Raw genomic sequence first — 62,969 nt, forward strand, 5'->3', positions numbered from 1 at the left:
CCTCTCTGTTACGGCCGCTTCCCGATGCTACGGTCTAAGGGTGCACTCATACTAGGCAATCCGTATCATGCCCAAGCACGCTTCACCCCTAAAGTCCAGTTTGTTTGACTAGTGGAGTGCTCCGAGGCTTAAGCGCGGTACGGGACAACTTATCTAGTGTAAGCGCGCCCTAAGTGAGTGACACGCCCCCTGCACACAACATGATGATTTTTCAGTGATATTTATAGTATCGGTCTTGTCTCGGTTTCGGGTATGTCGTGGTCTTGGTAAGTGTGGTCTTGACTCAAACACTAACTCTTATTTCTAGACACAGATTGAGCTCCCCCCCCCCTTTTCAATGAGGAGAAGAGACACGGTGATAATAATGACATGTCAAAAGAAGTGAATCAGACTGTTTAATAAGAAATCATGGTAGAAAAATCCAAAAATAACAAATCTCACAAAGAAAGTCATCAAAATATAAAATTCCAATTTAAAGCAAACATTGTGAAGTTAAAAAAAGGACATGTTAAGAAGCTTCTGGTGACAGACATAAACCCTGACATGTGTCTCCAGAGAAACTCTCGGTGTTTCCACGCATGCACAAAAACGTCCTGATATTTTAATGTTGAGCTGTATGTGTGAACGCAGCCGGAGATAATTCTCCGCGAGCGAGTGGAAGGGGGGTGAAGATATTTATGTCCTGTGACTGACGCTCTACAGTAGACTGTATGAGCTCTGTGCACATACTGTATTTAACTGCTTTGCTAAGCTTTGTTTGCTTTATGTTCTTCTCTGCTATTTTGCTGATACTGTGAACATCTCAAACTAACCCCCCCCCCCCCCCCACCGGACAGGGAGGGTCTCCCCCTGTGAGGTGGATTTGTGAACAAGCCCCTCAGAAATTTTCTAAAAATCTTCAGGAGTGCATGTGTGGAAACGGCTTCTGTGAAGCTGAATAAAACATTCATATCTATACAACATGCTGTTTAAGTTCTGTGAATAACATGTGATCACTGATATGACATAGTCATTACAGAGGAAACGCCATACTCAAGGTGCTTCCCCTCACTTCCTTAAAGAAAGTCTCAGTACCCGCCAGTATAAGAGCTTTTCAGAGATCTGAATGTTTCGCTGTTAGCTGACAGCAGCTAACGGCTAACACTCTGCTATAACGAGCAATAGAACACAATATGTACGAATTCTTTACAAAGAAATAAGGAAGCTTTCAAAATATTATTTTTTTCTGTTGAAAATCACATCCACCCCCCAAACTAGACAATGTTTTATACAATATGTAGACAAATAAAGAAACTAAAAATACATTCACGTCTTGAATGAAACCTTCTGTACTTTCTGACATCATCGTCATCACAGCCTCGGACCTGATTCAGCCACAAACAGAAGCCAGCTGGACTCACGTGAGCTCAGTCTCATGACCTCATCAGGGCCCGGATTTTCAAAAGTCAAGTGACAGGATTAAAGCTATCAGATATGAGTCAATCTTAAAATTGGGTTGTTAAAAAAAACAAATAAGATCAGGAAGTCAAAATCAGATGTCTGTGTTGTTGAAATCTTTTGAGTAGGATTGTGATAACTTTAAACTTAAAGTTCAACCTGATCCCAGTAAAGGTCTGGATTCAGACTTGATTTCTGGGAAAACATATCAGAAATCATATAAATCTGTCAACAGTTTTACTGGGTAGTTGATACTTTTTAAGACTTTAAAAAATATTTTTGCATTAGATTGCGGTTTAGCTTCAGAGATAAAGAGGTTTATTTAAAGTTTAAATGAAACTTTAAAGCAGCTGTGAGGATTTTTCAGCCTTTATGGATTTTGGCGCCCCTTCAGAGTACTGGCTATCCAGATCTTTACATCTTTTCTCTGTGATTAACGTGATCTGGATTACATGACCCTTTTGTAGAAAAGATATGGATTACCAAATCTGGATTATTTTTATTTTATCAAGCAACCAGGCAACTGGGCCTTGAGGATGAAAAAGTCTGTCTCAAACCATCAGCTGGACACCAAACACACCTATGTGTCAGAGGGCGGGTTGAGAGCAGTTAAATGTAAAAAAAAACAAAAAAAAAACATGATGTCAAACTTCTTGCAAAAAAGATCTCTCTTTGTGACGTCGTGTTGCAGCCCGACCAAACAGAGATCTGTATGTGAACATTATAAGATTCATTTCAACATCAATATGAAGCCAGCCCAGGTGATAATATAAGTATTATATGTGTCCATCTATTGGGCTGAGCTAAAAGCCTCACAGTAGCTCTGTGGATCGACTACAGGCGGTGTAAAGCGGATCCATCAAAGGGGGTATAAGTAGTCCAAACATGATGAGATTAATCCAGAATGAGAACATCCAGTCTTGATTTAAGTGTGACTTTGTACATCAGGTGGAAGAGACAGGATCAAGTCAGTGTCCTGATGTGAACATTCAAAGTCAGTGATGGGTCAAAAAGCACAACAATGACCTCACCGACTACAACGGCGAGGCGGGCTGAGGAGGAGGAAACAGTTCTCAGCATGATCGCTGACTGTGGGTGTCAGGAGGAGTAAAAAAAGTTCTCGTTTTATTTCAGTTGATCAAGATGATAATCCCGTTCTGAATTCAAAGTTTCCCACACATAGACGACACTCCCGCTGGCCGCCCAAGCAAACGTATGGTTGCCAAAGTTTTTTTTATGTATTCACGCCTCACAGAGAGAGAGAGGTCCTCTGACCGTAAGTCCTTCCTGTAAATACACAGACTGAGGTTTGACGCTCATGTTAAAGCTGAAGTATCTTATGTCTTCATTGTAATATTTTTCTGCAGCTGCTTGATGCCGTTGCTCTCCTGCTCTCATAGTTTAGGATGAGCGCTGTGATACGGATCATCATCAGTAAGACTCCACTCGCATGGATACCCTGATGTGATAATGGAATATCGAGTGAAACATTTCAAAAGACGAGTGATGCTTTGTCAGCATCTCTAACATACTGCTGATGAATATCGTCAAAAATGCAGAAACACACAAGTTACAGAAAGTTACGAGGCATGGCGGGACAAGACGCTGTGTGTAAGAGAGAAGAGGTACAGGTGTGTGTGTGCCTGTGTCTGTGTGTAGACAAGAGAATGAAACTGAAGTAAGATGAGCTGATTACACAAACTATAATAAGTTAAAGAATAAAGCACAAGTCATATATATATCTATACAAACCTAGCATTCAAATATAAGCTAGGCTAGCAAAAAAAGGTTACGACCCTCGTACGCTAACTCCTCCACTCAGGTTCAGCGTCATTCTTTGGGAAACCCATTCTGACAGTTTGTTTGTCATTGGATTTACATAATATAAGGACATCATCAGCGTAAAGTGATGGAAAAGATAGACTAGGATATCATCAGCGTACAACTGATGAAAAAGATAGAACAGGATATCATCAGCGTAGTGATGAAAAAGATAGAACATGATATCATCAGCGTAAAGTGATGAAAAGGATAGAACGTGATATCATCAGCGTAAAGTGATGAAAAAGATAGAGCAGGATATCATCAGCGTACAAGTGATGTTTCTAAAACTCCTGAAGAATTCTGTGTGATGTGTTTGTAAGAAAACAAACCATCCATCTTAAAAGATTCACCTTCCTGTGTCTGGTTATTGATACGACTTTGTGATCATAGCTCTGATCTCATTCCTACTGGTGTAAAAACGCGACCTGGTGCCTCCAGAGTATGCAGACTCAGATTTTGACCAGAAAAAGCTGGATGTCTCCCTCTACAGAGAAGAATTAGACCAACTCTGTCCTTAGGGCTGTTCCTGTTCAATTAATGGAAGCAGCTCTTCTCAGTTACTTTGTCGAGTTGATTTGATGTAGTCAGCCAGAGTCGGAAAGTGGCCATCAGGACTGTGCAGGTTTTTGAGGGGCTGTGTGTTCCCGCTCCTCATTGGATCCATGTTGGTGCCATTGCTGGCTGGACGGGGGAGCAGGTTGGTGTAGGTGTTCCTTTGGCTTTCCCTCGGGGAGTGCATGACAGGAGCAGTGTTTTCTAGTACCTGTGGCTCTTGTTTTAAATGGAAGCCAGCCTGAGAATCTCCTCCCACCAGACCTTTCAGGAAATCCTCCCCTTCAATTCCCTCCAGGAAGGGGAAAGAGCCCTGACCCTGTGAGACCCCTCCACCTCCAGGTACGGACCCATTAAACGGGTTTTGGACAGGATTGATGAGGTTGAAATTGGGCCATCCAGTCTCGAGACCCTGGTTCTGGTTCTGGTTCTGTGGGTGATTCTGGGTCCGTAGCTCAGAGGGGAGCCCCGGCCTTTGGTGTTGCAGGTGGAAGAGGGTCTGAGACTCTGGCTGGCTCTGTCCAGGTGTCTGTTGTTCCAAGCACTGCAGGTCGGTCACGGAGAGCTCAGGGAGAAAGTTATTCTCAAAGCTGTGCTCTACTCTTTGGGGGATACTGGGTGCACGGCTTGGCTGTGGCCTGGAGTTAGGATGGGACAGGTTGTTCACGGCACCGGATGGGCTGATGGTGACTGTTTCCATGGAGATGGGGGGATTGGGGTTGGCCCACTGATGGCTGACAGGAACATTAGGACCCTGAGATGGCATCATGACACTGTGAGGGGCCGGCTGGTACTGCTGGTTGAATACCTGTTGTTGGTGCATCACAGGTGTGTGCTGCGGCCTCAGGTAAAGACTGTTGATGTCTGCTGAAGACACAAGGAGACTTTAGTGAGATTTCAGCGTAGACTCATCCTGATCAGTGTCCTGTTGCAGCAGCTCTGTATAAGCTCTGTCTCAAGTTATGTTGTAAAGTCTACATCAAACCCATTTTGGTGGCACCAGAGAGACATAAGGTTCATCTCAACTAGTAGAGCATAACATCCAAACTAACCAAAATATTGCTGCAGAACTCTCCACAGAAAGCTTGGCCATCATAACATCTTTTTACTTTCATAGAGATTCTGTGTTGTGAAAGCTACTCGACATGTACAGAGACAACGATGGTTACACCTACACAAACACTCATATGAGCAAACACACAGCAAGGTTCTCCCTAGCTAGCTCCTGGATCTTGTTTGCCCTGTAACTGCCTAAAGTAGAAGTGACGCTCAAACTACGCTACATTTGAACTTTTGCAGAGCTGCTGCAACCCAGTGCTGGATAATTATGTTGTTTGTGGTTAACCATTGTTGTTATTTCAGGGACACAAAATGAAAGCAGTTACCTTTCCTCATGTGACCCATGGTACTCTGAGGGAAAGCCTTGGGCCTGTTCATGGATAGACTAGCGAAAGGACCACCTGAAGAAGGTCCAAAACCATTTGTTACACTACAGTCATGTGGAGGACATGCTAAAAACATTTACATGGTGAGTTGAAGTTTATATACAGAGTGCTGTATCACTTACCGGACAGTCCTGAAATCCTCATCAGGTTTTCTCTTTTGCGCTTCTTCTCGTTGTAGCCGTAAGGATCTAAAGAGGAAACAACATGTAAAAAAAAAGGCCCCAGTTTACCTGAAAACTGTCTCCACACCCAGACGGAGATCTCTGCTCACCTTTGTCATCGGGCAGATATCTGAAGTCCAATGGTTCACTGACTTCCTGGTCAGAGGGTCGACGTAGCTGCATTTGCACGGTGATGGACTCGACGATGGAGGTGTTGTAGTAGGACGGAGTCTTAAAGACGATGGCGACCTGACGGTGAACATCAGCCTGAGAGAAGGAGCCTTTGGCCTCCCAGCCATCGGAGGAGAAGAATCGCACCTCGATGTCGTCTGGGGGAAGTGATGATGGAATACAAGAGCGAAAAACTGACTGATCATGCAAAGAGACGGTGCTACAGATATGAACCGTAAAATGAAGATGAATGGAGATGAATGGAGAGAAAACAGATTTAAGCTAACATTTCAGTGAAATGAAGTATAAATCATTTTCAAAGAACACTGATGGTATTCACCTTTCTGGACTTTGTCGCATAGTAAGAAGATCTCGTCCCCTCCTTTAACGCTGCCGCTGTTCTTATTGACCCGACAGATCCTCAGCTCGGCTGTGTTCGGGGCTCCTGATGACACACAAGTTAATAAGTCAGATTTCATACATTGAAGCACTTTATACCTTTGATGTTGTCAGTCTGTGAAACCTTTAGAGGAGCTTTGTATGATTTGCAGCTCAAAAAACTCATTATTTATCTGATACTGGCATCAGTAAAAACCCTCATTTCAGGTTTGTTTCAGCTGCTGTCTCTTTAAGACCCCCCTCCCCACATGCCCTCTTTCTTCTGATTGGCCAGCTCTCTGGAAGCCTCACGCGGGGGCAGAACGCTGCAGGGCTGCCAAGGGAGGGCTGCTCCCCAGTGCTGGGAGAAGGGAGTCTGTGCAAGAGGTTTCAACAGCTTACATTGAGGCTTGAAGCCATCTCTTAAAATTCCTGGTTTCATATCGGGAGACTATGGCGTGATTTACAGAACGAGATGTTTAGCGCCCTCTGCAGACATATCCTGGTATAACTCCAACAGACGTTTTCCTCATGATCTGAAACGTTGCTGTCTGTTACAGCAGATAACTGAAACAAAAAGCTCCTTCTGTTTCTGTGTCGGTCTTTGTGGTTGTAAATTTCCACCAGTTGCATCATGGGAAATAATCTTAACAGAAAGTTAGCTGTAGTCTCCACATAGTGGTGCTGTAAGATACCCAGTTTCACTTTAACCGGCAAGTAATTAATTATTTTTTAGATATGGGAGGGGTCAGACTGAAGTCTTTTCAGGGTCATTTTAATGTTCTTAGCGTTTGTTAGAATAAAGGAACATGTTTTCATTAGTCTGACATCAGAATGTGTCTGTGTCCGATCTATTTGATGTTGTGAATCTTTAGTTTCTCAGTCTAACCTGGTTCAATATTAACCTCAGGGAGCGACCACACTCAGGGTAAGTCAGATGACTGCTTTGAGAAGAGGAAGTGCTCCATGGTAACCGTGTTGCTGGGGGGTTAGTGGGTATAAAGAACTTCCTCTTTTTGTGTGTGTGAGGAACACTGAACTAGTACACAGCATGCAACACTGTTACTGACACAACTACGCCATTTTCTTACATGAACATTTCTAAAAAATGTCAGGCAGGCTGACCCTGAGATCTTCCTGATTTAGTTGTTGACACATGCACCTCACAGCGGGAGACTATACCCGTCTGACAGGCGGAGGGGGGGTTCCTCAGGAGACACTACGTCAAAAGAAGTGTTGGATGAAGGAACACAGTCCGACTCTGTGATAAGAATCGTGCCTCTATATCAATGCTGTGTGTAGTTCAACTCTTTCACAATATAAACTAAAGAGCAGATAACATCCTGGAGAACGGAAAACATAATGAAGCAGTTTCATTACGTGCACAGGGATCACACCTCTGGCATGCAGACAGTCTTTGGTCGTAGGTTATGCTCATCATCACCCCCTCCTGCTCGCTGGTGGTGGTTTCGCTCACCCCGAAAAATTTCAGGATGTTTTCTGGAGTTTTTTGCAAGTATATAAGCACCAAGTCATATACACAGGCATGGGCGTCATAGTAGGGAGAAAAAGGGACGGACTACCAGGGCCCCCAAGGATGAAGGGGCCCTTATTTTGCCAGAAATAAATATACTGTATATAGATTTTGTTTTGATTTGTCACAGTAAAGGTGAAATGGGCAGAATAAATGAATATAAGTATTAACTCTTTCTTAACTCTTAAACATAAAACATAAATTACAAAGTCGAATTAATTGTTATCATTTAATTTAAAATGCAAAGTGAGTTTTTAAAGGTGTAACAGAAAGTTAAAGTTATTTAAAGGTCACATATTCTCCTCCTTTCTTGTTCTAAATCCACTCTGATCCTGTATTTGATCATGCCTATAAACTCCTCTATTTCAGCCCTGCTCAGAACAGACTGTTTCTGTGTCTGTACCTTTAAATATGTAAATGAGTTGTGTCTGACCACGCCCCCTCTCTGGAAGGGCTTGGGTGGCTCGGGCTTTCTCGCTCCATGTCCTATTGTTTACAGTGAGAAGGCAGACTCAGAGGGCAGAGCAAACACCTAGCTGTGGGAGTGTCACCCACCTGGGGGAGGGGTTACTGCCCTTTGTGATGTCATGAAGGGAAAATCTCCAAACAGCCTGTTTGAGCACACATTTTCTGAAAAGTGGAGCAGGCAAAAGACGGAGAGGATGGACTTTTCTCATCATTGGGGGGTTTGTAGACAGACTAGGGATGATGACTAGATGATTTCATGTGATTGATTACCAAAAACTCCTGCATACTGTCCTAATTGCTCAAATGAGTTGGCAAACATGATGGACTCACTCCTCTCTTACACACCTTTCTTATGAAATAGATTTAGACAGAGATTTATTTTAAGGCTTTGGTGCTATCATTTAAAATGTGAAGTATCAGAAAGTATTAAAGGAGGACCTTTCTGGACCGTAGTTTAAAGCTTTTAATGGGTTATGTGTTCAGTGGAGGTGTAGTTATAGTAATATTGCAGGATTGGCTGATGCTGTTGTTTTAGGTTTTAATGAGATATTGTCTCATGGGGCTCAGAAATCCTGCACACAGGTGTTGAAATAAAAGCTTGCAACAGGTACTCCCAGCACAATCTGTTTGTTCGAACACTTGTGCAACATGGTGACATTCTTTCAGGTTTATTTCAGACAGCAGGACTCAGTGCATTTCAGGAAATCATGTCGGATGACGTAAATATTAGAAACATGTCCGCTGCTTTTTTTTAACATAACGGTCACAACTGACCTCAGCGGCCTGAGTTACCGTCAGGTGATCACATGTCAGTTTCATAAAGTTCTCATCTCTTGTAATTGGCCAACATGACGGCAGTGTGAACGTGTTGTCAGTCTTAGAAGTCTGTAGCAGTGTTAGCAGTATGTTAGCACTGTAATAGCAGCTATTAGCACCATATTGGCAGGGTGAGCATATGTTCAAAACTCCAAATCAGGACACTTTAGTTTAACTGCAAACCCTCATGTATTGATCCACAGATCAGTGGCCAGCTCTGGTCACACAAGGTGGTAAGTAAAGGTTTCCTCCTGAGCTGCCTCACTGAAGTAGATCATTCCCACAGTTTGTGTTTGCTCGTTTTTATATGGCTTTGTATGTTGGCGTTTCCACCGTGCAGTGTGTGCAAAATGTAGCATAGCAGGCAAAAATGCCTGGTACTTTTTGAAGGAAGCTGTAACTCTCCTGGAGCTCTTTGGAAAACACTGACTTCCTCGCCTGCCTGTCGTTATGCTGCAGGTCCTGTTAGCATGATAAGCTAGGCTAGCTAAGCAACAGCAGCAAGCCCGAGATTGATCGACACACGTACAGACTCTCTATCTCTTGGTTAAAACAGCCTTGGCAGTGTGTTTACAGATATTTGTGGGGACTCATATTGGAGCTCATATCGGGAGTATTAACACCCTACATATTTGGGCAGTGTTAGCGGTTAGCATAGAGGTGTAACAGACTCACGGTTGTCGTAGATGGGGTTGGTGACGATGGGGTTCAGAGCTCTGGTGTACTGTCCGTTCTCGTCCTGCAGGTAAACCTGGATACACAGACGCACCACGTTCAGGTCGTACTCCTCCGTCTGCAGCAGCTGCTCCTGTGGTACTGAGGACACAAACACACACACGCGTCAGTATCTGGGTGAGAGACGTTATAACTTCCGTCACAGAACATGCGTTCGCTCATTAAAGGGTAATTAGATCACTCTAATAATTGTTTCAGTTTGAACATCTCTGCTGTGGTTGAAAGGTTTTTGGTTTCAGTCATCAAATCATACTTTCAGTCACAAAGACAATCTGAAACTTATGAATGAAAAAATTAAACAAACACGTCATGCATTTTCTCACTCAGCATGTGAACATCTGAGGGTCAGATACTTTCGATCTATGTTAACAGGTGTTTATATGATGTGACTGTGAGGCTGGCTGAAGATGTGTTTGAAGAACGTTGTGTTGAAGATGTTCAGAGTTATTTTAGATTGATTGGAGATGACGTGTTACAGACACGTACGACAACAGGTGTGAAACATGCAGACCAGCAGAGAGACTCACACGTCAATAAATGTGTATCAGGGCGCTGGATGGCCTAGCGGTTATCAGAGGTGCTGCTTGTCAACAGGTAACTACTTGGGGCCCCAGGCGAGAAGAGGGCTGAGAAAATTTAAAAATAATGCAGCAACCCATAATGTGAAAATTTTGGAATGACAGTAGGAAACCTCCCTTAGGGGGCCCCATCGGACAGCATTCACTCTCATTGCCCTGCTGAACACTGGTTGGAGGACCCCCCCCCCATTCATTTTTGACTTGGGCCCTAACAGACTCTAGAATCACCACTGGCGGTTATGTTGCACGCCCCATGTCCAGAGGCTTAGGGTTAGGGGCCGCTGTTTGTAACATTCCCCTTTTAATGTAAGTTGTGTTTATTGTCCATCGGACTGTGTCGTCCTTCAACCACCGCCGTCCGCATTCATGCACGACCTGCTCCGACCTCCACCTCAGCCTGGACAACAGGAACGCGATGAATACAAAGGAGAAATCCTTCCTGCAGATTATTATTATTATATGTGCTCTTTTGTTTTTGAATTGGCGCTACACAAATAAAGATTGATTGATTCGTGGAGCCCTGTCAAAGGAGAATTTCTGTCACTTTTGGGATAGACAATAAAGTTGATTCAGTTCTTCATTGCAGCGATCGTGGGTTCGAGTCCGACCTCGGCACTGTGCTAAATGTCATCCCCCTCTCTCTCCTCCCAACATTTCCTGTCTCTCTTCAGCTGTCCTATCTAATAAAGGCCAAAGGGCTGAAAAAAATTACTTTATATATGTAAATATATGTTCATCACAAATGATATCATCCACTCAATACTCAACTTGTATCACACGGTGTCATTAACAGGCATCAAGCATTAAAAGCACGTTTACCACGATGTAAATATAATGAAAAAGAACATTCACAATAGATATGAACTTTTATTTTCTCTGGTGTTCTCTCGCTCATGTTTGTCACATCTGTAGGACGTCTCCAAACCACAACTCTGGACCAACACAAACACGTCACAGCCGCGATCCTCTGCCCACACACACACACACATAGACACACACACACTAGCGTCACACTCACCACCCTCACAGGCAAAACGCAAACACACACCTTTGACTGAGAGACGCCCACACACACACAGAGTGTCAGTCACACACATCAGCTTTCACATCTGCCCACTTTCTCTTCCTCCAGCTCTCATTCTCTATCTCTCACTGAGGTGACGCTCTGCGACGTCACCTCAGGGTGGAAAGAAGAGTGTGAGCAGGAGGTGACCACGGTGCTCCTGACGTGTGTGAAAGTTGTGGGAAACATCTCAGCTCTTAAACTTTGTGTTTCTGACATTTTAGATTAAGACCTGGACATCACAATTAAACGCTAGACACACAGACTGTGTGAGAGCGAAGGTGGACTCCTCCACCTCAGGGTTGCAGAATAAAGACAATATTCTTCTGCAGGCTCGAGTCTGAGTGCTCTCACTGGTCATCGGGTTATGAGTCTCTAAATCTGAAATTAATCCTCAGAGGAGCAGCGAACAGGCAGTGAAACCTTAATGCTAACAACTTAGTTTCCAAACATCTCCAATACAGAGTGAGAATTTCTGACAAGAAGACTATCTATGAACTCTGTTACATGTCGTGTAATGTGATGTGATAAAATATAACAGAAGTGTTTGAATCTCACTTCAGATTCACTAAACTTTCTGTCTGTCTGAGCTGCAGGATTCTCTACACAAACAGGGTGATATACTTTTATTTCTTTCTGACAGGACAGGAGATTAACACCACTATCTTAAATGCTTTGCTACATCATCTTAGCAGCATGTTAGCTTAGCATAAAGGCTAAAATCAGAGGGACACAGCTAGCTTAGCAGCTCCTCCAAAGCTTAACGACTTAAAATCTCGGCTTTAAAGAGTTCCCTTCACACACAGCCGGGGTTCAGGGTGAGTAGTGTGAATGCGTGAGTGTGTGCAGAGTGTGAGTGCGTGCAGTGTGTAGTGTGTGTGTGTGTGTGTGTGTGTGTGTGAGCAGAATTTGATTGGTAGGAGGAAGCTTAACCACAAACAGCTTCAGTGACTCACATTTTCACTAGCCCTGTTCAGACTGCTGTGACGTTTTGCCTTCAATATGAATGTTACGGAGGCGTAATGGGTGGGATGGCAAAGTGATCGCCCCTCTGTACCGACTTCAGACGTAGTAACAGAGGCGTTACGCGGTGACACTGGATCCGCAGAGCCAGCGGGGGCGTGTGGAGCGCTGTGTGTGTGTGGAGCTCAATGCCGTGCTCTCAATTCTCAGACTGGGACACCACTATCACCCCGTTGCAGAATCAATATGAATGTCTTTAGGTGTAATGATGGGGGAGTACTCTTTGTTGTGTAATCTTTACAGACACCCAAAATGTATCCAGCTTGAGACAGAAAAACCTCGATCAGAGCCAGACTCATTAGAGAACTGACCTCTGAAGAGAGAGGATGAAGAGAGAACATTTTTCACTGGAGATTAAGGTCAACACATTGATGTCTTCAAACTCCTTATTTTCCTTATTTAACAGCCCTGATCCAGAGACTTTTTATTCACCCTCATTAGATCCTGATGTTTAACAGAATGAAACAAGACCTTCTCTGACATTTCTGCTTATTGGCTAACTGAAACAATTTACTGATTATCTACAAAGTTAAATCCCCTCCGGGTAGCCAAATCTCCGGAGTTTTTCAGGAGATTTCCGTATGTGTGAAAAGGGTTTATGTTTGTGTGTATACATACAGTGTGTGTGTAGTAATGTGGGCAGTGTTTAAGTGTGTAGGTACAGTGTGTGTGTGTATGTATTTTGTGCATGCGTGTGTAGTGTGCTGCTTGATGTGTGCGCAGGTTTTGCGTGTCTTAGTATGGGCAGTGGTTTGTGTGTCTATGTACAGTTGCATGTGTGTGTTTTTGTGTGCAGTGTGTTTGTGTACATTGAGTGTGTAATTGCGTGTTTGTGTGTGCGGTATTTTCAGAATCTAATGGTCTCAGGTCTGAACAACACGTGTTAAAAAGAGAACACTGAGCAGATGTTGGGTTAATGTAGCCGGATGAGCTAACGTGCTAATTAGCCTGTTACGTAACTAAGTGTTTGATTTAGATAAAACCATCAGATTAGAGACACAATAAATACCGAGAGCATCGAGCTCTAGATCAGGCCTGTTCACGGGTCTGTAAAGCTGCTATCATCCTCTGAGAGAGCCGGGGAACCCCCTCACGCGCCGCGCCCCCCCCCCCCCCCCCCCCCCACTTAATGAATCCTGTATTCCCAGTTCTCACGTGACCTCCTGCTCTCTGCTATGTTGAGAAACTGTGAACCAGGAATGAGGAAGTATCTGAGCGCCTGTTTGTACACGAGGACGCCGTCTGTCTGCAGAGAGGAGCTCAGAGAAGGAGAACACACAGGAAGCAGCACACACACACACACACACACACACACACACACAAACACACACACACAAACACTGTGGTCCAAACCAAAAAGAAAATCTGTGACTTTATGGCACAGACTGCTGAGAACTGGGTCAAAGCAGCAATGAGGACTGTTCTCTGGAAATTATCTCAACATGTTGAACCGTAAAAATTACAACATCTTTAATAACAGCTGCACAGCTCACCTGAACACACACTGTCTGTCTACACTACACTGCAGCAAAGTGACAGTAAAGTAACACGCTCTGCTTGCTTGCCAAAATCTTATTAGTGAGCTATAATAAAGCTCTAATGTGACTGGTTGTAAAAAGTGGAGCTCAGACTTGTTGGACGGTCTGTTAGTCCAATAAAGCTCACAGAGAGAGACAGATTATTAGTCTGATATTTACATGAACAAATCTCCAAAAGACTCCAACAGCACAAACACGGCCCAGAGGTTAAAGGTCAGGGACTGAATTAGCTGAGGGGACACCTAGCGCCCTTTTGTGTTTGTCCTTTATTACCGCTGTCGTGCAGGAAGTGACGATTCTTTCGACCAATCAACGGACTGCACTGTGTCTGGCTCCACCCTTTATGGTCAGATATGTACGCTTGGCGCCCCAACAGAAGGGGAGCAAAAAAAGTAGGACAATACCAATCCGTTATTTTGGTCCCATTCCCAACTTCTAATAGTGGAAACGCCAATACACAGGTACCGTACTGAACTGGACCACTTGTCCCCCAGTGGCCACTTGAGGTATTGCAGCACAATACAGTCCTGCATCTCAAAACGGTATCAAGTACAAAAATGTCAGAGCTACTTTACTGAAGAGACATCTGTAAACTTTATCCAGAACAACTCCCACATCAGGCTGTGAAGACTGTCATGTGTTTCTGTGTGAAGGTGTTCATACGACAGGTGACATGAAGACAGAGTGAGGAAGACTCACCGTTGAAGGGGTTGATCTTCCTCGCCATCCTCTGAATGATGGCGTCTTTCACCTCCCTCCTCCTCACACACTGAATACCCAGGTTCTGAAAACTGAAGAAGAAGACGGGAGTGTAATCAGCTGAGACACTCAGCTCAGAGACTTCAATAATCTGAATTTACTGCACAACAACCAGGATTTATAATTACACACACACACACACACACACACACACACACACACACACACACACACACACACACACACACACACACACACACACACACACACACACACACACACACACACACACACACACACACACACACAGACACACAGACAGACACACACACAACATATTTGTCAGATCATGTCTGTGATGTGGATGGTGTTATGGGAATTCCCCGGGTGACATCACTGAAGTCTGCGAGTTTGTGTGTGTGTGTGTGTGAGTTTGTTCATGTGAATGTCTGACTGTAACACACAGATGTGTTGATGTTGTTTGTTGTTCTTCTGTTTATTTGTTAACACTTTGTTGTGATTTTTATTATTTTGTTTGTAAAGTTTTTAATGGGATGTGTTGTTGCTTTGTTCTCTTGTTGCTGTTTTGTTTTTTATTGTTTTATGTTGTGCTGTTCTTGTTAACGGTTGTTGTTGTTGTTGTCGTTGTTGTCATCTGTTTTGTACTCACGCGATTACTCGACGGTCGGGTCCGAACTCGGCCTCGTAGAATCCGTCTTTGCAGTCTTTCCCCACCAGGTCGTGAGGATGAGGACGGTACGGCTCGTTCTTCGTCACCAGGTAAACCTTCACCTTTCCTTTACCGCTGTAGTTCAAGATCTGAAGGGGAGGAGAGGAGAGGAGAGGAGAGGAGAGGACGAGGACGAGGAGGAGGAGGAGGAGGAGGAGGAGGAGGAATGGGAAGAAAGGGAGGGGGATTATGAAATTAAGACGGAGAAGGGGAGAGTGGAGAGAACAAGGAGGAGCAGGAGGAGGAGGAAGAGGAGAAGATTTAGAAGGAGGAGGAGTATATTAGGATCGTTGATGCACCAGCAGCTGTAACATGAACCTGAGTGTGTGTGAGTTCAGTAAAGTGTGTGTGTGTGTGTGTGGAGGTAGATGTTTCTCACCTGCAGACTCGGGTAGGTCCGGCTGTTGTCGCTGCTCTTCTCTCCCGGGATGCTTCCTGCTGAGCGACCCTCGCATTTATACCTGAAACGCATTCCTCTCTGCTTCGGCTGCTCGAAGATCTGCACCGCTGGTTCTGCCACTGCACAGGACAAGGGACAGTGAAGGCATCGTGAGAGGATGAGACAGACAGTGAAGGCATCATGACAGGAGAGAGAATGAGACAGACAGTGAAGGCATCATGACAAGACAGGATGACACTGACAGTGAAGGCATCATGAGAGAAGAGAGGACGAGACGGACAGTGAAGGCATCATGACAAGAGAGAGGATGAGACAGACAGTGAAGGCATCATGACAGCAGAGAGGATGAGACTGACAGTAAATGCATCATGAGAGAAGAGAGGACGAGACGGACAGTGAAGGCATCGTGACAGGAGAGAGGATGAGACTGACAGTGAAGGCATCATGACAGCAGAGAGGATGAGACTGACAGTGAAGGCATCATGACAGGAGAGAGAATGAGACAGACAGTGAAGGCATCATGACAGGAGAGAGAATGAGACAGACAGTGAAGGCATCATGACAGCAGAGAGGATGAGACAGACAGTGAAGGCATCATGACAGCAGAGAGGATGAGACTGACAGTAAATGCACCAATGGAGCAGATAGGATGCAGAGATGGACAGTGAAGGCACCATGAGAGCAGAGAGGTCAAACAGACGGACGGAAAGGCATCACATATTTGCAAACATGGCTGCATCACGGATATATTTTCACATTGCTGATGTAAAAAAGAGTAACATGATGAAACATAAACTCAGTTAATCACAAAGATTTTGATATTAAATAATCCCTGGCAGTATACTGAACTCAATGACAGCACAACATTGATTAAAAAGATTTTGATTCACAATTAAATGTCTTAAAGTAACATTGAGTTTTAAACTTTGATGATTCTCTGATTGGCCCCCAGTGTCGGTTAATTTATCTTTTTAAAGCACCACAAGTTGAAGACAAACATCTTTAAAAAGCACAGAAACCTCCAAATTGCACAAACAGGTTGACAACATATCTGAATTATACAAAGTGCTGTCTCTGTTTTCTCTCACAGCAGCTTTTGGTTTAAATCATGACTGAAGATCTGAAGATCATGGAGCTTTGATACTGTGGATCAACTTTTTAAACAGGAAAATAATCTGACAATCTGATTTCTACAAGATAGTGTTTTTATACTTCATGTTGTGTTTGTATGTTGTCGATAAAGTTTGTGTCAAGGAGAAACGAAAGAGCTGAGGATGACTGCGAGAGAAAAGACGTCTCCTAGAAACCGTTTTTGAATCTGAGCATTTTCTGTCCCTCCCAAATAAAAAAAAACAGGAAACACTGATGAACGCTCGTTTCTCCTTTTTGTCTTCAATAATAGTGACACTTCCTCTTTTACTTCTGCATCTCAGCTGCACTGTCTGAGTTTGAGTAAGGGTTAGAGGTGTTCATATGGAGTGTTATATGTGTTCATACAGTGTGAGTGTTTTCAGTTCAGCTGTTCTGCGTAAACAGAAAAGAGTCTGAGTGTCAGATGAAGACTCGTTAGATATCTAAACGAGTCTGAGAGAGAGTCTGTGTTTACGGAGAAACAAGCTGAACATCAGGTCTGAGAGAGAGGAACTAAAACTGATACAACTGAACACACACACACACACACACACACCCACAGAGAGACACACATCTTATCAAACGAGTCCTGTCACATTTCTGACATGATTAGACATAAATAGATCATGTTGCTCAGCTGAACCTGCTTTCATATGAGTGCAACAGAGACACACACAAAAACACACGCACACAAACACACACATACACATACACACTCAGATTTATAAGAAAAAGGGGAAGTGAAGAGGCTGTGCTGCGTTCACTGACTGTAGGACGTGTGCAGACGTGTTTGAGTACTCACAGAGGTTCGGATCCTCGAGCATGGAGGGCAGCAGGACTGAGGACACAAAGTTAAAGATTAATTATAAACCTTCGAGTCACAGTGTGTGTGTGTGTGTGTGTGTGTGTGTGTGTGTGTGTGTGTGTGAGAGCTTATTCAGCAACACCACATCAGGACACAGAGAAGGAAGTGTGTGTGCTGCTGACTCTAATAAACAGATTTAAACTGAAAGAGTTAAACTTTGATGCTGCTGAACACGAAGACAAAGATAAATAACACACAGTCTGAACATGATTATATTCATCATGAGTCGTTGTAAATAAATTAAAAGTGTTTGTACTCACCGTCCATGATGCTGTCTCTGTTTATACGTCTCTGTTTGTGTGTGTGTGTCCGTACGTGTGTGTGTCAGTACAGAGGCTCGCTCTGAATGACTGACAGCCCAGCAGCAAAGATATTTGTTAGAGTAGACAGTCAGGGGAATTCCCCTCTGGCTCCGCCCCGTTATCTGAACTGACCAATGAGAGGCAGCTGAGTCACAGAGAGGGAGGGGGACACGAACGTGAAGGAGAGGTTATGAGTGACAGCAGCCAGGAGAGCGCGAGGAGACAACATGGCAGAAACATAGACTGTAAAAATAAGAAACATGTAGAAACATGTATCAGACAGAGCTGAGGAAAGGATACAATACGGTTTTATTATGATTATTAATATTACTGTGTTGTATACTTGATTCTGATTGGCCTTTAAGCATAACACGGTCATTCTACAGAAACGTCCCTAGCCTAATGTGACTTTAGAGTTTATTTAATTTTTAATTTTAACCAGTTATATTGATTCCTGGAAACCACTTAAGTGCCTGTCCCTACAGTCATGTTTAGAGGGCAAAGGCTGTATATCGAGTTTTTTCTTTTTTTTTTTGCTATTCCCTCATGCATCATTATGGACATTTTAGTCCATTTGGGCAAATGTTTCCTCTTTATCTGGCCATCATTTTGTCTGTGTTAGTGCATATGGCACACATTTTTTGTAAGAAAGTCTCTCTCTTGACACATTTTGGAATGCAATTTTTTTTTTAATAGATCAATAGAACACTGTGAAACATTTTTACTACCCTCTTAAGTCATTAAGGACAAAAATGTCCACTTCCAAAAAACTGCTATAAAAATAGAACAGATTGATATTTTTTTCTACTTTTTTCTGTATACATCTCCTAAACAATTTCAGCCCTGCTGAAAACTACCAAACATTCAATAATTTTTAGGAATTTAACCCTTTAAATTCCAGTTTGATTACATGATTCTGGCATTTAAAGGGTTACATTCATTAAGTAGGACAGCTGGGAAAGACATGCAGCAAAGGGCAGAGGGCGGACCTAAACCCACATCTGCACATGATGCACGTGACACAACCGCTAGTCCACCGGCGACCCACTTTGGATCTTTTAACTTTTGTCACACTGTTTTCATTCTTGGCTGAACCAGAATGTAAACTTGAGACTTTAAGCTGTGAGGTGACAGCGACAGCTAAATGCTCTGCTCTGTATAGAACAATTAAATGTATTCAATGTAAAAAGCTTAAAACTATACAAATAAAAGAACAGAACAAAATACTGAATCTATCCTAACGCTGAACATCTGTCTTATAGAACCAAACCAACACTATGAAGCCGGTGCTCTAAGTGTCAAACTTCGGTTTTCACAGGAATACTGCACGAGAAGTAGAGTGAGTGCTGACAGTCTGAGCTCCCCTTTGCACATTTTGAGCCTCTGCAGTTTAAAGTGTCAGCCCTTGGGGGCCCCCTACTGGCCTGGGGCCTCAAGCAGTTGTCAGGTTGCCTGTTTACATTCCTCAGGTTCAGGTTCCTTTATTTGTACTCGTAGGTAAATTTGGTTGCAGGGAGTCACATAAACATGATAATCCTCTGCTTGTGCAGTCCGGGGAGGACAACGTGCTCACTACACATCATCCCACAACGCTGAAGTCTGCTCCCTCTTCAGCAGTTAACGGGGAAAGTTGAAGTAGTCTCGACTTAAGTATGAAGCGTGTCAGTCTTTTTAGGAACCCCATGGTACTTTATAAAACCAACTTTCAAGTTTGTGAAACTTTTTTTCTATTTGTAAAAATGCAAAAAGAGAGATTTCACTTCTTTTGTCCCTTTCTTTCTGGACCACATTGATCCAGAACCTCCAGATTTAGACCTTACACACCAGGACTAGATTATCTCAGAGGCCTCAGACTTTTTAGAACACTGTTTCAGATTAGTGAAGCCTTGGTTCTGGATCAAGACCTGGTCCAATGTGGTCTTGACATGGGAGTATTCACTGCTTTTCCCCCCTTATGTGATAGGAGGACACCTGCAGCTTACATTGCACCCCTCACCTGTCCCTGCAGGTGATTAGAAGATGCCCATAGAAGAGCAAATTCAGGTCAGATCGGGTCCAGGTGATTCTGCTACATTTTAGAGTAGACCAGGTTCCCTTTTGACCACAGGAACAAGTGTGAAACAGGAAACTGGGCACTCGTGAATCAATTTGAAATGCCATACAGCCTCATTTGCATAATCGTCCCTAGACTTCAGGCAACTGTGGAAATGCTGACAACTATGGGCCACAGGAAACTTGTAGGTCCTTGAGGAGAAAGCCCTGTAACTTTTAGTTCTGGGGCCCTTTGGTTGAAAAGGGGCTCAGGTGTTCCCGATGGCCCGGCCATCTTTCATATGTATTAAAAGTCACATATTCTGTAAAATCCTCTTCACCATGTTTCTCTAACACTTATATGTGTCTCTATAGTCTGTCTACAAACCCCCCATGGATGAGAAAAGTCCATCCTCTCCGTCTTCTGCCTGCTCCATTTTTCAGAAAATGTGTGCTCAAACAGGCAGTTTGGAGATTTTCCCTTCATGACATCACAAAGGACAGTAACCCCTCCCCCAGGTGGGTGACACTCCCACAGCTAGGTGTTTGTTCTGCCCTCTGAGTCTGCCTTCTCAATGTAAACATTGGCTGAATCTCTATGTCCTCCCTAAACCCTGAGCCCTTACTGACTTTATTGACGTCATCTGGAAAGTGATTGAATGCATGAGGCTGAGAGGGCTCCAATGGTCAAATACAAATGGGACAGCACTTTGCAACTTCTCTGTAACCATGACTACATGATGTCGTGGCAAAAGCTTATTTAAGATTTTTTAATTTACTCACTCACAGACATGACTCGTATAAAAAGTTATACTTAATATATACATTTCTTCATTGTAGGAAAACAATGGTTTATCTTGTATAACGGGACTAATGTGATTGCTGTCTCTATTCTTTTTGTTTATAGACAAATTGCAGAGGAGTTCTGAATTCGCTGTAGATTCCAAATGGTAGACTGTAAATTGAGCGTGGTTTCACCTTCCTGCTTTTTTACTCTACCTTTATTAAGTTTTATGGTGTTTGTTTACCTTTCAATTTTTGTGGGCTTCCCCAGGGAATCTTATGTTTCACGTCTCAATGCTATGAACTCTGGGTAATTCCCTCACGCTAAGTCTGCAGATAATATGCCCACTCACGGACAGGGTGTATAAAGAGCTCGTAAAGTCAGCGAGAGATCCCTCAAACACTTGATGATTGACAGTGGGACAGCACTAAGCCCTCACAGACTTACTGCAAACGCGCACCAAAGTCAGTGAGTGTGTGAGGGTGGACATTGAGATTGGGTCAATAGGACATGGAGCGAGAAAGTCAGAGCCACCCAAGCCTGTCCAAAGAGGGGGTGTGGTCAGACACAGCTCATTGACATTTAAAGGTACAGACACGGAAAGAGCCTGTTCTGAGCAGGGCTGAAATAGAGGGGTTTATAGACATGATCAAATACAGGATCAGAGTGGATTTACAACAAGAAACTTCACACACATGTTTTGAGGAGCTCTGAGACTTAGTTACACTGAAGAAGAGGAGAATATATGACCTATAAGTTGAGTTACATTCAATATAAATAGCCCTAATCAACACTTCTAAAGACCCCCCCTCCCTCCCCACATACACATCAGTGTATAAAGAGTGACTATAATGAAATAAAGCAGACGTACAGCAGCAGGTAGTTTTTGGGGTTTAATGGTGTACAGACTCATTTAAAGGAGGTGATAAACACATAGAAAAATACCCTTTGAATACAGTTTAGAAACAAACACCGACATGTCCGTCAGAAACACAGAGATGAAGAGTTCATTCAAAGAGACCTACCTGCTATGATGCTATTAAAAAAAAGATAACATGGTACAAATATGTAAATATAAATAAAGTGATAAGAAAACCCCGGTCATGAAGAAGAATACGTCTCTGGAAAAAAAAAACCTCTTCTCTGTACATTTAGTCTCTGATGAAGAGGAGGAAGAGGAGGGCGGAGCCTCAGCTTCGCTTTAGCTCACCTGGAATCAAACATGCCTGACCCCCCCACTATGCTGTGACTGCCCCCCCATGATGCTGTCTAAGAACCTCCACAGGAGGCGCAAGGGCTCGACAAACACACGCAGGGAAATCTATCTGTTCACACATACTGCCAACACACACACGCCGCAATTATGATTTTTCCATTCTTGACTAATCAGCTGTTCTTTTAAGGATTAATCAATTAGTCTTAACGAGTCAGAGGGTCGTGTAATTAACTCATTTACAAAACGAGAGGAAGTAGGAAATCATCTTGTTTGCTTTAAATCGATTAAATTATTAAAATGTTTGGACATAAACTTTGTCTTCAATCAATCAATGTTGCAGCACACACACACGGTCACAAAGCTTCCATCATGTGTTCTCGCAGCGCCGCGACAGAGTCGGAATCAGGCTGCATGCTGAACTGAGCGGTGGCGCGTGTGTGTGTGTGTGTGTGGGGGGGGCGACTAAAGGTGATCTGATCATCTTTAAGGGTTGCTCACACTCACACTGAGTGTCTCACCTGAAGGGTTAAACACACCTGAACATGAGGCCTTTAACCATCAGGTGAGTGAGCGCCTCTTGCAGCCGATCAGGATCAATAACTCGATTTGATTCTCTGTAATAACCCTCAAGCTTCACACCTGCCCACCATGTTTCTGTTGTCGTGAGAATGATTCACCTGACAGGTGTGTGTGGTCTCTGGTGGTCCTCGTCCTCCTCTTCCTCGCTCTGCAGTCCTCTGAGGGTCGTTGTGTGTTTGTGTCAGAAATCCTCCTGAAACTGAATCAAACCTTTACAGTGTTTACAAAAAGATCCAGGGATGACACCGTTTCTTTTTTCTTTTTTTGGGGACAAGCGATAGAGAAAAACGAAATATTACAATTTTTTAAACTTTTTTTTTCTTTTTAGATAAAACTACAATAAATGTTCAAAAGACTCGACAGCGATTCTTTTGCTTCTTTTTTTTTTTTTTTTAAGACAAAAGTTATGTACATCAACATTTACTGTACAGGTTTGTGTTCAGGAGAAACAAAGAGTCGGCGTTCAGCTCGAGCGTGTGCACAAACTGTCCATAAAGTTCTCTTTAAAACGTGTTCACTGGAAAAAAGAAACTGAAACAAAAACGTCTCCGCCTGTACGCTTAAACTCGGAGAGGAGACGACTCCTCACTGTTAAAGGTCCTGCTGGGAGCTAACAGAGCTAACCGCGCTAACAGAGCTAACGGAGCTAACGGAGCTAACAGAGCCAACCGTGGAGACGTGGACACACTTCCTGTGTCTGTTGGAGGTCATGTCCGCTGTCTGTAAGCCCCGTCCCTCTCTGTAAGATCCAGTCCGTACGCCTCGCCCCCTCTGTGAGATCCAGTTTACAAGCCACGCCCCTCTCTGTATAAGTCCAGTCTGCGTTCAGGAGATATGAATCCTGGCCTTCTCGGTCTCCTTCAGCCTCTTGGCCTGCTCCTCCAGAGAGGGGGAGTGGGGTCTTTTGGAGGCGGCTCCGTTCAGAGGGTCGGCCCCTCGACTCACCAACGTGGGGATGGAGCTGCCAACAGGGGGAGCCACGTGTTTGGATGTAACATGTTCTGAAGAAGACACAGAAGCGTGTTTCATTTTTCAGGGATGTGAATGACATCAGACGAAAAAGAAGGAACTGTGGGTCAAAATATTGAATAGTGCTGGCCAGCGAGATGTGCTACCACGCCGCACAGGGAGCGTTATTAGAGAGATTTAGATTATTGATCGATGAGTCACTCACTGGAGCCGATGACGGGAATGGACATGCCCTTCTCCTCTCCTGCAGGAAGAGTCTCTGTGGGGGGGGTCGTCTCAAACACCGGGGGCTTGGGAGGGGTGATGCTGCAGCACACAGACATCAGACACAGTTTACACATCAACACGTTTAATTTCTGTGTGTGTGTGCGCGAGAGTGAGAGAGAGAGGAGGGACTCACTTGTGGCGGTTCAGAGCCAGTTTGATGGAGTTCTTCACCACCCGACAACTGTTACTGGCCGGGAGAGGAGAGGAGGCGTCAGGAAGCTCCATGCTGGGCAGTCTCTGAAAACACACACGCTCAGTCAGCTACAGTCTTAAACATCTAGTCTTTAAACTCTGAAATGGAAGTTAGTCCCTTATATCAGTCCTTGCAGTTTATTTTCCCAAAATGTTTCACTTCCCTGAAGTCTTAACTAAAGTGATGCTTCAGCCGTTACAGTTTTTATTTTTGGGGCGGAGGTAGCTCAGTCTGAAGGGACTTGGCAGGGTTGCCGATTCAAGTCCTGTTGTGGTGCAAGTCTGTAATTTGGTCAGGTAGCTGGATAAGTGCCAGATCACTTCCTGAGCACTGCTGAGGTGGATCAAGGACTTAAACCACCCAATCAGCTCAGGAGCGCTTGCTGTGTTTCTTCTTTCAGAGCAATTTTAGAATCACTTCGACAGCGGGTCAAACCCGGAGGTGTGACAGAGCTGGGGGTGTTACCTGTGTTCTTGAGGTGTCGATGGTTGGAATGGGTTTAGCCTTTGATCCAGAGAGGGGGGTCTGATGGAGACACACACACAGCATGTTAACGTTTTGTGTGTGTGCAGAGTTAACACACAGAGAGAATAATTGAATTTTTATTTATTTTAATAGGGACAATGCAATTTAACATAGTTTCAATACAACGCATGAAACTGATGTGCTGCATAAAGACTATATAGATATTGCTAATTTCCAACTCGTGTCCCTAGTTGGGCCGTTGTGGCAGGTTAAAAATGTAAAACATTCGGTTACATAAAACCCAACACTATATAAGGATACATTCAAATACATGGACAATAACACTTACTGTATTTTGTCCTTCTGTGTCAGAGGGAGGAAACGGCTCTTTAAAAGTGCAGTCATCACTGGAAACAGCCTGTGACACACACACACACGGAAGTCATTTATCAGTCAAATTACTGTAAAATGCAGAATATACACACGGATATATAATGTTGGAATCACAGACGCACAGCTGAGGAGTCGTTTCAGTCAAACCAGCGCTCCTTGTGCTGTATTTCAAGAACAGTATACCACCGTTTTTCTTTACATACAGGATTATGACCCCATGAGGGAGAAGACAAGATTTTCAGGTGGCATGCGGAGAGTGATGACGGTGGCTGCACTTGCTTTTGTGACGGCGCATGTCTCAGCATGTGATACTGGTATATCAGTGGCACCGGTAGATACGTTAAAATCCGGTGTATTAGACAAACTTTGAATTCCTATTGTTCCATCTACAATGTTGGCCGTGTCCTTTAAACCGGTGTAAAATACTGAGGCATGCACCGTCATTACCGTGAGTGCAGACCTCACCGTCACACTCTAAACGTGACATGACCCGTTTGGAAATTCACTCCCATTCATTGTGTATTGCAAGGAATCAAAGCGACGCCAACAAGACGCCACTTTTTAGCATCTTTTCTCAGTCATGAGGTCGTAAAGGTGCATTTAAAGCAAACATTGGTATACAGTTCAGTAAATAAAGCCCATGTAGCGCTGGTTTGATTGTAAGACTCCTCAACGAGTGACCAGTGGAGGTGAGCAGTGCGGCCTGAGGGTCTAGAGGTCACAACTTTCACCATAAGCCGTCGTGATCTAAAAGAGCGACACAGCTACACCGATACTTCACGCTGTAGACTCCCCTGAACACTGAAGTTAAACATACAAACTGTTTTCTTACATCACATTAAACACAGAGTGACTGTATGTTGTGAATACCTCAGAGTCTCGGGGTCTCTTAGCGGGGTCCTCCTCTGTGGGGGAGTGAGGTCTTTTAGCGGCGGCTCCGTTGAGCGTGTCCTCCAGGCCGTTGGATTCGTCTTGTGGGCTGCTGGCCGCGTTGGGCTTCACGTCTCCACTCGGCACAGGGCTGCTGGGTGGAGGGGAGGGGGGCTTCGCTTTGACTGGAGGCTCTACACAGAGAGCGAGAGAGAGTACAGCTTTGAATTCAACAGCAGGAAACACTACAAGTGACCAACAAAGGGTTAAACATGTGAAGTGTGAAGTGATCACAGACTGTCTGTAGTTTCAGTTTGAGACGGATCTTTCTTTTTACTCGAGGTTTTCTCAGTATTTATTTCCCTTTACTGACTAAAAGAAGCTCACCGCCCCCTCTAGTGGTCGTCCTGTGCCAATACATATAACAGACCTCTAATTCCACTTTTTCTGGACAGAGCTGATTTAAACTGTTATGGTTTGTGTTTATTATTGTTGATGTAAATGGTTGATACTACTGTCTATTCTGCCATGCTCGATTTCATATTTCTGTGAAACACCCCGCATCTATTTTCCTTTCGCTAAAATGGACGAGGAACGAGGAAGGAGGTGGCTCTACCAACCACAAGCAGAAACATTGTGATTTCCTTTTTTCTTGTCAGCTAATTTTACAAAGTGGAGACAACGGTGCATTAATAACATCCGCTTTGACTTCTGTTGAGAAAAACTTTATCTGACTCGCTCAGACGGTGAAATTCACGGAGCAAAGAAGTAAATACTTGAAGGATGCAGTGTGGATATTGAGTGTCGGATCTTATTAGATGCAATGCATTATCGTGTGATGTTAGGACACAGTGTTAAAGTCACTGGAACAAAGACTCACTTGAGCCGATGACGGGGATGGACATGCCCTGGTCCGGAGCAGCTGGAGATGCAGCTGGACTTGGACCAGGACTTGGTGCTTTGTCTGGATCAGCGGTTGGATCGGCGGTGGGATCAGCGGTGGGATCAGCGGTTTGATCAGCGGTGGGTGCAGCGGTTGCAGCAGCGGTGGGTGTTGGGGAACCCTCGCCAAACAGCTGCTTGGGAGGGCTGACACTGGAGAACGGACAGAAACATTAAAGTTTAGACCGAGTTAAAGAGAAACAGGTTCATTATGACACTAAACACTAAAATGTTTGTATGTACATGGAGACACAGAGAGGTGTCTTTTACCTGTCCTCTGTGTCAGACGCGGGTTTAAAGGGTTTGGCGGAGGGGGAGCTGAAGGGGGTCCCTGAGTCTGTGTCTCTGGAGCTGTCCAGGTGAGAGCTGTCCAGAGAGAGCCGCTTGGAGCTGCCCCCGTTCGAGCTGCGGTTCAGCTCCGCTATGCTCTGAGAAAAATTAATAAACAAATTAGAACAAGAAAAACACAACCTTAAAGAAACATGATGAAGACTTCAACACAGCTCTCCTACCCTCTTCTTCTTCTGCACCAGCTCAGGAGGGAGGTACTGATGGAGCTGCTTCTTCTTCACGTGTGTCGCTTCAATCTTCATCCCGTCCTTCAGCATGTTGATGTTGTTGGCCTGTCTGTACACTGCACAAAGACACACAACAGGTTACTGATCAGATGCATGTGTCAGTCTAACCAGAAGGGGGCGGTGTCGATGTGCAGGGTACTGACCTGTGTCTGTGAAGGACTGAATGTCGTAGGTCAGGTCGATGTTGACGCTCTCTGCGTTCTCCACCTTCTTGAAGCTGATCCCGATGAACCACATGGACACAAAGTCGTTCCTGATGCGCCGTGAAAACAAAAGTTACTTCATGTTTAGAGTGAACATGCATGTAATGCTGAGTGAGTCAGTGGGGTAGAACTGCTTCCTTTTACAGCTCTCTCAGCTGCACTACACTGACCACACGTTCCTGCCTCATAAATAAAAACTAGAGTCCGGGTGATTATGTTTTAATGACTCAAAGACCTTCAGTGATAATTAATAATACCGGTAATAATGCATTAGACTTTTGAAGTGGTTTTCTTCAAGAGTACACTTAACAAAGAACAACAACAAAACAGTGAAAACAAAACAAAGAAGTAATCAAAGAGGAGGATAAGAGCACATTTTGTTAGGGGGTTGTAGGTGTTGTAGTTTTTAGGGATTTCTTGAAGGTGGAGAGTGAGGGGGGGGGGGGGGGTCTGATGGTTTTTGGGAGCAGCATTAGAGAAGGACCAATGGTTGGTCCTGCAGGGAGGATGAGGGGGTTTGCATCAGCAGACCTGAGAGTGCGGGTGGAGGAGCTCAGAGAGGAAAGTGGGAGGAGCCAGGTTATGGAGGGCTTTATGATGAGGAGTCTGAAGTGGATACGCTGGGGGGATGGGGAGACAGCGGAGGTTATGAAGCACGGGGTAATGTGGTCACGGGTGCGGGAGTGTGTGAGAAGACGAACTTCTTTAACATCAAAACTGTTAAACATTTTTCCATGATTGCACTTTGGAATAGTGCCTCTGATGTGCTGTCCCTTTTGGGCACTTCTTTTGAGAGGGCCGGTTTCCACCAGCAGCGTTTTCGGCGCTGCGTTTCCAGTTCAGAGCGCTTCTCACCAGTGTTTATTGTTGCTAGGTTACAAAAGTTAACCTCCACTTTCCTCCATAATATGAAAATGAAAACAATGTTAAGGAATCCTGTCCTGGCAGTAACAGCAGCTCTAGACCGGGAAATTGCCCCCTCGAAAAGATGAATGAGGCCACAGTTGTTGACAATCAGAAGCCCCGCCCCTTTTTGGTTAGTGAGGAAGAAGTGACAAGCATGGCGCCGTTACAAAAGTTGAACCTTTTTTCAACTGAGAGCGCGTTCTCCAGCAAGAAAGAACAGCTGCTGCCGAGGGCGTTTAAACTCTCTGTATGCCGAGTGCTGAAAACGCTGGACTACTTTGCCAGCACACAACACTCTCTGTGGATACAGGCCCTTATTTTTAGTTTCCAGCTTTCCTTCTCTGGTCACATTCAACATCGGACTGCCCTCTGCCAAAACTTTATTTAAAATAGTTTTACACAGATTTTGTCCAGAGGAGCTGCAGCTCTCTTTTGGATTTTACCGGAGACGACGAAGAGGAATCAGAGGCAAACTCAAATCGAGACAGCAGGAAACAGACTGCATCAATCCGCCTGGTAAAAGTCAGCTTCACCCTGACACATCATCTGTCAGAGCTTCCAGAGAAGATGAGGACAGTTTGTTTCCAGAGTGTTTCATTTTGATGAATGCATGTGATGCAGATTTTGTAAAATCGACGAGTAATTGTGTTTAATAATTGTAATCTCGACATCAATCAATATAATCTTGATTATGATTTTTGCCATTAATCGAGCAGCTCTAGTATCGACCTCCAAAACTGATCAGGCTCAAAAATAAATCCTCTCTCTCCGCCTTTATGTTAAGAGACATTTCAGAGAGACATACGGCTGCTGTTATATTATTAATCTTCACCGATCCGTCTGGACTGAGAGGAGGAAGTGGACACTCACTCGTTGCGGTTCTCTTTGGACCCGGGGAAGGACTGAGGGTTGACATGAGCCAGTGTGATGTACTCGTTCCTCTCCAGGTTTCCCACCAGAACTCTGATCTTTGACTCCACCAGCCCGATCCTAACACACACACAGAGCAGAGCGTCACACTACAACACACGACTGCAGCACTAACTGGAGTTTTCATATGACGACGTTCTTTAACACTCACCATTCTAAGTGGTTTTCTTCTGTGGACGCGCTGGCAGTCAGGACGATGTAATGCCTGCAGCAGAGACACAAAACTGTGAGTGGAACTACACAAAAACAAAACATGTGGACTGAACTCTGCAGAGCACAGTGAGGAGAGTCTAAAGCCTAGTCCACATGTAGGCTGGTATTTTTGGTTCAACAAATGAAACACCTACTTGTATTTTTGGAAAAAGTTTGGAGGTTCAAAAAGTTTTGGCCATTCTGCTTTTCCCTGAAGAATCTCATCTGTGACGCTGAGGCCTGTAAACACAGAGACACACACACAAGAACAATCAGCTGGAGACTCATTCTGACATGCAAATATACAACCAAACTCTCAATGATGAACGGGTACAAAGTGTTTGGATGTCAGCAGTAGATTTAACAACAGTTCCATCTCTGAAGGGATCCTTTCTGTAATATCAGACTCTTTACCAAATTTGAACTCCTCGCTCATGATGGTGCGTGTCGATGTGGAGACGTTGTAGGTGGAGTTCTGCTGGGGATAGGCAGGTGTGATGATGGGCATCAGGTGGTATCTGTCAGAGGGGTTTACCTAGAAACAAAAAAACATTGGTTGGTTTAACAGACATATGATTTAATATCATTTTAAAAATGAGTACAAACTAAAATAAATTCTTAGACTGAAAGAATCCTTTATTTTACTTTATTTACGTGATAATACACAGAGAGAACATTTCCTGCATACGAGTGCAAACTCAAGGTGTTTAATTTTTTGTAAATGTATATATAGATGGATAAATCATCAGACAGACAACTGAATTAAATCAACTTGAACTTGGTCAGTGAATAAATTTAACACAAGAATAAACTTTTAGTTATTGCACTTTTTACCGCACTGCTTTTGATTAGCAGCTTTAGTTACTGTACAGACGTATACACCCCTATTCAAAGAAATGCTTTAATTATTCTAATAAACTGGAATATTAAAGGAGCGATCAGTAAGATGTGTAGTGAGTGAAATGATAAAGTGACCTTAAAGTGACTATATGATCAGACATTAAAGAAACATTGCTATGTTGAAGTGCTGGCTTCTCTGACAACAATGCAGCAGCCAGTATGTCCTCCTTCTAACTTTACATTCTGGTCCTGAATGCTCTGGATTTGTTTGGACCAGAGAAGGTAGGCGCTTTTAAGGCCACCCCACACAGCCGTTTTGGACGCCCCTCGGTTTGCCAGATATGAGAGCAGTTATCAGGTCAACAGGTGTTGCAGCGATGGAAGCGGGCAAGAGAAGTGGTTCAGATAGGAGTGATTGTACCCGACCTAAAAAGCCTCTGCATGTTTCTAATAAGCTCCACGAGCAGAAACGTGCTCAAACTAGGATCAATATTGGAGATGCTTTTGAAAAATGGAGAGAGGTTAGAACACAGAAAGGTTTACAGACCGATGCAGAGCTGGATAAACACTGAAGCTTCAGTGTCCACCACATGGCAACCTGTGTGAGCATGGACTCTAGAGAGGAGGGGGCGGGGGGGAGACAGCTCTCTGCATTGTTTTGATTTTGTAACCACTAGGTGTCAGAGTTACAGATTGCTCCTTTGACCGTAGCCGACTTAGTTGTTTTTAGGGGGAACAGGAGGAGAGGGTTACAATAGTCAACCCTGTTAGTTATAAAAGCCTGCATGCCTGTGGACCATTGATCTAAACCTTTTCTGTTCTGGTTGAGCTACAGAAAAATTCAGCGACATCCAAGCCTTAAAAATACATATCTAAAGCGAGTGAACTTGTCTGTTGTCATCAGAAAGTTTTCTTTGCGTATTTCTCTTGCACACAGTTCTGTTGTTTATGTGTCCACAGGTGTGGGACGGCAGTGTGATAAATACACTGGTGTTAGATCTGCTGTTATTTTCCTGCCAAAGCATTTGTGTGTCTGATAACAGATGTCCATGTAAGGAGCCCATCAGGCTGCAGACTGTTCGGGAAAACGTCCTACAGCAGAGATAAGGACTCATGATAAAAAAAGATCAACACGGGGGTCAAATCAGGACAGACGGGAGAGGAAATACATGGTCACATACTCCACCTTGGGACTGAACGATGTGAGAAAACTAGGAAAGATCTGCACATGCTGAGTGAGAAAACATTACTTGTTTATTTATTGCAATAAAGTCAGACTTTTGCGTTTTGATTATTGTGAATTTTGTCATAGTGAGAATGATGAAACTGCGATTATTGTTAACCTGGAATACAAGTCTTAGGGGAATATAAGAAAGTCTGTTTTGGACGTCTCTCAGATTTGGTTTTCTTTTCAGACAGATTTTTTGCAAACTAAGCTCCATTGTCATCACGTCTTTGTACATTCACATTGATTCCACGACGGTGTAATATTGGTGTCTCATTGCGTTTCAGCGTTGCAGAAGCACAGCACAGCTGGAGCTCCACATACACACACAGTCAGACATGCACACTCACACACTATGATCCTGCTGCTGGCTCAGCTGAAACCGCCTCTGTTACTACCTCTAAAGACTGTACAGAGCGGGGATCACTTCCTCCCCCTATTACGACTCTGCAAAGTCCTCAATCTGCAGCTTGTGTGCAGCTTTTTCTAGCGCAGTCAGTATGGCGCTTGAACTGTCATTCTACGGTTAAAAAGGTTAGGTACCGGCCAACTGCCAAAAAACAATTTGCCAAAAGTAGCCCTGTCCACCTCCTCTGCTCACTAGTCGTCTTTATGACTTCATGAAGGAGGAAAGATAGCCTGGTCTGTGTCGTTTTGTTTACAAGCAGCAAGCCACTTGCTATGCAGAATTTATTTTTTTGAAGTCATGTCAGCGCATGTCTCAGCATTTTATACGGGTTGCACAGGTAAATGGGAGGAAGCCAGCTTTTTAGATAAAAAAAGAAAGGTATTAAAAGTGTGTCTCATACAATTGATTTTAAGGTAATAGCTCAGCTCTTCTCCAAGTGCTTATGTGTTTGAAAGACTAACAGCAGATGAACTCTGTCAGGACACAGATACACCCACACAAAGACACACACACAGAGACACATCATCAGGAGAGCTAAAGAGATGGTTGTCACTCACTCTGGGGTCCCACACGGGTAGATTCAGGTTACTGTCCTCAGGTTGTTTCAGTAACACAGGATTGGGCCACTCCCTGTGTGAGGCAGAGACACATGAAGGAAAATCAATTCAAACTGAAATATAGACAGCTGTGAAACGTTCATGTTTACCCACAATCTCTTGAGTCCGATTGAAATCATGCAGACTGTGAATTCAAACATCCTGTTTACATGCAGGACAAATAAAGTGAATCTATTATGACGTGTGTGTTCATGCATCGAGCATTTAATCCGACATGTTCAGAGCTTTCTGTCGGTCTAATCTGACACAAAGAGCAGAAAAAGAAGACGTTCACTTCTTTAAACATGCATAAGAAAATGTACTTTAACTACAAAGAGATTGATCTCCGTTCTTTGGTTTCGTGTCTCTGTCAATGAGTGTGTGTCAATAAAGTTTTCTGCTGTGTGTTTACTTCCCCGTTATTGTTTTCGGTCTAGTTTTTGGTACGTACGCTACAGTCGCCGTGCAGATCGACTCTGCCTGTGTTGTAAACAAAAATGGCTGTCGATGCACATGTCCAGATGTTTCTCCGCCGCTCTCCCCCTCGCTGTGAGACAAGAGGTTTACTTCTCCTATCTCGCATCTGTGACTTTAGATGCATTTCATTTTACCGTTTTCTTAATTTTTTCTTTTTCTCTTTTTATTAAGCTGCAGACTCAGCAGAACATAATGACCCTGCCTATAACACCAGTGGGAGAGAGACAGCTGAGCCGAATGAGCCGGATCGGACCGGTCTCTAACTATATAACATAGCTGATGACATCATGCAGAAAAGGGATGAAATATATTTATTATATTCTGACCATTTGGAGAAGACCAGGAAGAACTTGTGGACCAGCGTAGCAGCCACAGCGTTGGGGTAGAGCTGACAGGTTCGAGCAACCAGCATGGCCCACGACACACCGCCCAGAAAGCCCAGCATGTTGGAGTAGATCCCCCGACCTGAAGGCACACAAACATCACATTCAACCGACCCAGACGAGGACACTCTGACATACATCAGCTTTTAAAACACATATCTGTAAGAAAACAAACGTGAAGCGTAGAGAGTTGAATAGACGTACGTTTGGCCCACAGTTTGATGGCTCTCAGAGTCAGTCTGAAGTTTTCTTTGTTTGGCACCAGGTACAAAATCTCATCAGTCACTCGACAACCTGAACACAGAAGAGAGGAAATTAAAAACACAGAGAAAGTGATGCAGAAAATCCCGGAAAGAGGTTTGACTTGAATTTTATATCGAGCACTCGAGTAGTAAACAACTTCAGCTCCTGTTCTGTTTGTATATCATCTAACGGGACGATTGTGACATACCATTGAGGGAGCGGATGCAGCGGATGTCCAGGTTCCTGAGGATGGAGTCCCCCCTCAGGTCCAGGTTGTCTGGAATGGACTGTAAGGCCAGTCTGGCAAAGAGCAAGTCAATCTGACGGGGGGGGGGGGGACACAGAACGCAAAGAGGTCAAAAACAGAATACAAGTGAAATGTCCTCTTTAACCACGTGCAGGTTTTTAAAAGTCAAACAATAAAAAGTGCTGATGAATTAATAAATAAATGAGAAATGTTTCAAACACATGGCTCAATGATATTTCTGACCATTGTTGAAGTAGAATATAACACACCGATACTGACCTCTATGCCATCAAATTTGAATTTTATCACGGGTACAAAAGCGTCCTCAACAGCCTGAAGAAAAAAATCAATAGAGAAAGATTTAAGAGACAGGTCGGAGACAAGCTGAGGTCACATGATCAATGAGTGACTCAGGAAACAGTCAAAACTGTGGAGTCGTCGTCTCACTGTTTAGTCAGCTAGTCGCCCTCATCTCTAGTTGGCATTATCACAATATCAATAAGAACATCAAACATTGCTAACTTTATGAACTCTAACGGCATGAAGACGCACTCACCCTGAGGTCTTTGATCTCTTCGTGCTGTTTAAACTTCTCAAAGAAAGACGAGAAAAAGTCGCTTCTCTCTACATGTCGAGGAGCAACGCATAAGGCATCGATATCAGCACCTGAGACAGACAAACAAAGTACAAAAGTGTTGCATTAAAGGGAAAGAGGAATATTGTGAATGGACTTGAGCTTGTATATTTCTTTTCTAGTCTTCTGACAACTCAAAGCTCTTTCACACCGCAAGTCACACCTACACATTCACACACTGATGGTAGAGGCTGCTGTGTCAAGAGAGTCCATCAGTAACATGTGAGAAAAAAATATATATATTGTGATAATGACATGAAATGCAATTAAAAAACTATTGAAGAACACATAGTAATTTCTTTAAAGCTTTTTGCAACTCCTGAATCTAAAACAAATCCCAAAAGCACCAGTCGAGCAATGCGCACAGAGGCACGACGGCAGAGCAATGTTCGAACAGCTGTTCCCGATTGATGAATGTCTGACATGTTTGATATTTTGGTCCCACAGTGTGACCGAAGCCCTTAGCAGGACTCACCCTCCCCCTGATTCTACCTGCACAAACTGACAGAAACGTCTGAAAGCCCTGTGACTACAGCAGGCTCGCCAGAGAGAGAGAGAGAGAGAGAGAGAGAGAGAGAGAGAGAGAGAGAGAGAGAGAGAGAGAGAGAGAGAGAGAGAGAGAGAGAGAGAGAGAGAGAGAGAGAGAGAGAGAGAGAGAGAGAGAGAGAGAGAGAGCTGCCCAGATGAGCGGTGCATACGAGACAATTGTGAATGCTCCGTCCCGATTTCACTCGTACAGTGTGACCACATAAATTGTGAGCTCGGGTAGTGCGTCGCAAACGATTCAGTCCCGGAGTGTGAGCTGACATTCCACCACAACATCACGACTCTACCAACCTTCAGCGAAGTGATCAGGCACTACTACCACCCGACAGTACTCGGGTACTGTAACCAAGTCCGCTTGAAGAGCTGGTCTTGGGCACGATCGACTACTCGATTACGGCCTGCGGGAGATGTGAACAAGGAAGTGGACCGCTATATGATGTAATTCTTCACTTTGAAAACCCGTTGTACCCGCACAGCACGGGCCCGTTTCATCCTCTGAGCAGCACAGTACATGCAAAAAATATGAAGAGGGTTGTTGTTGGCATATCAGAAAATAACAAAAACATCCACAGTTAGCAGGATGGACTCAGTGGTTGCCATGGTTACTTCTTTCTGCTTTTTGGCAGATTTACAAACCAACTATGTGCATACTGCCACCTGCTTTATATGACTATGTCCATACCCAAGTGAACTCGGTTACAGAACGATGTTACTAATGTGAACAGAGACCAGTGGGGAAGAGGGGAGCCTTAGTAATCTGTAGATCAGCTTTGACATTCTGCATACTATAGCTATCACTTTAAGTCATGTTGCAGAGCATATTCTGTTCTCTCCTCTCTTGTGTGTAATGTGCCGTGTAAAGCAGGGAGGCATTTAGAGCACATTCACACCTCCAGTCTGTGCCGAGCCTGTTTACAGTGTTCAGACCCCAAAACAGCTCTTTTCAAAAAACCTCTACAGCAGAGACTATGACAAAGGCAGCCTGAACTCAGCTGTATGAAAACAAAGACACACACCTGCTCGCACAGAGATGACTGCTGTGTGACTGTGACACAGTTTTAACCCGACACCTCGCAGTGATTTTAGGACTGAAGATCACTCTGACGTACCTTTTGTGTGAACTCCGAGTCTGTATGAACCAAATGTAAAAATCTTTCCTCCAACACAGCTGATGGCCGACGGTGGAAGGTTCTGCAGAGGGTGAAAAAAAAAACATGTGGAGTGAAGCTTTAATGCATCTGATTCAATACAAACTATAAATGAATCTCAGCCGTAACATCACAAGAACATGCACCTACCTTTAATTCACTAATCTCTGCGATCCACTCTTTAACAAAGTTATTCAACTTCCCCAGAACTGCAAGTCTGAAATCAGATTTATTATGAAACATGTTACAATTGGAGAAAATGAATTAAAACCACCTGGCAATGGAATGAAGTTAGCATACATCTGAATACAGCAGAAAATATTGAGCTGTTACAGGTGATAGATCTGCGGTCACTCAAAAACAAATGTGGCATCACTGACTCAGTGTTCACAGCTCTACGGTGTTTGTTAAATGTAAGAGGTGGCAGACAGAGAGACTGACTGCCAATTCCCTCGTAGTCCATGCACGCAGTGTTCCATCAGCGCCATGGTTTTGCTCTGTCTGATGGCGCCCACAAAGCCCTACAGGGTCCGTTTCTGGAGCGCGAGCGCAGCCATGAGCAGCTGTACACACGGGGTCCACAAGATCACGCAGGAATACAGAGAACAATGTGCAAACAACATGTTGCTTTGTCCCTGAGGATGATTTGTTGTTCAGCCTGTTTTAATGTCATGTTGATAAAGTGATGAAATATACGATCAGGAGTCTGTTTATTGTGTTTTATTTTGAAATGACCGGACGCTCTGTGCGTTTCCTTGCCTGACTTCCTTCCTATTTTGTCCAGCTTGACACGTGCTTGTAGCGGGCTCTGTCAAAAATAGATTCAGTGCGTATTTGAAATGAGCAGAGCGATGCTGCTGGCACGCTCCAGAGACTGACTGCGGTGCGTGATGTGGAAAACGGAGCACTGACAAGAGTAGCAGCGATGGACCGCGGTGTGCATGGACTATGTGGCAATTGGAAGTGAGTGTTGAGTGGAAATGTTTAGTGAGCTGTCACAAAGACAGGCAAGGGAAAAACCTAAATTATGTTTCGCAGTTTCAGATATCATACAAGCAAGGTCAGAAATTAACATTCGCCAAATGCCAAATGTGGGTACATTATCCATCAGGTGAGTAAATTTCAAAGGGCTATCCACCACATGGCAAGGAAAAACCAAACAATCATTTAATTTTAAAAAGCGGCAGCTTCTTTCTCCTGCTCCTCTGCTGTCTTCATGTTGGAGTGTCCCTAGGCAGGGGCGCGCTGGCATACGCCACCATGCACTGGTGCGCACACACATGCAGGAACGCCAGCCACCAACCACCGTACAGAGTCGTGCTGCTTCATATCACAGATGTTCATGCTTCCCAGTACACATGCTGGTCCTCACCTGTGATTCAGCTCCTCTTCATCCTCAAACACCCCAAAAGGTTTCATAGCATCACAGAGCTTCTTGGTGTACTGGTGGTCTATTTCTCGTGGCGGGGCCAAGCTGATGGCGGAGGTGATGCCGTAGTGTTTCTGAGGCTGCTGCTGCCCGCCAGGCATGGTGCTGCACAAAACCAGGGAGACGACAGTTAGACACAAAGGTTGTCATAATGTACAACACTTTCATACTTTTGGGTACAACTCATTTTAAAACGATACAATCTCTGTTGATTTAAGCTTTAAAAAACGTCAGATCTTCAGTCAAAAGCTGCCGCAAGAGAAAGGAGAGCATGGTGTCTAAATTGTTGGTATCATTGGTAACTCTTCTGCACGGAAACAGAGCCAACGTATTTGTCCAAGTAAACAACCGTACAATTTCTGGTGATTAAAAGCATGAGAAATATCCAATATTGGGTCTCCAGGACATCTAATGTTGTTGGTGTTGCATAAAATCAGGTGGGATATTGGTTGAATTTTACAAAGATGGTATCGAAGTTAGAAAATCTGATATCCTGACAAGTCTAAATACATCGAAACTGCATTTCACAATGACAAAAACTATTCTCTGCTAGTTTCCGAATCAAATTAAATTCAAACAGACTTTATTGGCAAGGGAAACAGACATACAGAAAAACATAAACTCATGGCATCGTTTCAAGTGTACAAGAAGAGCCATAGCTCCCTTTGCCATTGAAAAGCAAAATTTGCAGCCTAACTTTACTGGTATTTTATTTGTATGTGGGTTAGACGGATTTAGAGGACCGTTTTAGATTGTAAATCTTTATCGTTTATTGTTAATTTGTCCTCCTCTTATCTATTTTAGCTTGTTGTCTGGGACAGGTCTGCTCTCTGTCCTCAGAATCAGAACCAAACACGGAAATGCAGCGTTCGTTTTTCATGCTTCACATATCTGGAACAAACTCACAGAAAAACTGCCGGTGAACTCTGTTCTTTTAAATCAAGGCTGAAGACTCACCTGTTTACAGCCACCTTTCACTAAATTATTTTAATACTTTTAATACCGTTTTAATGAAATACCTCTGCAATGTAACTGCTGTTGATGTTGTGATACTTTGAATTGCCTTGTTGCTGAAATGTGCTATACAAATAAAATTGCCTATAACGATTTAATTTAACCTACTGCACAGCACTTTAAAGCACTTTTCTGAACTGTTTCAACCTCTGGCTGAGTACGATAAAAGTACCTCTGAGAAAAAGGTAAGAACACCCTTGATGAATGAAATGAAATGTTTTGGAGCTCTGCCGATGACAGGATGCTGAGGTTGTTTATACACTGGCCACGTTTGACTCTAAAGCCTGGAATAAACATCAGGATGGTTTGTTTTGCTAGTGTCATTATTGTTCAGTGTCTGGTATATTTGTGTTAATAATGGTGAGCCTGTTTAGGGCTGGGCATATTGTTCATGTCAAATCAATCCACTAATCTTTGTTTTTCACTTGAGCTGGTGATTTTCTGTGCATCTGTATTCCTGATTTTGTCTTTCGAGGTGTCTTGATGCCTGCTGCAGATCTAACTTCCTTTTGAATAATATTAATAAAGTAGTTTAGCAGGATTATTACAGTGAATTATTATTAAAGTGAACATAAATCAGCTGGTTTAGCTTAAAAATAGAAATAAAAAAACTGTTAAATTGCTCTTAAAACACACACGAGTACAGATAAGTTAAGCTGACAATATAAAATGTTAAAAGGTAAATGTTTTACTTGTTTAAGAGTATATATGCACATGTTTAATTTCTGGTCCCCTCTTTGTTTTGTTACCGCGGACTCGTGTTGTAAACACTGACAGCTCAATGCTAACTACACAACACTGACACCACAAGACCGTTCAACACTTTATACTCAGTCACGAACAATTTAAATAACAAAATGAGGAAATTACCAAATCAAAAGAAACGTGTTTGAAGTGTTAAGTCTGCTCGGTCACAACTGGCGGCAAGCTAACATTAGCCGAGAGGCTACAAACAGGTTAGCTAACGTTAGCTGCGAGGCTACAAACAGGTTGTTAGCGCTAACAAATTAGCTAATTTAGCAAGTTAGCAAACGTTAGCTCGTCGCTACGAATATTTGAGTTGCTTTTAAGTTAAGACTCGCTTTCCTGCCAGGTGTAATAAGAAACCAACATTAAGTGAATCTCGTTGTCCAACATGAAGCTAGCAGGTAGCAGGCCTTGTTGGGTTGTTGTGACAGTAAGCTAACAGTTAGCTTTTAGCCTATTCTTCAGGACTCTCCGGAAAACGTTAAAACCCGGTAACAATTTTAAAATGTGCCACGTGCACGACTCACCTGGACATTTCTTTCATGACACTGTAAAAAGCTCGCGTTGTTTTTTTCCTGCTATAAACCCGTAAAAAAGTGTGAAAAGTGAGCAGGTGGAGGTGATAACAGCCTCGACCTGATTACAACACAGAGCATTCAAACCGCACACCGACCCGGAAACACTTCTTTATAAGATACCGAACGACACCGTAACACCGACACTACTCTCACATCTCCCCGAGTCACACCGCAACACCGACACAGCTCATCATTTAGCGAGCTCACAGAGGAGTTAAAGACACATTACACAGCTTTACTAACTCCAAGGCCGTTTTAAGTGAGAAAAAACTACAAAAGTCACGCCATTTTGTCTGCGCGAGGCCAGAGACGCTAACGCTAGCTGCCTGCTACATGTCAATGACGTCATCTGTTTACTCTGGCTGTCAAAAATTCCGATACATCGATACTTTTCCAAAACGATAAAATCTGTTATTTTCATGATCAATAGTATTGAAACATTCTAAGGCTTCATTCATAAAAAAGTGCAAGAGCAGAATGATTCCAATTAAAAATGGTAGGCAAAGTCCAGTTCAAAATTGCACAAACACATTGACAACATTTTAATGTAGCTATTTTTTATTTTTATTTCAACAGCGTGCAGGACTTTGCCTGCAATTTTCGAAAATTAGAAAGAAGAGATGAACCAATCGGCTGACTTCTGATCTTCCAATGAAAGCAGATGGCTATGCGTCTGATTTTTACAAAAATTCTGTTATCTTGACAAACCTATCCTTAGGCCTATCTATGGAGCCCATGGAGGTGACATTGATATCATATGCTTTCTTTTTGGGGTTTTTTAAATTTCTTTCTATTTCGCATACCTCTTTGATTAATTGCACAAGCGTTTAATTAAAGTAGCAATATGTAACTCTGACATTTTTAAAATTGGTACAGTCCAAATTCAAAACATTGGAGAGAGTTGTCAGGGCTGCATGGTGGTGCAGTGGTTAGCACTGTTGCCTCGTCTGTCAGGAGCCTCGCTGTGTGTAGTTTGCACGTTCTCCCCGTGCATGTGTGGGTTCCATCCGGGTACTCCAGCTTCCTCCCACAGTCCAAAGACATGCTCATTATGTTAACTGGTGACTCTAAATTGCCCGTAGGTGTGAATGTGAGTGTGGCTGGTTGTCTGTCCCTATATGTCAGCCCTGTGATTGGCTGGTGAACTGTCCAGGGTGTAACCCCGCCTCTGGCCCAGTGGAAGCTGGGATCGGCTCCAGCCCCCCACGACCCCGAATGGGAAAAAGCGGTATAGATAATGGATGGATGGATAGAGAGAGCTGTCTCCCCCGCCCCCTCCTCTCTAGAGTCGATGCTCACACAGGTTGCCATGTGGTGGACACTGAAGCTTCAGTGTTTATCCAGCTCTGCATCGGTCTGTAAACCTTTCTGTGTTCTAACCTCTCTCCATTTTTCAAAAGCATCTCCAATATTGATCCTAGTTTGAGCACGTTTCTGCTCGTGGAGCTTATTAGAAACATGCAGAGGCTTTTTAGGTCGGGTACAATCACTTCTATTTGAACCACTTCTCTTGCCCACTTCCATCGCTGCAACACCTGTTGGTTTGACCTGATAACTGCTCTCATATCTGGCAAACCGAGGGGCGTCCAAAACGGCCGTTTGGGGGTGTCTTAAAACCACCTACCTTCTCTGGTCCAAACAAATCCAGAGCATTCAGGACCAGAATCTAAACTTAGAAGGAGGACATACTGGCTGCTGCATAACTGATTGGACTTTTAATGCTCATGTAGTTTTGACAAGATGCCCAGCCTTCATATAGATGTTGGTTAACATTAAAATAGCCACATTTTTAATAGTTAAACTCTACATACATCTGAATTTTTTTGTCCCAGTGTTTCATGTTTTCTGAAACTTAATACACAGTGACATGTTTGACTTTGTGTTGTTGAAATATATAATTTATTGTGATGATATGTAATCTCATAGAGCCCAGCACTGCTTTCAGGGTCTATGAGGAGGTCAGTAAAACATAATTAACCTGGGCAAGGTTGTTCAGATTGCAGTATGTGATTGAGACAATTCCAGCAGATCAACAGAGTGACTCTGCTCAAAATCAACCATTAACCTTTGAGCAGAGCCCTGCCCCCTCAGCATACTCCCACTTCTGCCTTTTGGACTTTGATTCTCAGCGCAGTCAGACAGTTTTAAAGCTCATCAGCGCAGCAGGAAGATCCCAGAGGACAGAGACAAGAGACAAAATGACTCAGGAAGGTTCTGTGGTGAATGTGGAGACGTGGATCTCTGAAAACAGGAACGCCTTCCTGCCCCCGGTCTGCAACAAGCTCATGTAAGTTTCTTTACTGAGACATTAGACACCGAAACATCCAGAGTTCCTCTGCAGAGACACTGAGACATCCAGAGTCCTGTCTGCAGAGACATCCAGGGTTATGAAGCATGAATGTAAGCATTGTTAAAGTGAGTTTGATTTCAGTCCTTTCTCCTCTCAGGCACTTCTTTCAGCTGAACGTCATGTTTGTCGGGGGTCCAAACACCAGGAAGGATTATCACATCGAAGAGGGAGAGGAGGTTAGTTAGTCATCATTCTGTATAAACTCTAGCCGACTCTGATGTTTGTTTAATCTTCACTTCCTGATTTCACAAAAAACACAGTTTCCTCTCTTTACTTTCAGTTTGTCAGCTGGTTAATCTGCTCTCTCTGATAGGAACAAACTCCACACTGCTAAAACATAATCACAATCCCTCCTGACGCAGTAGGAGGTTAGCATGCGTGTTGAGTACTTCAGGTGGTCACATGAAACACAGCATGCTGTTAATCAACAGTTAGAGTTACCTGTTTAAAAATCGTTTTCTGCATGAGACTCAAGAAGATAATGTCTTTGTTTAAACATAAATCTTATAGAGAGTAAAAGGTGGTGTTTATGTGAATGTTGTTTTGTGTCAAACAGCTGTTCTACCAGCTGCAGGGCGACATGTGTCTGAAGGTGGTCGAAAACGGGAAACACAAAGACGTGCACATCAGAGAGGGAGAGGTGAGCTCTAATATGATTCTGCATTTATATATGTTCTGTAGAATCATTTTGCTGTGACCTGGTGTTCCTATGAGCCAGTTCCATCAGACCCTGCAGACTGACTCTGTGTCATGTCATGTCTCTCCTTGGTGCTCAGATGTTCCTGCTGCCGGCTCGGATCCCTCACTCCCCCCAGAGGAAAGCTAACACCGTGGGTCTGGTGGTGGAGAGGAAACGACTGCTGACCGAGACAGACTGCCTCAGGTCACACACTCTGTCTACAAAAAACAAAACAATAAACAGTATATCAATCACAGAAAAATCTCTGCTCTAAAGAGTTGGACTTTAAAACAAATCAGGGGAGCATTCAGAAAAAAAGGGACCACCTCAAAGTGTTAAAACTCTTCACACAATCTTTAAAATCTTCCTGCTAAACATGTGTGTAACGTGTGTGTGTGTTGGTTGTTTCAGGTACTATGTGGACAACAGTACTGATCTTCTGTTTGAGAGATGGTTCCATTGTGAGAACCTGGGAACTCAGCTGGTACCTGTCATCAAAGAGTGAGAGCATCCATCAATCATTCCATCGATAAGTCACTTTATCATCTATGATATAATCATACAATCAGCCCGGTTCTGATTATGTGTGTGTGTGTGTGTGTGTGTGTGTGTGTGTGTGTGTGTGTGTGTTCACACAGGTTCATGGAGTCGGAGCAGTGCAGAACAGGGAAACCTGATCCAAGTGAGTCCATCTGAAGCTTCCTGTGATGACCTTTTTACAGATTCTACCCGACCTGAGCTAATCATACCAATGTGTTTTTTTTTTAATCCAGGTTGTAAACATGTTAATCTCTGCTGTAAAAACAAGCTTTTTGAATGGGTGTGTATATTAATTCCTGTTCTTCTGCAGCAGCCTTTGGTGGACACTTAAGTAACTGCAGGATTTTACACACTAGCATCGGCTTCATTTTTCAACACCAGAGATATATGTGTACTACTGAGCATTAACATGTGTTTCATGTAGCGGAAGATATGATGACTAGTTGCCTATATAGGGTGTCGGAATGGTATATGTTTATACTTCTCATCCAACCACAATCAAATTCATTCTATCTGGATGGCGCGATTTATCTGGATAGGTTTTTTTTTGTGTGTGTTTTTTTGAACGATGACAAGCCAGAATGTAAACAAGCCGAAATGAAATAGGAGTAACGAGGCTATTTTTGAAATGTAAAGAGTAGAAAGTACAGATAATTGCGTGAAAATGTAAGGAGTAGAAGTAAAAAGTCGGCTGAAAAATAATTACTCCAGTAAAGTATAGATACCCAAAATTTCTACTTAAGTAAGGTAACGAAGTATTTGTACTTGACACCTCTGTGTGTAACTTACTATTTACAGTTAAACTGAGACTCACAGGAAACACATGAACGGGACCTCCTCCAGGGGATGGAGTGAACCAAGAATTGAGGACGGTGTTTATTTTGCAGACATACCTGGAGGGGAGAATTTTTATTTCACCTTTAATCTGAACACATGGTCGCTTCTCAAGTTGTTTCCTGAACTGTAATCAATGCAGCCCACAGAGAAGGAAGTCTTTATTCTCGCTAACCGCTGGCTACACCTGAATTTCAGAAGAGTAGGCCATCGCTCCATGAGATGTAAATCCTCATCAGATGATGATGATCACTGAGCTGCTGTGGATCTGGCTCAGAGGCAGAACGGGTCGTCCTCTTTCCTGAAAGTTGACCGTTCAATCCCTGATTTCTTGCGATCATTATTTATTAAATTTTTCTCTCTGATGATGTTTGTGTTAACAGGTGAGAAGTTCAGGGACCCTCCGTTCCAGATGAATTCGATAAACGTGATGTCTCCGTTTAGCTTCAAAGTCTGGTTGGACAATCACAGACCGGCTCTGACCAGTAGAGGGCAGGTCGACATGTTCGGAGAGCAGTTCGAGACACAGGTAGGAGAAAGCAGGAAGCAGGTATAAGCTAACAGAGAGCAAGTAACAGATAACAGGTAAGAAAAAGCAGGAAGCAGGTAACAGAGAGCAGGTAAAAGGTATCAGCTAATAGGGAATAGTAACAGGTTACAGAGAGCAAGCAACAGGTTAACAAAGTGCAGGTAACAAGTAATTGGAAGCAGGTGGTATTAGAGCGCCCTCTTTAGGGCGGGCAATAGGTTACAGAGAGCCGGTAACAGGTGTCAGGGAGATACTAACAGATCACAATAAGTAGGTTACAGGTAACAGGAAGTGGGCAACAGAGAGCAGATTACAAGAAAAAGCAATAACAGAGCAAGTAAGAGGAAATATGTCACAGATAACAGAGAGCAGCTGACAGGACACAGGTGACATATAGAACAGGTGAGAGGTCACAGAGAGCAGGTTGTTCCTCTAGAACACACGCTCATGAAACAGACGGCAGCTACAGAATCATCAGATATTCTTCAAGTTTTATAGTTGATAGAAAATCTAGAAGTCTAGTTTCTTTAGCAACAGTCAGATGGTAATATGCAGTGACAATCAAATATATCAAACAGTATTCATGAACTCTGTCAGAGTTTAAACATGAGCTGAAGTTTACCTCAACATGTAATAGAGACACACCTGATCAGGTGATTAAATTCAGCCTGCTTTATGATGCTGAATTTATTCATGATTTCTGTTACTTATCACCGACTTATCACTTATACTGATTAGCCTCATTCTGCTGCATGAGGATAATGATGATGATGAAGATGATGAAGATGAAGATGTGTGTGTTATTACAGGTGATGGTGTTTGGTGGTGGTCGCACGGAGTCGTCAGTGCAGCAGAGTGATGTGTGGATCTGGCAGATGGTTCGTTACTGTCGTTCATCGTTCTGCAGTTTCACTGTCTGTGTGTCTGTCTGTCTGTGTGTCTGTCTGTCTGTCTGTGTGTCTGTGTGTCTGTCTGTCTGTCTGTCTGTGTGTCTGTCTGTCTGTCTGTCTGTGTGTCTGTCTGTCTGTCTGTGTGTCTGTGTGTCTGTCTGCCTGTCTGCGTGTCTGTCTGTCTGTCAGTCTGTCTGTCTGTCTGCCTGTCTGTGTGTCTGTCTGTTTGTCTGTCTGTGTGTCTGTGTGTCTGTCTGCCTGTCTGCGTGTCTGTCTGTCTGTCTGTCTGTCTGCCTGTCTGTGTGTCTGTCTGACTGTCTGTCTGTCTGTCTGTCTGTCTCTCTGTCTGCCTGTCTGTCTGTCTGTCTGTCTGTCTCTCTGTCTGCCTGCCTGTCTGTCTCTAATAAAGTTTTGTCTCCTCTCTGTGTGTTGAGCAGGAGGGGAGTTCTGCAGTGACCGTGAACCAGCAGGAGTTCAGACTCTCAGCAGGAGACAGTTTACTCATCCATGAACAGCAACAGTGAGTCACGTAACCACGGCACGCAGGGCGCCGTGTGTAATTTCAAAGTGATTCTAGATTGAACTGGAAGCCGATAAGGAGAGGCAAGAACTGGAGTAATACAGGACTGATGACCACCGTGTGTTTTCAATTGCTGCTGCATTATTTGACCGTTGTAGACGTGATGCAGGTGAAGAGAGAGTTGCAGTAATAATGACCACACAACCCAACCATGACAGTAGGTGGACGGCGAGAGTCCACACATCAACACGGGTTATAAAGTGGGAACCTCCCTACACCGGTGTTTCGTCAAGTTAGGCTCATGACCCCTCTAGCTCTCACCGCCCGTAGACCCCACCTGCAGGACGTCTTTAAGCAATCGCATTCTGATGCACAAACGCCAAACAAGCTAACAAAACGGTCACTAGTGCCGAAATAACAGACGAGAGAAGTCTGAAGAAGGTTTGAGAAAGAGTCTATGCTGGGTTAGGCTGTATGCCCCACCGCCCTCTACTCCCAGTTCTCCCAGTAATGACAGATAAATCTGTGACAGCCCCATGTTGGGCCATAATGTCAGCTTGTGATTTAGTCAAGACCACACTAACCGAGACCGAGACAAGACTAAGACCATAAATATCACAGAAAAATAACCATCCAGTGTGCAGAGGGCGTGTCACTTACTTGACTGTAACACCGGGAAGGTTGCCGCAATAACCGCTTGGGAAAAAAATAAAAAATACAAAATTAAGTGCAGTTATTCATTGTTTTAGAAAGAGGTATTTCCCTTCTAATCACAGTAATGGTGTGGAAAAAATAGCCGTTCAGTCTTGATTTAAAATCCTGAGCTGCTGGTGGCGCAGTGGTTAGTGCGCGTGCCCCCGAGGATATAGTCCTCCAAGTGGGTCACCCAGATTCGAATCCGACCTGTGACCATGTCATTCCATACTCTCTTTCTCCTTGATTTCCGACTCCACTGTCCTATCTCTCCAATAAAGGCACAAAAAGCCCAAAAATAAAATCTGAAAAAAATTGTGAGTCCGCCCAGTTTGAGACCGAGACAAGACTGAGTAAAACTGCTTTAGATTCAGAGACGAGACCCAGACCTTCCAAAAAGTGGATTTGAGATTTCGAGTGCTGCAACACTAATGTCAGCTCAGAAAAATCAAATCAAAGCAAACAACCATAGTTGACTAAAGTGATGTACAATAAGAAAACATACAGAGATTAAATTAGCACATCAAGGTAAAAGCAAAATTGGATAACGACCTTTAGGACCACAGGAAGTTAAGGGGTGGAATGATAGGCCGTCTTAAAAATACTGAAATGCACAGGGGGAAAAGTGAGTCTTCAGTCTGGTCTTAAAAGTGCATAAGGAAGGGGAACACATAATATCAGAGGTAGTCTACTCCAGAGCATCAAAATGTACGATAACTCTGCCTTTAGCCTCGACCGAGGATATCAGCTGGGCTCTGGATAAATAAATAAAAAGGTGATTTGGTGGGAGTGAGATGCAGTCTGACTTCATCTGCAGAAATCTAACTGTTGTTGTGTTTGTGCAGGTATGAGTGGACGAGGGAGGACGGGACTGTGGCTCTGTTTGTGGTCCAGAACCCAGAGAGGAAGAGACCCTGAACGCCACACACGTGATACGTGATAATACACAGAGAGAACATTTCCTGCATACGAGTGCAAACTCAAGGTGTTTAATTTTTTGTAAATGCATATATAGATGGATAAATCATCAGACAGACAACTGAATTAAATCAACTTGAACTTGATCAGTGAATAAATTTAACACAAGAATAAACTTTTAGTTATTGCACTTTTTACCGCACTGCTTTTGATTAGCAGCTTTAGTTACTGTACAGACGTATACACCCCTATTCAAAGAAATGCTTTAATTATTCTAATAAACTGGAATATTAAAGGAGCGTTCAGTAAGATGTGTAGTGAGTGAAATGATAAAGTGACCTCACTATATGATCAGACATTAAGGAAACATGCTATGTTGAAGTGCTGGCTTCTCTGACAACAATGCAGCAGCCAGTATGTCCTCCTTCTAACTTTACATTCTGCTCCTGAATGCTCTGGATTTGTTTGGACCAGAGAAGGTAGGCGCTTTTAAGGCCCCCCCACACGGTGGTTTTGGACGCCCCTCGGTTTGCCAGATATGAGAGCAGTTATCAGGTCAAACCAACAGGTGTTGCAGCGATGGAAGCGGGCAAGAGAAGTGGTTCAGATAGAAGTGATTGTACCCGACCTAAAAAGCCTCTGCATGTTTCTAATAAGCTCCACGAGCAGAAACGTGCTCAAACTAGGATCAATATTGGAGATGCTTTTGAAAAATGGAGAGAGGTTAGAACACAGAAAGGTTTACAGACCGATGCAGAGCTGGATAAACACTGAAGCTTCAGTGTACACCAAATGGCAACCTGCATGAGCATGGACTCTAGAGAGGAGGGGGCGGGGGGGGGGGGGGGGGGGGGGGGGGCAGCTCTCTATAATGTTTAGAATTTGGACTGCAGTACCCATTTTAAACATTAGGAGTCAGAGTTACACATAAAAGCTCCTCCCTTTGGTTAATCTGTAACACAGCTGAAAACAAACGAGGTAAACGATTCTATCAACGCTGCAAATATATGACGGCTTCATTGACCATGATGCTTTGCTGCAGATTAAACTAGTCCACCCAATAAAAAGGAGATAAAATGAGCTCAACCTTTAACAACAATGACAAGCAAAATGCAAAATCTGCTTCAATAAAAACATCAAATGTATAGGTAACACTTTACGACACTTTTCCTCTAAATGCTCACATTTCTATACTTTTACGTCAGGATTCACACTAAATTTCCATCGATGAAGGATCAGAATATTTCTTCATTGCAGTATTCTGTTTGTTCATGTATCATTACATGCAGGTCATATTATAAATCAGTCACTCATTCATGTGATAGAGAAAGTGAACATTGATCATGTAAGTGTTGGCTGAAATAAAACAGTAAATTTCACTCAGTTTTTATGTGAATTCGTTTTTATTTCATGTGATTAATATTTCTGAATATGAGGAACATCAGGTTAATAAATGAACATCTGTCGTGATGAATTTGTAAGTTCTTAGCTTTTTTTTTTAACACAGTCTCACATTGTTTCTTCTTTCTCTTACAACATGACATTTATTTATTCCTTTATAAGCCTTCATGTAAACCCCGATCTCATCTGTGGTCTTAATCTCTAGTTTCAAGTCTCCTTCAGCATGATGCTCATTTCGTCAATTATGGGAATGTTGGAGGACTTAGGGCGGGGCTACCTGTGATTGACAGATGGAAACCATGGTGACCCGTCAACAGGATGGAAAAGTAACTATGTGTATCCTGTCGACCAAATATGGTCATTTCTGGTTCCTAAAACAAGAGAGTGATGACAAAAATCTCAAATTGAGTCTTAAGGCTACAGATCAATGTGTGACGTCACAGCAGTCACGGTGGCCACGCCCACTTCTTCTCCAGCCCGTCGTCTGTCCATCCTTTAAATATCAAACGATAATAAACATCTCATTAAAGTGAAGTCCATCCGTGTATTATCTGTTCGTAGTTTAGGCTGATCTCAGGTCAGTCTTTCAGTCTCATCTTCAGCGTGTTCTTGATCACATGATGCTCTGCGATAAATGCCGCCAACGCCCAGAAAACAGCGTACTCCAGTGTCACCAGTCCTCTCAGGTTAAACCTGTAACCTGAGTAGTCCCAGGGACACGCCCCCAGCAAGCTGAGCCCCGCCCCCCAGCTGAACTCCCACAGGTAGATGAACAGAGTGTAAGCGGTGAGACGGGCACTCAGAGGCCAGTCCCGAGCCAGGAGGCGGAACCTTAGGTGCTCGATAACAAAGATGGCGCAAGCGTACATGGGCAGCGCCCACAGACTGCTGTGCCCCCCAAGCCTGAAGTCCCCAGAGCCAAGCCCATCCCACAGCGCCGTGAAGACCACCTCACAGAGACAACCATGCAGCGCGTACACGTAGAGACGCACCGCCGCCGAGGGAGGACGACCGCCTTCATCATCATCAGTGTGGTCATGTAACCACTCTGGGGCGCCATTTTTAACTTCAGAGACTGAAACACAGAAACATTTTATTAAAGTACAAGTGTTTAACCTGTTTCTGGCGTGCAATTGCTGATATAGTTTGATCGGAACCTGTCGGCGAGTGGCCTAGAGGCAGGAGATATATATATATATATATATACTGTAAATAATAATGGTCACCCATCTGTTCCTGCAGGGGGCGCTGGAGTCCCATCGATGGCGGTCTCCATGCTGGAAATGCTGTCTCAGTCTAACTTTCAGTCAACCTAACGACAGACTGAGAGCTGGAGCTGAGGCGGGTTTTAAGACTCCTGACAAACCGTTACACCGCGCCCACCTGTCAATCATGTCAGCTACACGTCTTGTTGTGAATAACTCTTATCCTTCATCAAATCAAAACTGATGAGTCATCAAAACATTCACCCCCCGTACAGTGTGTGTTGATCGAGACATGAGCTAATCAGACCTATTTGGTTTTATGAACCAGGCTGTAAACATGTTAGTCTCTGCTGTAAAAACAAGCTTTTTAGAACATGTGTGTATGTGACTTCCTGTGCTTCTGCAGCCAGCCTCTAGTGGATACTCGAGGAACTGCAGGATTTTACACTTCAGCATTGGCTTCATTTTTCAACACCGGAGGTTACTGCTCCGTGTGAACAAGCAACACAGGAAGTGTTCATGGAAATATTAACAGGTGCAGGTTTGAAAATGTCTTTAAAACGTATTTTTCTTATCAACACTATAGTAACCCCCCCCCCGCAGAGCGTAAACAGTCCTGTTTCCTTCCTCCTCCATGAGCGTGCTCTAATGTGGATTAACGGGCTAATAGCTCCGATTAGTAACCTGAGGATTATCTACCGCAGGTTTTCACTCTGCACGTTCAAAAAGAGCTGTTTGTCTTTAATCCAAATCAACTAACCCGTCCTTTTAATTCAATTACTATTTACTAACAATGAAAGAGTTAATAAGCGTCCTCCTGTGGATCATCACCTGAGCATGACGTGATGCCGACAGATCAAACAGGAGTCCGTTCATCAGTAGATTAACGACCATAAAGTTACATTATTTTAGTAATTAGGCGAATCACATCCAAACAAATAACACTACAGTATTACAGGTGTGTTTCATACTTACCTGTACAGTTTGTTTCAGGTATAAAGGTGTGAACAGGTGTTCAGTGAGTGAAGTACCTTTACACACACCTGAATACAACAGTTCTTCACCCTGAGTCCGTCTGCAGGTGCTCATCTGTATTCATGTTAATCATCGACGATAATAAAAGATCAACACGGATAAACACTGATTATTAACAGTTTGATCCCCTCACCTGTTCGAGTATCACCTGGTTTTCTCCTCGCAGGAACTTCTCTCGCCTCCATCCCTGAGCTGCAAGTGTGTCTGTGTGTGTGTCTGTGTGTGTGTGTGTGTCTGTAATCCCTCTGCTTCCCCGTGTGTGTGCGTTTGTGTCTGGTGTGTGTGTGTCCTGGGCTAAACATTAAGCTGCTCCATGTTATCACAGTGACATGGTGTGTGTGTGTGTGTGTGTGTGTGTGTGTGTGTGTGTGTGTGTGTGTGTGTGTGTTAGGACGTGAGTGAGACGATGACCCAAGAAGTAAAATCCTGAGGATGATGTGTGTGTCTCTGTGTGTGTGTTAACATGTAAAGCCAGTTAAAGTATTGATCTGGCAGATTAATAATATGTGTAAAGCACACAGCGAGTCACAGATGTGATGTGTGTGTGTGTGTGTGTGTGTGTGTGTGTGTGTGTGTGTGTGTGTGTGTGTGTGTGTGTGTGATCAGTGTAACACAGCAGCTGGGCGTGTCAGAGAAGATGACAAAAATAAACACTCAAACTCCGACACACACAGACGGAGTGCTAAACTTATTACGGATGTTAAATCCACATCATCATCAGTTTAATGCATTTTGTGCAAACTGTGATTTTCTGTTGTTTCTGTAGTGTGAAATGTGTGTAGTTGTAGTGTGTGTATTTGCAGATAGCACTGGATCAGGCATCCCCAGGGCTGCCCTGATAGATCTACGGTGGCCCGGAAGACCCAGACAATCATTAGCAAAACGCTTAAAGATCCCTCATTATCCTCCATGTTCACCTTTCATGTTATCAGTCAGACCTTAAGAGTAGCTTTGTATGATTTGTAGCTTAAAAAAACCCTCCTTATTTATCTGAGACTGGCGTCAGTAAAAACCCTCACTTCAGCTGCTGTCTCTTTAAGGATCTCCTCCCCACGTGCCCACTTTCTTCTGATTGGCCAGCTCCCTGGAAGCCTCCTGAGGGGCAGAACGCTGCAGGGCTGCCATAGGAGGGCTGCTCTCCAGTGCTGAGAGAAGAGAGTCTGTGTAAGACGTTTAACTGGCTCACATAGAGGCTTGAAACCGTCTCCTGAAATTCTTGGTTTCATATAGGGGAACAATCGAGTGATTAGCAGAACAAGCGGTTTACCGCCCCCTGCAGACTTATCCTGGGATTACTCCAACATACGTTTACCTCATGATCTGAACCTTTGTCCATTGTAACACTACATGAGAGTTTAAAAATGGGGATCAGCAGAAAAGGTCAACTGCAAAGGAGCGGTTCATTCACAGCATGTTACAGGGTTTGCATTTGTTTTGGACTTCATGTTATTTAATTTGCAATGTTTATGAACATGTTGCCTGTTTTTAAAAAAAAGGTCAATCTGGAATATGAGATGTGCTGGTACAAAAGACGCTCTGCTTTTGGGGATCCCCCAGAGTGAAAAATGGTTTCAACTTAATTTTTTTATGATGACTTCCTTTGTGTTCAGTAAAGTCCACAAGTTTCAGTCAGTTTCAGTACCATCTATTTTGACCATGTGGAGTTTTGTAATCCTGCAAGCTACCTGAATGCTAGTCAAGCTCTCAGCCTACGGTGACGTTGATCGTTGTGAAGTACAGACCATCAGCCCGCGAGTCTCTCTGCCCACCTCCTCTGCTCATTCGTCTTTAACTGAGTAGTCTTTTCAATCAAACAGCACTCCTCAAGCTTTATTTACTGAACAGTACACCACTGTTTGCCTAAAATGCAGCACTATGACCTGATAAGGGAGAAAATATATATTAAAACTGGCGCTGCCTCCCTGGTCTGCATCATCATGTATCCCAGCACGCTTACCTCGGTGAAGCATCCATTTAAAAAATACAATGAATGGGGGCAAATTTGGCTGGTGGTGGCGGCTGCACACGCAACCTTGACGGTGCTTGCTTCAGCGTAAAAAAACATGTATATGGGTCCCACTGTGCACCGGAAAGTAAGGTATTAAAAGTGTGTCTTTTACACTGAATGTTAAGGTAAGTCTTTCTGCTGTTACCAAGCTTTGCACTTGTCTGCCGGTGCATTTATTAGATGTCATAAAGTCGTTTATTAATAATGAAAATTAAAGATAAGAGCACACCCACCCACACACACACACACACACACACACACACACACACAAACACACACACACACCCCCCCCCCCCCCCCCCCCCCCCCCACACACACACACACACACACACACACACACACCGAATAAAGACACACTGTATTAATGTGAGGCAGAGCTGTGTGATCACAAAGTGTGTGTCTTAGCAGATGTGTGTGTTTGTTCAGTTTGTTATCTATTAAAACAGTTATCTTTAGGATCAGAGTCCAGGATTTGAACAAACACACATTCAGTCTGCAGAGTCAATGACCAGAGAGTCGCACACGCATGTGTACGCATCCTCGCTCGTACACACACACATTGCATGCATTGTTCACACTGAGCTCTGTGTGCGTTTTATTCTACAATTCTGTAAAAGTTTGAGTAGGGAAATCAGCAGAGAACTTAGTCAGTGTAAATGGTAAATGGACTTTAGCTTGTGTAGCGCTTCCTATGTATCAACTAGTTGGAGATACAGCGCCCTGGGTTCTTCTCTTAGAACTCACGTTAATCTTATTACTATTATTGCTCCTTTAAGTTTATATGTCCTGTATTTGAACCTACCTTACCTTGCTTCCTCGTACACAAAATGAATTAAATGACTTTAAATTACCTTTAAACACTGTTTTTAAATATGCTTATTTATTAAACCGACCAAGAGGTAAATATGCATTTTAAAGTATTTATTGACAATTATCAATGTCTTTACCTTTTAGTAAATGAAAGCAAACAAAACACACTCTCGGCACTCATTTAGAGTATCAGAAAAACTACCACGAGGTAAATGAAATGATAGGCAAGTACCCTTTAAACCTGACTAATGGCACTCTTGAGCCACCATACGCAGGCTCTTATGATACTTATCTAGTTGGTCATCAAAATACCATGAGACTATTTAAACTGACCAGAAGAAATAACCAGCTATTACTAGTTCACTTTAAGTGCTTGAATCCGTAAGAACACATTAATACACTCTTAACACTTTAATGTGGGCCCACACAAAAATAACAAAAGCCGGCATTAAAATAAACAAAACCCCCATTGCAGGCCTGAATTGAGTTCGATGCAATGAACGTTGGCAGTACACTGAACAGGACACCACTGTTTGCCTAAAATGCAGCATTATGACCTGATAAGGGAGTAAATAAATAAAGTAGTAATTTTAATATTATTTGGCAACGTGTACAATTTATTTCAAAACAAACTTTTATTTTAAGCCGCTAGTTGGCCGGCGAGCGCTGCGATTGAATAGTTTGAGAGCCGCAGTGCATTGTGGGACGGTTCAGTATAACCAGTATACCCATTTCATACTTGTTTAATTTCATGTTGGCCGGTCTAGTAAACATCCGGGTATTTCTTGCATACACAAAAATGCATACTATGATTTTGGATCACACTAAAGCCAATGTGGCGTCACGTTTAGCAGGCTATAATATGAAAGTAAGCCAGAATCAATCTATTTTTTTTTTTGAAAACTAAAAACACAGAGAGCAATTTCTGACCTGTAAAGATTTTTAACTGTCACTAGTGATTAAGCATTTGTTTAATTAGAAAACTCAAAAGCAACACAATGGCTGTATCCGAATTGCCAAGTACCTACTCAATCTGTCAGTAGTAAGTACCTACTATCCGTGCTATATGCTGTTTAGTACCTACTATTCAGTAGGCGCGCACAGTAGACAGATATTTGTTCCTACTTCGTCTGATTCATTCAGTAAGGAAATGGTGTCATTTACATTTCCCAAACCGGCTGCATCTACCTGTTTTTTTTGTTTTTTGTTTTTTGTTTAGCTTTATTCAAGAAGAGTAATGCGCATATACAGTCAGGTAAACAAAAAACAATATCACAATGTAAATCAAGTAAAAAACAGATTAAATAACTAAATAACATACAGTACATAAAGAAAAGTACAAATGAAAGACAGTAATATACAGAATATAAAATAAACCAATAAAGATGCATTTAAATAGTGAAATCATTATTTAAATAGAGGGGGAAATGTTTTATAATAATGCAGACATTTGTTTTATTTTCTGTTGTTAATTTAAAGTAGTGATTTCAGTCGGGACTTTAACTCTAGATTAAAAACTGATTCAATTAATCCACGCTCATTTGTTTTGATTTGGAGGCGCACGTGAAGTGACGATTTACGTTTAATTTCGCACAGCATTGTGGGTGGTAAAATAGAATTCATTTCCTGAAAGCACGCATCCGATCCATACTGCATAAAACCCGGAAGGTAGTATCCATACTGAAATGTTCAGTATACTGAGGTGGACCCAAAAAATGCATACTGAATGACCACGAAAGTTCAGTATACTGAAAATGTTCCGGTTGTGATCATCCTGTACTGACCTGTTCCAATATGGCGGCGGTCATGAAGCAGGCGCAGGTGTTACGGTTCAAAGAGTGACCCTGTTAAACTGGCGACATTCAGCCGAGAAGGCGGAAAGTGTCCTAAACGATTGTCTCTGTGTTTACTTATTAAATGAATATCGGATTAGTATTTTGACATTGTAATAAAAAATAAAACTAAACACAGAAGCATTCGGTAGGACACTTTCTTCTGAAACAAATGTTGTAACCACGACAACCGCGGACGCTTTCGACTTAAAGTCTCCAGTTAACATGGTCACTGTTTGCACCGTAACACCGGAAGTAGTTTACTAACAGGGTTCTACGATCAGCGGTGAGCAGATAAATAAGTCTATTACACATCCATGACATACACTAAGAAGAAATGAACAACTACGCACATATAATCCATGTATTATGAGATGTTTCGTGTAAATATTAACCCTGTTTGTGCACGGTAATCCCGCTCAGACGTTTTTTTAAATCACTTCCTGAAATACAGTGTGTTATCATTCCTCCTTTATGACGGCCTTCACTGTGTTCTCGTACATTTTTAATTAAATATTAACGTTTATGTAGAGTCAGCAGAAAGGGATAAACAACGATAAATAGCCCGGTCCTGTCCGGTAACCGTCCCAGGTTTATAAACGGATCTGCGGCCGCTGAACAGTGAGCTCCAGTGGCGCAATCGGTTAGCGCGCGGTACTTATATGACAGTACAATGTAGAGCAATGCCGAGGTTGTGAGTTCGAGCCTCACCTGGAGCAGTCTTTTGATACTGACTCATTGTAAGGCTCTGGTGAACCTACCTCTTATTTATCGCATCAGAAATCAGAGAACATGGGGAGTCCTTGTAGTTGATCTTTGTGAAACCGTGAATCATTTACAAGAATTACGACTATCATATTTATTTGAATATGTAATCTAAGGGAAATATAACAAACCACCGTAACACTTCTATTTATAGCCCAGGCTTTTTTTTTTTCTTACTTCAACACATGAAAGTACCCTGCCTTTATTTGGGACAGGTGGCAACACATCACAGGCTTTGAATTATTTTAAAACTAAACTCTTGCAAAGCATAATAATTACAAATTTACACCAGAAAGTATATTTAACTGTGCATAAAATTAGGATATCAATAAATCAAAATAACTAATTTGACTTTGTTTGTAAAGCAGAATGCAAGCCTGCCTCACTTCCTGTACACATACAAGCATTATCCTTGGACAGATGTTTATCTTTCATCTTTATTTTCTACTTTTTGTCCTTCTTAATTTTGATCCACAAACTATTCCAACAGCAAATGCATAGGGGCCTCTAACTTAGAGCAGCCTTTATTAATCAAAAACATGCAGCGACACCGGGCTAGTATAAGGGACTGGAACCTTAAATTGGGATGGGCTTTACGGTAAGTTTTATAGTACATGCAAAAAGGATGAACGTAGTAAAATTATTTAAAGCAAACAAAAACAGTCCACATATGGGTCAAAAAGTATTTATGTCCTATTTATTAAATTATATTCCCATGTTTTAAAGTCACCTTTTTTATACTAACAAAGCGCTTTGCATACATTCATTCTTAATTCATGACGAACAAAATCAAAACATGTTCTTTAAGTAGGCCTAATGTAAAATACTCATAAACTCTCTTCACTTCAGTGGTACTGCCAGCAGGGGACAGCACCTCTCCGTCTCTGATTTGATCTACTCATTAAAAGTGACATAACTCAAACTCCCAGTACATTAATGTGTTCATTACATGTTTAATAATATAATAATTTACACATTGTAAACAAGTTATTGAATTATTGTTCTTATTGTGGCATTTGATTGATTTAAAGATTGATGTTCTTTGATAAAATGTATACATTTTATCAAAGAACATCAATCATATATGATTGGGGAAATGAGGAAGAAGAAAAGGATTTACAAATTTAAATCTGGATCACTAAATTCCTGTCTTATATATTTTTTATGCTGTTTTCTTCCTGGACCAATAGATTCATTATCTAAAAACTAACCCTAAAATGTTTTAAATCTCAATGGAGGAATACAAACACTTCACTCCTATGGGTTAGAACACGCTCTCTCTTGTCCTTCCACTAGGTGTCACTGTTGTCCTATGATTGGACGTCCCCGTCTGTTTTTGCTCTCTGGTACAGATTGTGAGAGCTTGACTGTGATTGGCTGTTTCTGCAGTTTGAATGAAAACACTCCAGCTCCCCCGTGCTCCCTGTGTTTATAATAAGTTGTATTATTATTCAGAGGGCAGACATGACCGGCACATAGGACGTCTGAATATGTTTATTTTTCCGATATGAGAGGAAGGAAAATGTTCTTTCTGACATGTGAACTCTGGCTGCTCCTGCATACATGAAAGTTAAACATCAAGCAGACTTTTTCATCCGTGCAAACTTTCCATTAAAACTTTTAGAGAGTCATGTAGGAGGACCAATGAGGAGCCTACTTAATGTGCATGAGTAATGAAAAGACATGTGGACACACACACACACACACACACACACACACACACACACATCATAAATCCCTGTCATCTTCCAGATTAAATCACAGATGATTTATGTGATCGATGATGAATGTCAGGCTTATAAACGAGTGGCGATTAAACTGAAAACTTTATTTACGTGTTCAGACTTCACACCTGAGTTCGATCAGTCCACACAGCAGAAAACTCTCAGGTCGTTTTCACACATGCACTCTTTTCAGGCAGGCTCATGCACGTGCAGGAACATATTTTCACTTAGGGGTGCTGCGCGGTACAAAAACTCCCTAACCCTAAATAACATACTGATCCCGTTACACGCTGCAGTCACCGTTTATGGAAAGGCCCTGAAGGTTGTTACGATTGGCTACAACCCCAAATTAAATAATGCAACAATCATTTGTAGCTCAAAGTGAGAACAACGATATATTGATAGTGTGCTGCATAAAGATCTGTGTTAAAGGCCGGATGTCCAACTCGTCCAAAATATCCAGACGGACGTGCAGCGAGCGCAGCAAAGTGAGGTGAGAGAGGAAGCAGGAGTAACCAGTAAATGGCAGAAATGGCTACTCTTAATTTTCCTCCCAAATGTTTTTTGAGAAGTGTCCCGTCCAGCAGAGGATAAACTGCATCTGTTATTAACAGTGACACGTAAGACTCCTCTTGCATATTTGGTCGGTGTGTATTAGCCAATTAGAGGAGGAGTAGGGAGGTCGTCCTTTCACCTTCCTAGGAAAAAAAATAGCAGGGGCGCTGGTGGCGCAGTGGTTAGTGTGCGCGCCCCATGTATGGAGGCCATAGTCCTAGGCTATATTCCCTACTCTCTCTCTCTCCCTGATATTCAGCTCTATCCACTATCTCTCCATTAAAGGCACAAAAAGCCCCAAAAAGAAAACAAAAAAATTGCAGCATGCTACTGAATATTGTAAATCAATCAATGAAGACTGAAAAATTTGTGGTTATACTCCGTATACCTGCGTATACCCCTGCCCCCCCCCCCCCCCGCTCTTCCTGAATTGCTTTTTAGCAGGAGGCAAGACATGGCATATAATAAACGATGATGCAGAAGTGAAAGACAATGTAAGTCGTGTGCATACAGTCTCTTGCCGTGCGCTGGTTGCAGGGTATAAATGTCGCCTCCACCCAAAATCGGAGTGAAACTTTCTTTTCTTTCGCACATGCTGCTCCTAAAGGACGTGAAATAAACAACGTGTGTCGTCATGTTGGCTGAGTTCATTATTTATCCAGTCTGTGATTAGTCTGCTTACACGAATCTCTTTTCCCATGAACAGTTTACATGTGCACATAGTTTAACATCTAAATCTGAAACACACACACACACACACACACACACACACACACACACACACACACACACTCCTCCCTCCGGTCACCATGACTTTTATATTTGTGTATTTGTATATTTGCTGCTTTGTTGCTACAGCAAACACAATAACCTTCATGTTGCATGAGTCAGGCATGTTTCATCACCGTCCACATTCTTCACATGGACTCAGGGATCAATAATCAGTCACTCTGTATGTGTGTGTGTGTGTTACAGAGTGTGTGACAGTGTGAGTTAGAAGCTGTAATAAAGAGGAACACCCCCTCGAGTAGAGCCCTGCACCGGACTTCTGACCATTATCACCCACTCCAACAGTGTATGTGATCTGCTCTCTTCTATGCCTGTCAAATTCTGACCATTCACGTAAACACTGTGTTCAATTAATTGAATGATAATATACAAGAAATACATTACAAAGCATCACACAGTGCTCAGAGCTTCCTGAAATATTTCGGGCACGCTGCAGGTGTGAACACAAGCGTCCACATTTTTCTCTCTGATCAAAGATCCCAGGAGAGCCAAAGTGAGAACGCAGCAGGAAACATTCAGGAGAACTGTGTGGGAGTGGGAGAGGGTGCAAAGTAATGTTTGGTGGCTGTGGCTCAGTTGGTAGAGCCGTTGTCTCTTAACTGGAAGGTTGGGGGTTCAATCCCCAGCTCTTGTAGCAACATGTCCGATGTGTCCTTGGGCGAGACACGAGGTGCTCCCACTGCTTCGTCAGCGGTGTATGAATGGATGAGTTATTTCTGATGGACTCTTTACTCAGCAGCCTCTACCATCAGTGTGTGAATGTGTAGGTGTGACCTGCGGTGTAAAAGCACTTTGAGTGGTCAGAAGAATAGAAAAGAAATATACAAGCTCAAGTCCATTTACTGATATGGACCAAAACTCATATCTCGATATTGTTTAGCTGAATGGCGATACTCGATATATGTATTGAATTTAAAAAGTAATATTATAAAATAAAAATGTTCCTTAAATACAATAAAAGAGAGAGAGAGGAGGAGCAGGGTTAAGAGAGACAGACAGTCAGTCATCATCATTGAGATGAGAAAAAAGTGACCTGGCACCTATAACGATATTTTAATGCAACTTAAACTATATCGATATTAACGATATTGTCTTACCCTTATCTTGTTTGAAAATATATCGATATATCTTAAAAACTTGATATATTTCCCAGCCCTAGTGTGTACAAGAAAGTGTCTTTCCTCTCTCTGTGTTCTGTTCTCTGCATGTATCACTGTCTCATATATGCAGACAGGCTAACGATGTGTGTGTGTGTGTGTGTGGATCTGTCTGCACCCTCCCTATCTCTCCCTGTGGGCTCATGACGGGCGGTGTGGAGGTTGGAGCTGCTGACATGAAGAGAAGGTTCAAAGAGATGGAGCAGGCAGAGAGCGAACAGAGCGTCTTTATGTTCACCTGAGAGCAGCCTGGGAAAACTCGGCAGACCCCCCTCCCCCCCCCCACACACACACGCAGGGAGGTGAGCTACAGGTGCTGCAGGGTGCTGCTCAGGCTCCATCATTTGTCAGCATGCGATGTATAAACTCAGTCAGAAGTGTGTTTCAGTCAGAGCTGAGGATGATGATGATTCAGTGTGTGTGTGTGTGTGTGTGTGTGTGTGTGTGTGTGTGTGTGTGTGTGTGTGTGTGTGTGTGTGTGTGTGTGTATTCTTAGTACCCAGGGTTGAGATTAGCTGCGGCATTAATGGATGCGTCCCTCCTCCTCCTCCATCACATTCCTTTGTCCCAAACACACACTCTCACATTAACAGCCTTATGTGACCCCCACGCACATTTACTCGCCCCCCCCCCAGGCCTGTAACATCAGAGCAGACCTCCCTGATCCCCCTTTAGGCAGCATGCAGACCTGTTAAACCAACACAGGCCCAGGTCTTTGTCCTGGTCCTGGTCTGGAGTGTGTGTGTTGGTTTGGACGGACTGAAGGTTTGGACAGAGTTAGATCCCCTCTAATACTACAAAAACACACGAAAACACACACAGCAAGAGCCCGGACCAGGACCTCGGCTCTCCCCCTTCACCTGCTCACACACACACACACACACACACACACACACACACACACACACACACACACACACACACACACACACACACATACACAAGCTTTTCTAACATGTGCACTCCTGAAAATCTCAACAAGATTTCAGTACAGGCTGCCCCTCAAATCTTCCTGACTTTCCCTGTCAGATCGTGTGTGTGTGTGTGTGTGTGTGTGTGTGGGGGGGTGTGTCTGAGATGGCAGCACATGACGCAACGAGAACGACACCAAAGTTGCAGACAAAGCGTCAAAGTCTAATCATGGATGTATTATAGAATGGACACAGCATTGGAGCCCCGTTCATTCCTACGAAAGCTGCTCAGTGGCGCATGAAGCCAAAAAAAGTCAAACTTCTTTATGTAAAAGTACCCGGATCTTCTCCGTTACCAGGCCAATAGACCATGTGCACTTGGAGTCACAGTCCTGTGTGATCCGATCTGTGTCCCAATTAAGGGAAGCTGATGTATCCGGCAATTCAAAGTCTTTCTGGGCTCAATGGCGCCACGTGACGCTGCAGTACCAGGTTTGGCCACTATGGAAGTTAGGCTTCACTGCTTGGTGCACTTCCTGGGGGCTTAAATCTGACACTATGATGTCAATTTTTTGCCTTTATTTCAATCCTATGTGTAGTTCGACACATTCACAATATCAGAGAGCGCAGAAGAACAAACTTGAGAATTGGTTACTCACCGGCCGGATATAAACATCATCACTCTTGTGTCCGTTTACTACACTCAGAATAACCACGATAAGCAAAAATTCTACTTTGAGTTCACCACCCTGGTATGGTTCTCAAAGACTCAGTTAGCTGCTAGTTGTTGATAACATGTAAATAAAATAAAGTTCTAATGTGACTGGTGGTAAAAAGTGGAGCTCAGACTTGTTGGACGGTCTGTTAGTCCAATAAAGCTCACAGAGAGAGACAGATTATTAGTCTGATATTTACATGAACAAATCTCCAAAAGGCTCCA

At 43.2% G+C, this 62,969-nt stretch overlaps 4 protein-coding genes and 1 non-coding gene across 6 annotated transcripts; 2 read left to right on the forward strand and 3 right to left on the reverse strand.

Moving 5' to 3' along the window:
• Window positions 1-382: 382 nt before the first annotated feature.
• Window positions 383-17,919, reverse strand: rel (v-rel avian reticuloendotheliosis viral oncogene homolog). 2 transcript variants are annotated; one of them, XM_061040665.1, is made up of 11 exons: window positions 17,809-17,919; window positions 17,486-17,521; window positions 15,532-15,671; window positions 15,093-15,241; window positions 14,423-14,514; window positions 9,462-9,602; window positions 5,931-6,035; window positions 5,530-5,748; window positions 5,381-5,446; window positions 5,199-5,273; window positions 383-4,677 (listed from the first exon to the last, which is right to left on the reverse strand). In XM_061040665.1, the coding sequence occupies exons 1-11, from the start codon at window positions 17,813-17,815 to the stop codon at window positions 3,815-3,817; spliced, it is 1,893 nt and encodes a 630-aa protein (XP_060896648.1). In that variant the 5' UTR covers window positions 17,816-17,919; the 3' UTR covers window positions 383-3,814. The 2 variants fall into 2 exon arrangements, with proteins under 2 accessions (XP_060896648.1, XP_060896647.1); XM_061040664.1 differs by having other exon boundaries at window positions 383-4,680.
• A 3,626-nt stretch (window positions 17,920-21,545) lies between these two features.
• Window positions 21,546-40,192, reverse strand: papolg (poly(A) polymerase gamma). Its single transcript, XM_061040702.1, has 24 exons — window positions 39,834-40,192; window positions 37,489-37,650; window positions 36,267-36,333; window positions 36,078-36,159; window positions 34,345-34,454; window positions 34,068-34,121; window positions 33,750-33,861; window positions 33,503-33,592; window positions 33,242-33,380; window positions 32,400-32,472; window positions 29,783-29,903; window positions 29,524-29,608; window positions 29,328-29,381; window positions 29,117-29,236; window positions 27,281-27,390; window positions 27,072-27,193; window positions 26,830-26,987; window positions 26,498-26,712; window positions 25,618-25,811; window positions 24,704-24,772; window positions 24,355-24,414; window positions 23,830-23,933; window positions 23,635-23,735; window positions 21,546-23,461 (listed from the first exon to the last, which is right to left on the reverse strand). Exons 1-24 carry the CDS (start codon window positions 39,848-39,850, stop codon window positions 23,286-23,288), a joined length of 2,595 nt encoding a protein of 864 aa, XP_060896685.1. The 5' UTR covers window positions 39,851-40,192; the 3' UTR covers window positions 21,546-23,285.
• A 1,814-nt stretch (window positions 40,193-42,006) lies between these two features.
• haao (3-hydroxyanthranilate 3,4-dioxygenase) lies at window positions 42,007-48,136 on the forward strand. Its single transcript, XM_061040706.1, has 10 exons — window positions 42,007-42,171; window positions 42,332-42,410; window positions 42,791-42,874; window positions 43,011-43,117; window positions 43,325-43,414; window positions 43,552-43,595; window positions 44,671-44,816; window positions 45,626-45,694; window positions 46,144-46,226; window positions 47,765-48,136. Exons 1-10 carry the CDS (start codon window positions 42,083-42,085, stop codon window positions 47,835-47,837), a joined length of 864 nt encoding a protein of 287 aa, XP_060896689.1. The 5' UTR covers window positions 42,007-42,082; the 3' UTR covers window positions 47,838-48,136.
• A 1,355-nt stretch (window positions 48,137-49,491) lies between these two features.
• On the reverse strand, window positions 49,492-51,976 carry LOC132975844 (transmembrane protein 229B-like). Its single transcript, XM_061040678.1, has 2 exons — window positions 51,612-51,976; window positions 49,492-50,313 (listed from the first exon to the last, which is right to left on the reverse strand). Exons 1-2 carry the CDS (start codon window positions 51,778-51,780, stop codon window positions 49,817-49,819), a joined length of 666 nt encoding a protein of 221 aa, XP_060896661.1. The 5' UTR covers window positions 51,781-51,976; the 3' UTR covers window positions 49,492-49,816.
• Window positions 51,977-56,753: 4,777 nt separating this feature from the next.
• Window positions 56,754-56,847, forward strand: trnai-uau (transfer RNA isoleucine (anticodon UAU)). Its single transcript has 2 exons — window positions 56,754-56,791; window positions 56,812-56,847. It is a non-coding gene; the product is annotated as a tRNA-Ile (tRNA).
• Window positions 56,848-62,969: the final 6,122 nt, after the last annotated feature.

This window comes from Labrus mixtus, chromosome 6 (genome assembly GCF_963584025.1).
Source record: "Labrus mixtus chromosome 6, fLabMix1.1, whole genome shotgun sequence".
In the NCBI taxonomy this organism is placed as follows: Eukaryota; Metazoa; Chordata; class Actinopteri; order Labriformes; family Labridae; genus Labrus; species Labrus mixtus.

Coding starts and splice junctions, on each gene's coding strand:
- rel (XM_061040664.1), bottom strand. Junction 14,515..15,092: donor CCCGACCGTCGAGTAATCGC/GTGAGTACAAAA, acceptor CTTCTTCTTCAG/TTTTCAGAACCTGGGTATTC. Junction 6,036..9,461: donor CAACCCCATCTACGACAACC/GTGAGTCTGTTA, acceptor GTGTGTCATCAG/GAGCCCCGAACACAGCCGAG.
- papolg (XM_061040702.1), bottom strand. Junction 29,904..32,399: donor TACCCGTGTGGGACCCCAGA/GTGAGTGACAAC, acceptor TTTTGTTTCTAG/GTAAACCCCTCTGACAGATA. Junction 24,773..25,617: donor AGAGACCCCGAGACTCTGAG/GTATTCACAACA, acceptor TGTGTGTCACAG/GCTGTTTCCAGTGATGACTG.
- haao (XM_061040706.1), top strand. CDS start 42,083: ATGACTCAGGAAGGTTCTGTGGTGAATGTGGAGACGTGGATCTCTGAA. Junction 43,596..44,670: donor AACAGGGAAACCTGATCCAA/GTGAGTCCATCT, acceptor TTGTGTTAACAG/GTGAGAAGTTCAGGGACCCT. Junction 45,695..46,143: donor ATGTGTGGATCTGGCAGATG/GTTCGTTACTGT, acceptor TGTGTTGAGCAG/GAGGGGAGTTCTGCAGTGAC.
- LOC132975844 (XM_061040678.1), bottom strand. CDS start 51,780: ATGTTTAGCCCAGGACACACACACACCAGACACAAACGCACACACACG. Junction 50,314..51,611: donor ACCAGGTGATACTCGAACAG/GTGAGGGGATCA, acceptor TCTGTGTTTCAG/TCTCTGAAGTTAAAAATGGC.